The sequence below is a fragment of the Corylus avellana genome, chromosome ca5 (assembly GCF_901000735.1).
Source record: "Corylus avellana chromosome ca5, CavTom2PMs-1.0".
NCBI classification, from domain to species: Eukaryota; Viridiplantae; Streptophyta; class Magnoliopsida; order Fagales; family Betulaceae; genus Corylus; species Corylus avellana.
Window position 1 is genome coordinate 21130570 of NC_081545.1, and position 71666 is coordinate 21202235.

Here is a 71666-nt window from a genome sequence, read left to right on the forward strand (position 1 = left end):
ACTCAGGTTAGTTCTCTTTCCTTTCTCTTTGAAAGATAATGCTAAACTGTGGTACAATTCTTTACCTGCAGATTCTATCCATACTTGGGAAGAATTAACCACCAAATTTCTAAAGAAGTTTTTCCCAGCTCAAAAGATAAGGCAACTTAGAAGGGAGTTGCAATCATTCCAACAAAGAGATGGAGACTCTTTCTTTGAAGCATGGGATCACTTCAATGCGATGCTCCTTAAGTGTCCAAATCACAACATATCTCAAAATGACCAAGTACAAATCTTTTATGAAGGGTTGAATAATTTTAACAAGGGTGTTGTTGATACAGCTTGTAGAGGTGTGCTAATGGAAAAGAGTAGTGAGGAAGCCATGAAACTTTTTTAGATATTGAGTGAACACACCCAACAATTTCCATCCAAAGGGAGACAAGGACTCAAAGGAAAAGGCATATACGAAGAGAGCACCAATAGAAGAATTCAGGCTCAAATGGCTGCCATGGAGAAAAAGCTGGACATGTTCATGAAGGCTATGACTAATCATAGCAGTGCTCCTGTTACACAAGTCAAGGTATGTGCCATATGTTCTCATTTAGATCATGTCACTGAGAACTGTCCTTTGCACTCATCTGCAGACCAGGAGCAAGCCAATTATGGGGGACAACGCACTTATCCTCCCAAGAGCAATCCTTACTCCAACACTTATAATTCAGGGTGGCACAACCACCCCAATTCATCATGGAGTAACAGTAGGAACATCCGGAACCCTCAACAACAGCAAGGCAAATCCCAACAACCAATTCAACCAGCCCAAGATCCAGAAGAAGAGGACCTGAAGAGTCTTTTACAACAATTTGTGACTTCACAACAGCAATTCACTACAAAGACTGATCAAGCCATTCAAAGACTGGAAATGCAAATGGGTCAGATGGCAAAGGAGCTAAGTGAGAGGAAGCATAGAGAATTTCCAGTCCAGACAATACCCAATCCAGAGGATCATCAACAGATGGAAGCAGTCACAGTTCTCAGGAATGGGAAGGTCATTGGAACTGAAGAGACACCTCGAGCAACTCCAGAAGGACCATCAACTTCTAAGGTAAACAAAATGGAGAAGGTAAATGCACCACCCTTTCCTCAAAGGCTAGTCAAACCAAAGAAAGAAGAGCAACTCAGGGATATCTTTGAAACTTTGAGGAAAGTAGAAATCAACATTCCCTTATTAGATGCAATTAAACAAATTCCTTCATATGCTAAATTTTTAAAGGATTATTGCACTAACAAAAGGAAGTTTCAGGAGTATGAGACAGTGGCCTTAACTGAAGAGGTAAGTGCAGTCCTGTTAAGAAAATTACCATCAAAGCTAACAGATCCAGGTAGTTTTACCATTCCCTGCAGGATAGGAGACCAGTCCTTTGAAAATGTGCTACTGGATCTAGGAGCAGGAGTGAATCTGCTGCCTTACACCTTGTATGAAAAGCTGGGATTGGGGGAGCTCCCACGAGCCTCTATCACCTTGCAATTGGCAGACAGAAGCATCAAAAGACCAAGAGGTGTATTGGAGGATGTGTTGGTAAAGGTAGGTACATTTATTTTACCTGCTGATTTTATTGTATTGGATGTGGGAAGAATCTCCTATGCCTTCACCTTTACTTATCATCTTAGGAAGATCCTTTGTGAGAACTGCCGATACGACAATAGGGGTGAAAAAGGGTATTGTGAGTATGAAGGTAAATGGTGAGACAATCGAATTCAAAATATTCGATGCATTGAAATTACCTCAAGAAGATTTAGAATGTTTTGATGTTTGCGTGATCCAAAATGTTAGTGAGAAAGTTTTGCAGGACCATCATAAAGATCCACTGGAGGCCACCCTCGCCCATAGTCTCTCAAGGCAAGATATTGAGTCCGAATGGGAAGAGATCAATAGTGATGTTATAGAAACATTGCATCACCTTGAGGCCTCTCCTAAATACCCAGGTAAATATACTCATCCCTTTGAAATTCTTGAGCCTACTAACACCTCTCTTGTTCCATCTGTTGTACAGGCACCCAAGCTGGAATTGAAGCAATTACCGGAGCATTTAAAATATGCATACTTGGGAGAAAACAAGACACTACCAATCATCATTGCTGCCAATCTAAATTGTGGGGAAGAAGAAAAGCCATTAAGAATTCTAAGAGAACATAAAACCGCCTTGGGATGGACCATTGCTGACATCAAAGGAATAACTCAAGCCAAGTGCATGCATCAAATCTTCCTTGAAGACGAAGCAAAGCCAACCATGGATGCACAAAGAAGACTAAACCCACACATGAAGGAGGTAGTCAAGGCAGAGATATTAAAACTACTAGATATGGGCATCATCTATCCCATCTCAGACAGTAAATGGGTCAGTCCAGTTCAGGTAGTGCCGAAAAAAAGTGGAATCACAGTGGTGAAGAATAAAGATAATGAACTGATACCTACAAGAGTAACCACTGGATGGAGGGTATGCATTGATTACAAAAGACTGAACAAGGTAACAAGAAAAGATCACTTTCCATTACCATTCATTGACCAAATGCTAGAAAGATTAGCTGGCCATAGCCACTACTGTTTTTTGGATGGTTATAGTGGTTATAATCAAATTGCAATAGCACCAGAGTATCAAGAGAAGACCACCTTCACATGTCCTTTTGGCACATTCGCCTACAGAAGGATGTCATTTGGTTTATGCAATGCCCCAACTACATTCCAGAGATGCATGATGAGCATTTTTTCAGACATGGTAGAAAAAACCATTGAGGTCTTTATGGATGACTTTAGCGTTTTTGGGTCTAGTTTTGATGAATGTCTCCACCATTTGAAGAACGTTCTCAAGCGGTGTGAAGAATGCAACCTAGTACTAAATTGGGAAAAATGTCACTTCATGGTTCAACAAGGAATTGTATTGGGTCATGCTATTTCAAGCAAGGGCATAGAAGGGGATAAGGCCAAGATAGAAATCATCTTCAAACTTCCCCCACCTCTAACAGTCAAGGGGGTAAGGAGTTTTCTTGGGCATGCCGGGTTCTATAGAAGGTTTATCAAGGATTTCTCCAAGATCTCTAGACCCCTCTGTACATTGCTTGGGAAGGAAGCAAAGTTTGACTGGACCAAAGAATGCATGACGGCTTTCAACACATTAAAAATGCTTTTCACCTCTGCACCAATTATGCAAGCACCGGATTGGAGCTTACCCTTTGAACTCATGTGTGATGCCAGTGACTTTGCCGTGGGAGCCGTTCTGGGTCAAAGGATCAATAAGGTAACTCATGCCATTTATTATGCCTCTAGAACATTAAATGATGCCCAGCTGAATTATTCCATTGTTGAGAAAGAATTATTAGCTGTCATATTTGCTTTAGAAAAGTTCAGGTCATACCTAATTGGGTCTGAGGTTATTGTATTCACTGATCATGCTGCATTGAGATATTTGTTTACCAAGAAAGATGCCAAACCACGACTGATCAGATGAGTATTACTACTACAAGAATTTGACCTTGAAATTAGAGACAAGAAAGGTAGTGAGAACGTGGTGGCAGTTCACTTATCCAGATTACTCCGTGAGGAGGAAGAAGATGAGCTCCCACTAAATGAGAATTTTCCAGATGAACAGTTGTTTGCAGTTGATATCCAACTCCCATGGTATGCAGATATAGTAAATTACATCACTGCCAAGGTTTTTCCTCCAGATATGTCTAGCCAAGAAAGGAAGCGGTTAATATCTACAGCTAGACAATACCATTGGGATGACCCCTATCTATTCAAATTCTGCCCTAATCAAATCATTAGAAGATGTGTCCCAGAAGATGAGCACTTGAGTATTTTGCAGCACTGTCACCAGTTTGCTTGTGGTGGACACTTTGGGGCCAAAAGAACAGCACTTAAGGTATTACAATCTGGGTTTTATTGGCCTAATATGTTTAAAGACGCTTTCTTGTTTTGCAGCTCTTGTGATAAATGCCAAAGGACAGGTAACATCTCATCTAGAAATCAAATGCCATTGCAAAATATTCAGGTTATAGAACTTTTCGATGTGTGGGGTATTGACTTCATTGGACCATTTCCTAATTCATTTGGCTATTCTTGTGGGTGTGGATTATGTGTCTAAATGGGTCGAGGCTGTCCCCTCAAGGACTAATGATCACAGAGTGGTTATGAAGTTTCTGCAGGAAAACATCTTTGCCAGATTTGGAACACCCAGGGCAATCATTAGTGATGGGGGAAGCCACTTTAACAACTATGCTTTTACTTCTGTAATGAAGAAATATGGCATCACTCATAAGGTTGGCACTCCATATCATCCCCAAACCAGTGGCCAAGTGGAGATCAGCAACAGAGAAATCAAAGGCATCCTTGAAAGGACAGTAAACCCCAATAGAAAGAATTGGTCACTACGCTTGAACGATGCACTATGGGCTTACAAAACTGCCTACAAGACACCGATCGGCATGTCTCCATATCGATTGGTTTTTGGGAAAGCATGTCATCTACCAGTAGAATTGGAACACAAAGCGTATTGGGCCATCAAGAAGTTTAACTTCGATATGAAACAAGCTGGCGGCACGAGGAAGCTCCAACTAAACGAACTGGAGGAATTAAGGCGTGATGCATATGAGAATGCCAAACTCTACAAAGACAGAACCAAAGCATATCATGACAAACAACTCATCAGGAAGGAGTTTCAAGTAGGACAGAAGGTTTTGCTCTATAATTCAAGATTGAAACTCTTCCTTGGAAAGCTTAAATCAAGATGGTTTGGGCCCTGCATTGTCACCCAAATATTCCCTCATAGAGCCTTGGAAATTCACGACCCCCAAACCAACCAATCATTCAAGGTCAATGGACACAGAGTCAAGCCATATCTTGAAGTGAATTTCGTACCATGAGATGAAGATTTGGCACTCCCAAATGAAGCATCCACTTCTGGACCACATTGAGAGAGGACCAAAGTCTGGCTGAAGACGTTAAACTTAGCGCTCATAGGAGGCACCCCATAGCATATCCTTTTCTTTTTATTGAGTTTAGCATTTTTGGCGTTTTTAGTTTTATGTTTTCCATTCTGTTACTGCGATCGATTGCACCACACATGCGATCGAGCCAGGTCTCCATCTGTAAGGCTACCGCACTCTGTTAGTGCGATCGAACGCACAACATGTTCGATCGAGCGCACTTGGCAGCCTCTCCTAGTTATTTTTATTATTCTCTTCATGTTCTATTTTTATTTTAGTTTGTTTCTTTTTACTTGTTTATGTGTTTTAGTATTTTGCAGGGACAAGTGTGCTTAAATTCAAGTTTGGGGGCATGCTATGAGCCATGTTTTTCACGCTAATGTCGACCATCTTCCGGGTACACTTTTTCCTTTACTTAGACACATTGAGGACAATGTGTCATTTAAGTTTGGGGGTATGGGAGACACCTTACATACACTTTGTTCCAACTTCATGTTATTTGTTTTGTATGTTTGTTAAAAAAAAAAAAATTATATATATATATATGCATGTTCATGTTTGTCTTAAAATTTTGGTTAATCTTAAAAATTGTGATTTGATTTTATCAGTGAGCTTAAAATTTTGAACACATGATCTAATAATTGAGTTTTTCAGTTTGGTTACTTGCTTAGGACAGTTGAGAATTCACATGTTTGATCTAATCTTACACAAGCACATTAGCACATAATTTGTGAGGTATGACATGAAAGTTTAATGTGTATGTTTCTCTGTCTTAAGTGAAACTGAATGATTTATTAGATGGATACCTTGACATACATATATGTGAAAAAAAAAAAAAAAAGATCATTGATAAGCTTTTCACTGAGTAACTGGACCTCTTGTCTCAAACCATTGAGTGTTCACGTCAAAAGGTGAAGAATTTTGATTTGGTTAATGTCATGGTTAGTTTGGTTTCATAACCTTTTTGACTCGAGTTAGTAGGTCATTAGGGGTGTCTCTACACCTAATGCCCTAAAACCATCTGGTTTGGGAATCATTGACTTAACACTCATTACATGGGTCAATTAGAAAGCTTAAGGGAATCAAGCATTGCACAACCTGACAAAGAAAGAAAAAGAAAAAGAAAAATATGCCATTGTTGTCCATTCTAATAGGGATTTCAATGAACGTTGAGATATTGAAACATTGCACATTAGAAACAATTGGAAGCTTCATATTTATGTGCTAGTTCACTTTACCCTATTTTCAAACTTGTGATGTCTTAGCATGTCTTTTGTGAGTAATTAAATTTTAAAATTTCAATTCATTGTGAAGATGGAGTTTATCTTTTTAAGCTTGCTAATGAATGAGAATCATGGTTTTGAGTGATACCTTAAGTTTGGGATGACATGAACTCTTGCATGATGTTTGTGGGTAACATTTCTGGAAAACCCTCACGAGACTTCACTCGTCCACTAGGGAATTCCCAGTGGTTTAAAAGGCTTGTTGCATATGCTAAATTGAATCGTATATCCCACGAAAGATGGATTTATCTTTTGTTTTCTGTTTTTCATTCCTGTTTTTAGTTTTGTATTACTAAGGGACTAGCAATATGTAAGTTTGGGGGTGTGATAAGTGCTAAAATATTCATATTTTCAGCCCTTATCTTGCATGTTTTAATCCTTTGGTTTTGGATAATTAGGCCATTTTACTTTCTTTTTGTGTTTTTCATGATTTTACATGCTTTTGGAAGAAAATGAAGAGAAACTAGGAGATTTGGGTTCAAAAAGGAGAAGATGGAAATTTGGAACTCCCTAGTACTGCAATCAATCACAGAGTACCTGCGATCGAGCGCAACATCAGAGAAGATACTTCACGAACCAGGCTAGGAGCGATCGAGCGCAGGCCAAAAGAGGCATCGATCGTAGACGTGCGATCGAGCGCACATGGGCTACGATCGAGCGCACCCGTGCCCAGGAAACATCCCAAGTGGCGGCTACACTGTCCCTATTTCCATATTAGGGTTTTTCCAACTCCAAATTGTAATAGGATTGAAACCCTAGGAAATCCCTAGGGTTTACTACTTTTCCAGGGACTTCTAAAGGCTATAAGCCTTTAGAATAGGGAGGCTTGGAGGAAGAGAATGATAGGAGCTCTCAAGTTCAAGTCTCGGGTTTATTCTTTTCCTTGTTTTTATTTTATGAAGATGTTTAACATCAATTATATGTGTAGCTAATTTACTTAGTAGGGCTAGATTGAAGCCCTAGTTATGTTAAATTAATATTTCAATATTGGCGCCTTGTGCTGATCATGTTGTGCTATTTAACTTGATTAATACATGTTTACATGAATTCCTCATATGTGTATGCCTGATCAACATGTGCATGTGATATTGACTTGTTAGTTAGATCAATTTGGATGACCGAGTCCTGGGTTTAACATAAGTAACAAGAGATATCCACACCGGATTCTTGGGTTAATCAACATAGGGAACCGGGAGTATGTATCCATGCCCTAGGCCTTGTGTGTTTGTTGATTTCCATAGAACATATGCTTTTCTGAAGAACAACTTAGTATAGACCATGCTAAATCCTTTAGGAAAGAAAAGAGTTAGAGCATGGACCAAGTGCCTAATTTTTTGCTTAGGGAAATCAATAGCTTAAGGAGTTAGGGTTTAACCCTTAGGTTGGCAAACATTAAATATGCATAACTTGATCAAAGCATTGACATATTGATATACTAGTTTAACATAATTAGTGGTGGATATCAAAGCCCTACCCTTTATTATCATCTCATCAACAATCAATTTTAGTTTGCTTTTGCTTAAGGAATTTATTTTTAAACATAAATTCAGCAATCCTCGTAGGAATAATCCTGTACTTGCACCCTATACTACCATGTTGACCTTGTGCACTTGCAGGTAAAACGTACAATTATTTACCTATTAATTTAGTATATTTTTGCAGAATAGGTGCAGAGAAACCCAACAAAATCTTCTCTGCACCACGAATAAATTTTCTCGTTTCTGCAAAAATTTTCTCCAAAATCTTTTCTCCATTTTCTCACTTCTTTTGGATCTCCATTTTCAAAAACCCAAACCCACACCGAAAAATCTTCAAACAATAAAAAACCCAAATCAAAAAATCAAAAACGAAAATAAAAAAAACAATCTGAAAAATAAAAAACCTAAATGTCAAACCCAACAAATTTTCAACAACCCAAAAAATCTTCTTATCTTCTCTTCTTCTTCTTCTCTTCCCCCTTTTGTTTTTTTCTTCTTCTTCTCTTCTTCCTTTCTTTTTCTTCTGCATCTCTTCTTCTTCTCTTCTCCCTTTCTTTTTCTTTTTCTTCTCCTTCTTCTGCTTTCTTCGATCTGCCGTGGAGAGAAGGGAGATTAAGAGAGGAGAGAGAGAGAGAGAATGGGGAAAATAAATGAGGAGGGAAGAATAAAAAGAAGAAAAAATTCGAGGGAAAGTAAGAAGAGGGAAAAATTTGAAAATCCCGCCCATTTTTTTCTGACGTGCTATTTTTAGCACGTCATAAAATGGTGACGTGGCAAAAATCATATACTGTTTGCCACGTCAGAAAATAGTAATTTTTTTTTGTAGTGAGTAAAGTTAGATAGTAATAGTGAGAGAAATAATAGGGAGTTGATTTTACCGCTAACTGCATAACAATGGTCAATCATAAATTAACAAAGAAAATTCTTCCTATGCATGATATAGGGCTTGTCTCACTCGAGTAGTCAATAAAATACCATAATTAAGAAATAAGTATAATCCATCTTTGATTGGTATAGACCGTCTGCCTAACATCTAGATTCGGTACTGTCTATCTTCCCTAGGTATGAACTATCAAATCACTTAATCAGTTACACACAATAAATGGATAAACATAGTTCATCTTTAGGTCGTACAAATTGTCTACTTAAATTACACTAAGCTAGGGTGTAGTGCGATTCGCCTTCCCTACGCATGGCCTATCAAACACTCTTGATCATGTGTTAGTTAAAACTGTTGTATAATAATCATTTATATAATCACATAAAATATGAAGGATTGAGTTCAATCAAGATAAAAAGTTTTATAAGACAAGAGAAGAATTTCATAATGATTGAATATAAACTTTAAAACCAAATCTCTAAGTTATACAATCATCATGCATATAGAAAATACCTAAATTAAAAATGCAATTAAACCATTGTTACTTGAAAAAAGCTAAATCAACACCCTATTATGAATTTAGCTGCTTATGGTGGTACTAGAATGGCCTCCTGTCATGTTCAAGTTCATATTCTCTTCAACTCTTTAAGTCCCCAAGAAGATATTTTCTGTCTAAAACTAAGCACACCTTCTCTTCAAGGCTTAGAGACCTATTTATAGGATGTAAAACAAACCCTAAAAGCCTTAGAAATCCCAGAAAAATCATACTTTAGTCTCCTATTCCAATTAGGAAGAAATCCTTGTACAAATCAGAATATGATTCATCCAGATTTTTGTCCTTATATTTTGTAACAATTTTCGCATAGCAACCATATGAATTAAGAAATTCTTATTTAATAATTATTTGTAATATTTTGAGTTAGCTTTCCAATGCCACTTATTTCACCTCAATCCGATACTTGAGCGGAAAGTTATGGTCAAAATACTGAGACATATACAGAATCCGAAATTTAATCCAATTCAATTTTAACTTCAATTAGAGAAATTCCTATTTAATCATTTCATTGATTTGGTTAAACTTAACCACATCATATATGTCCTCTATTATGATTGGTTAGGTTTAACCACATTTTATAGGTCTTCTCGAAGAATGCTTTAAGCCTAAAATCAATGAAATTTCTTGCATCGTTATTAAAAACCTGAAAATACTAAAACAACAACAAAATAAAATAGATAACAGTGTTAAAGAATTAACATATACAAATTAAGGGGCTTGAATGTGTAAAATTTGACTTTTATCAGTGACCATTTAATTTATTTGTAGATGATGAGAAAACCGAATACAATACTTGTTTTTTTCAAAAAAAACAAAAAAAACAAAAAAAAATGCACAAGGTTCAGAAGCTAATGTTGGTGATGCATCATCGCCAACCTTTGATATCCCGGTTTTTGAAAATTCTGTTATCTCGAAGAGTTGACGTCAATGAATTTGATATTAGTTCATTGGAGCATTGTTCTGCAAATTTTAATACTCGCAAGTGCACAAATTGTTTGCAATATAATGGATTGTAAGTGCGAGGTCGAACCCACAGAAAATTGTATTTTTGAAAGAGCAATTTAAATCTAAACTAATTAAATCCTAACCTAGTTCCAAAAAGGTTTTGAATTTTGGTTTTAAAAATTAAAAGACAAACATAAACTAATAAAAATAAACTAAGAGATAAAATACTAAGGTTTGAGAATTCACACTCACCGAATCATAACAACATACTTCCATGTTTATCAATATTAATTTGAAGTTCTCACAATTAAAATCTTGGATATGTTTTACTATGCTTCAAACAATTAATCAAAATCATCTCATGTATCCATTCATTGCATAAATCACAAAAGGAATCTAATATCAATTAAATCATCAGATGTATCCATAAATCACAAAAGATATCCAATCTTAATTGAAACACCAAATGTATCCATAGAACAACTCACAAAGGATATCCAATTATTTAAGCAAATAAAATCAAGCAATTAATTATGTGAAATTATCTTAAATCATTAAGTGTATTCTTGAATCACAAAATATATCCAAAAATCACTCCACACATTGAAAAGATGTAAAACAATTGAAATATTAAACCCAATAAAATCAGATAAATAAAGACTTACATGAAAGTATTGATGTTCTTCATTGGTGAGGCTTCATCCTCAACCTTAGCTGGGAATTAGCACCACATAAAAATAAAACATAAACTAAAGAAAAACTAAACTACAGAGAAAAACTGTGGATTACATTCTGTCTCCAGACTTGTCTCACAAAACTAGTCTCTGAAATTTTGCAAGAAAGTCTATTTATAGGCTTAGGGAAGTCCTAGAAGCCCTATTAAACCTAGATAATTCAGAGGTCTGTCTCCCGGTCAAAATAGAAGTATGAAATCGGAATAGGATTCATCTAGATTTGTGTCCTTTTATTGCGAGACGATTTTGGAATAGTAACCGATTGAATTAGGAAAATTATATTTCACAATGAATTGTATTATTTTGAGTTAGCTTTCCAATGAAATTTGAATCACTTCAATCAGATATTTGAGAGGAAAGTTATGGTCAAAATACTGAGACGTGTGCAGAATTTGAATTTGAATCCAATCTGAACTTTAATCCAATCTGATCTTTAATCCGATTTAACATTTTCTTGGATTTGGTTAAACTTAACCACATTATCTAGTTCTTCTCAAAGTATGCTTTCTTCCAAATTTTGCATTTTTCCCTTTAAAGCTGTAGTTTTTCTTCAATGACCTACAAAATACTAAAAACACAAAACATTAAATAACGACACAACCAAAGGATTAACTAATGTAAATAAAGGGGTCGAAATATGGAATATTTGGCACTTATCAAGCATAATTCTGGATTGCATCCTCAGATATGGGATTATGATGTTAATCAACGGGATGAAATCCGACGAGCTTACATTAAAGCTCGTTTGCACTAACCTATTATTTCAGAGTACCTGAGATCTGGACCGAAAAAAATCATCTTCGTAGCTTTTAATCTTCGTGGTTCAAGCTATTTCCTTCATGGCTTGAATATTTACGTAGTAAAGATGCAACTTTTTCTCTGCCATGCTTTCTCTTTAATAATCCATTTGGACATCCTACGCAATGTGTATTTACTATAGATGGATTCAAGAATTGCATGAAAATTAGGGATGAAAAACATTGTGCTTTTCTCAATCATTTAGGAAAATATCCTAATTCACATAATATAATTGCTTAGAAGTCATGTGAAGACTTGATGAATCAATCTCAACACATAGAAAATGTGCTTGATAATTTTACTTATAAACAAATTGCAAACAATTTGCTGCAGTTGAAAGCCTCAATTGATGTTGTTCGAGTGCTTGGATTTCAAGGTGTTAGAGGTTGGGATGAAAGTGTGGGTTCAACCAATTGTGAAAATTTTCTTGAAATATTGGATATAGTGGTTTCATACAATGAAAATATTGCTAAAGTGATAGCTACAGCTCCAAAAAAATGCTTCTTACACATCACCAATGACACAAAAGGAAATTTTACATGTTTTTTCAACCAAAGTGAAGAAGGCAATTCGCGAAGAAATTGGTGATGCAAAATTTTGTATAATTGTTGATGAAGCTCGTGATGAGTCAATGAATGAGCAAATGGTTATAGTTTTAAGATTTGTTAACAAATATGGTTTTGTACGAGAGCCCTTTTTTGGGCTTGTTCATGTTCCTAATATTGTAACATTAACCCTAAAAAATGGGATATATTTTATACTGTCCAATCATAAGCTAGACATTCAAGGCATTCGAGGGCATGGATATGATAATGCAAGTAACATACATGGTGGGTGGAATGGGTTATAAGCTTTGGTTTCAAATGATTATCCATATGCATACTATGTTCATTGTTTTGCGCATCGTTTACAATTGGCATTAGTTACAACATCAAAAGAAGTATTCTTGTCCATCAATTTTTTGCTAAATTGAGTTCTATTGTCAATATTGTTGGTGTTTCATGCAATCGTAATGAGCAATGGAGCATTGCTCAAGCTGCTAAAATTCCTTATGTGATTGAAATTGACGAGATTGAGACCGGAAGGGGACTTAATCAAATTGATACTTTACAATGGGCTAAAGATATTCGTTGGAGTTCTCACTTGAGATTGGTTTCTGCTTGATCAAACTTTTCAATCCAACATGTGATGGTATTCTTAAAATCATTGATTAGGGAACTACTTCTTTCCAATGAGCAGAAGCAAACTCATTTTATCAGGCAATAACTTCATTTGAATTTGTCTTCATTTTGCATCTCTTAAAAGAAACTATGCAAATCACTGATTATTTATGTCAAGAATTGCAATCCAAATCTCAAGAAATTTTAAATGTCATGCATCTTGTTTCATTCAATAAAGCATATATCCAACAATATATAGATGATAAATGGGATGCCTTACTTGCCAATGTGAAGTCATTTTGTGAGAAACATAAAATAGATGTCCCATATATGAATGCTCGTTATGTTGAGAGACGAGGTCGAGCTCGCCATCAAGAAGCAGACTTTACAATTGATCATCATTATCGAGTGGATATTTTTTATGCTGTAATAGATTCTCAATTGCAAGAATTAAATCGCTAGTTTGGTGAGCATGCAGTGAAGTTGCTTATTCTCAGCTTGGCTCTTGATCCTCGAGTTGCATGTGAATCTTTTAGAATCAATGATATTTGTCAGTTGGTAAATAATTGTTATCCGCAAGACTTCACCGAGCTTGAAAAAGAACAGTTGGAAATTGAACTTCACCATATGAGAATAATGTAGTTCAACATTTAGACTTTCAAGGATTATCAAATATTTCTGAATTGTGCCAATGGTTGATTAGCGCCAAAAAATCAATTGTCTATCATCTTGTTTTTCGAGTTGTTGTACTTGTGCTTACTCTTTTTGTTTCTACCGCAATAATAGAACATGCATTTTCAGCCATGAATATTGTCAAAACTAGGCTTCGCAACAAAATTGAATATGAGTTTCTGAATGATTTTTTAATATTGTACCTTGAAAGAGAAATTACTGCAAAATTTACTATAGATTCAATCATATATGATTTTTGAGATCTAAAATCACAACGGGTTCCTTTGTGATTAGTGTTTGAATTGAATTTTGAAAAATATTATGAAACAATTACTTTGTGTATTTTATTTTGTTTATTTTTATTTTTTGTTAACACTGAATTGATACTAATTTTGATTTTATGTATTAATTTAGTATTCAATATTAATATATTTTTTCCTTCACGCTTTGACGTCACATCTTATCATATTTGTTTCTTTAGACTTTGGCCCCTGGCCATAAGATTTTCTGGCTTCGTCCTTATATCTAGTTGTAACATTATACATATGCTCGGTTACATCTCTTGCCACTTATGCATAGTGATACATCTAGCATAAAAAGTCTCATATAAAACCACATAAAGCATCATGTGCATAACCATTCGTAACAATATTCATATGCTTTGTTACATCTTCTGCCGTATATACATATTATTACGTCTAGAAAAATCCCTTATCAGACAAATTATCATCATAAAACATCGTGACATGCATGTTCGTGCTTTATAGTTATCATGCACATGACTTTCATGTCATTCATGTAACATATCTTCTTCATCATGCATCTACTTCTACATCATGCATGTCATATCATTATGTGTTTTCATGGGGGAGCTTGCTCCATCGTAGTGAATATACTCTTTAACCTCCACCACTAGGATTGGTCTACCGTACCATGACATCATGCAATTTTCATGTCGTTTCATTTCATGCTTGTAATCATGTCATTAAATCTTGGACTCATGTATTATTCTAGGGCTGGCAACACGGGTTGGCAGGTCGACCCGTTTACGACCCATAATGACTCGCCACCCGTTTAGGGTAAACCCAGACATGACCCGTTTTGCTAAACGGGTCACCCCCCCAAACCTGGACAGACACGACAAAATTAGCGGGTTACCATGTCAACCTGTCAACTCGGAGACAAAATCAGAGCAAGAGAGAGAAAGATATCGGAGACATTCCCCCACGCCCTTTAATCTTATTCCTCTCAGTTTCTCTCGTTCTCTTCAAAATACTCAAGAACCCTAGCACCCATTCTTAAAAGCTCAGCTCTTTTTCAAGGTTGAACCTTAGTTCTTGTTATGGTTTTGTGATTTTTCTTCTCCTTGGAAATCTGCGTGAAAATGAGGCCGATTTTGAGAGTGAGAGGGAGAAAGAGATGCGAGCTGAGAGAGAGGGATGCGGCGGCGGCTCGAGAGAGGCGAGGCTGGCGAGCGGCTGCAAGAGAGAGAGAGAAGGAGACATGAGCGGTGGCGGCGAGAGAGAGAGAGAGAGAGGCGACTGAGAGTGAGAGGAGAAAGAAAGTAATGTTTAGGCTTTTAGGATATTTAGGGTTTTTTCTTGTGTGTGTGTTTTTTTTTAATAATTTAAACGGGTGTAGCAGGTCACCTGCGGGTTGATCCGCCAAGAACAAAATAAACGGTAAACCCAAACCCAGTAACTTTGTGTCAGGTTCGCGGGTCGTGTTAAAATTGTCAGCCCTATTCATATATCATATCGTGAAATCACAAGTTCATGTCATAAATCATGCAAAACATTATAATATTCATAAATAACATATTGCATCATAAGAAATCTCAATCATACAAAAGCTCATAGAAACCATTCATAAACATTCATCAAAACATTTCATAAAACATCATTAACTCAAATTATCACAAATTATATTCTATGTCGAAAGTGTTGTTGGCTAGGAGTCAAATAACTATATCTTGCTTTGAAGACATTTTGAAAACATTTATTTTGCTCAGTAGTAAAAATACTTACAATGTCCGCTTGCGTACACTTGGTGTACTCTTGACTCAATAGCAATGTACCTATGCATTTACATAGTAGGCACACAATTAGACCCTATTCTAATCTTAATAACTTACACTTCACAAGAATACTTGAGCACTACAAGTATCTCACTCCTTAAGGTAACTCATAGCATTCTAGGGTTTCTATTTGACACCACTTTAACTTATAACAATAAACTTCAAGCAAATCTAGGGTTTGTGGATGTACCTAATATCAATTGGTGGAAACGATGATTGAACACCAAGAAACCTGTTCCTGGAGTCGGATTTGCCTTTGGAAGTATTTTCAAATCAATACCTAAGGATTTGGGTGAAAACCCTAGGTGAGAGAAGAGAAAATTTGTGTAGGAAGGAAAGAAAAGAGGAGAAAAGAAACTGAAAACGCAGTTAAGCCCTTTTATAGTTATGGTTGTCCTTGTTCGAACATAAAAACTTATATGTTTGGACAACCATAACACTGAATGAAAATTATACATATCTGTCTCTCGTTCGAACGACCATCGAATGAGACACACTGGGATGATGCCCGTTTGGACAATCATCAAACAAGACACATTGGAAGATGCCCTTTTGGACGACCATCGAACGAGACACACTCGATGATGCCCATTCTGACGAAGGAACTCCAATTCAGACAGAAAACTAGGAAATTGATTTTTTTCTCAATTTTTTTTATAGGCTTTTCACTTGGGTTATTAATCTATCTTGTTTAATTTGCTAAATTTCATTTAAACTTAATTTTTCTTTTGACTAATTTGCTTGGGCATTACAACAGGGTGGCCAAACCACCTCCAACCTCCATGGCCACCCCCCTCTTCCAACATTTTTTTTAAAATAATTTTTAATTTGTAATATATATATATATATAAATTTATATGAGTATTTTTGTTTTATCAAAAATTTTTTTAAGGTAACTTTTGTTTTTTAGTCGACCTTGGAGGGAGATATTTTGGAAATATTGACACAATAACTAGTGTGAAAAGGGCATCGATAATCTGGCGCAAATTTGAGGGTAGCATGGTGAATTTTTTTCTGATAAAAATAAAAAGGTAAAAAAGATGGTAGATTGTTTTTTTTTTTTTTGGTGATAAAGGAGGTAGATTGTTTGCCATTGAAACAAGCAAGCATCAAAAAGCATATGCTTAGGGCTGAAAGCGCAAGAGCCGACTCTTAAAACACAATCGCAGTCGTGTCCTGCCGCCTTGTAATAGTATTCTTCCATTATTCTCCGGGGTCTAGTACCTTCCCATCTATTAAGATTCAGCAAAGATGACAAAGAAGAAGAAACAGAAGAAAGGACGCCAAAACTTCAAGTTGGCTGATGTAACAAAGAACATTGCTGAAGCTACGACGATTAGCATATCCGAACAACTGCAAAAGTTCCATGAATCAAAAGATGACGGTATTAATAAAATTTTAATATAATTGCTTATTATTATTATTTTAACTATTTTGGTTTCGGAGCAAAGAAATAATATGTGGGTATTTGTTGGTTATGTATTGTTGGTTCTGCGTTGAGTATATCTGATGGTGGGTCTAGGTTTGGTGCTGCTTTTGAAGTCTTTTTGTGTGTTTATGAAGATATTTGAAATGCTCATAACTAAAGACTATATTACGGGTATGTGTTGTGCAGGTGCTGTTTGTTTGATATTATAAGAGAATTGAAATAACAAATGGGTTTTGAGTGGCTATGGGCTTAGTGTATTTGATCGTGGGTGTGGCTTTGGTTGGTCATTATGGTGTTTTTCTTGAAGCACTTTTCTTTGTTCATAAAGATATGTGAAACGTTTGTAAACGAGTGTATATGTGCTGGATTGTTTCCGTCAAATTAAAATAATAATGAAGTAGAAAATGGGTATGTGTTGCTTCTTTGTTCTAAATTCAATTTTGATTAGGTTGGTGGTTGTGGGGTTTCATTAGGGCATAAACGATATAAAATGGGGAAGTTGTTTTCTTAAGGTTCTTTTTCAATTAGTTAAATCAAAGGTATGAATAGCTCAGAAACTTTTTCCCTCTTGATTTTGTTGTATTGTGCATTGGAATTTGTTTAATTGCTTTGAAAATGGAAGAAAGGAAAGGAAGATAAAAGTTTGTGGAGTGGAAGTACACTCTTAGAATGCCCTCTCTATCGTTGGCTCCTGTAGATGTGTGTCAACGTTTTTCTCCTTCTGTGTTACTCTCGGTTACTGGTGTTTTTGTGGTTCCCATTTTTGGTATTTTGTAGTGGGATTCTTGAGTTGGTTTTATGTTGAAGCCAAAGCCTTCAAGCGTTCGGTAGAAGAAGGGTTGTCAATTTTACATTTCTCCGAAAGGAGCAAAGGGATATCCTGAGCCGTGTACACGGGTAAGGTGAGTGTTGGATGACTATCGGCCACTATGGAGGCGTTGGTCCTAGTAGTAGAGTTGATTGAGCTTTTTAAATTGTTGAGGGTTGGGAGCAAGGCTTGTGTAGCACAAAGGTGTTCTAATAGGCATGGCCGATATCTGGCATTGGCGGAATATGGGGGTGGGGGACAAAGGTATTGTATCCTCTGAGGTGGATGGGTGTGATGTGGATAGTGTGGAAGGGTTCAATCCTCATGATAAGGTAATCTCACCTTGTATGGATATGGAATTGTACTTTGGAGAAGACCCCATTTTGTTGAGCTTTTGCCCCTTCGTTGTTAATGAGAAATGTGCAGGGTCAGAAGAGTCTTCCGCTTGGGTTTTGCTAAAAGTTAAGGAAACATGGTTATTGTGTGAGGGCTTCGAAGAGGAGCTTACGGCCATTGAAGCAAGGCGCTTCCAAAAGGAGTCGATCTCTAGCTCCAAATTGGTTAACAAAGAAAGTAGAGAATTAAGGGTTCGTTTGGTATACATAATAGATCCTTGGAATGGAATGGCTATTCCCATGGAATAACTGTTCTTTTGTTTGGTTGCTCACCATTCCTTGGAAGAGCTATTCCCATGGGAATAGGTATTCCCCTACGAAGAGGAATACTTCTTCTTCTAAAAAAGGAGAAGAATAGCTATTCCTTGAGGAATGAAATGGATTTTCCAAAAAATCTATTATTATTATTTATTATTCTGCAAACCTAAAAAAAAAAAAAACAATGAACCTGGAAAAGAAATTATTTTTAATTTCTAATACATAGTAAACAAAACAAATCCTTCAAGAACCAATTGAACTAATACATTCAAACAAGAACCATTTTAATTTATGAGTTAAAGCTGGAACTAGAAGAACCCAAATGTACACTAAAACGTATTGCTTTTTAACGGTGAAGAATATCTTTCCTCACCTCCATTCGCAAGGGCTCCGCTAATTAGCCCAATCCCATAAAGAACATTAAACAAGAACCATTTTAATTTCTAGGCTAAAATTGGAACTAGAAGAACCCAAATCTACACTAAAACATATTGCTTTTTAATGTAGGCGAACATCATCCTACATGTCCATTCGCAAAGACTCTGCTAATTAACCCATAGAAAGAACACCAAAAATAAAGATATAAAACCTTTTAACAATTTTATTTCATTTTATTTTTTTATAAAAATTATGATTATTACTTTATTATATATATTTAGGGTATTTTAGTAATTTTGGAACAATTCCAATGAGAGCAAATGTGTTGTCGCCAAACTAAAGAATATGATTAGTTATTCCATTCCATGTTCTCTCGTTTCTAGTAATAGCCTTTTCTTTTCCTAATGGAATAGCCATTCCACCTACCAAACAAGGCCTAAAAAGATTGTCATGTTCTATCAACTATGATTCAAAAAGCAATAGTTCTACTTGAGTCAGAGTTAAGGGGAGGGCTCTTCTTGGTTTCTTATGAAGCTTAAACTGCTATCATGGAATGTGAGAGGCTTAAATGAGGGGGACAAACGCCTTAGAGTTGGAAATTTGCTTAGATAGTGGAAGGCAAATATTATTGGTTTGCAAGAAACTAAACTGGAGTACATATCTAGTAGTGTTGTGAGTAGTTTGTGGGGATATCAACATGTGGATTGGTGTTGTTTAGATTCTAAAGAGGCCTTTGGTGGGATCTTGCTATGTGGGATAGGAGGGTTTTGAAAAAAAATTGAAGAGTGTGTGGGGGAGGTTACAGTTGCTTGCTCTTTCAAAAACGTCAAAGATGAATTCTCTTGGGCTTTTGTGGGTGTCTATGGGCCTAGTTCCAATTGTGAGAGAAGATATTTATGGGATGGTGGAACTTGCCATAGTGCATTGGAGGAGACTTCAATGTCGCTTGTTTGCCTAGTGAAAGATAATGCTTTGGTGGAGCTCTCAAATTTTACTTTTGATCAGTGCCTCATGGATATTCTACTTGCGGACGAAACTTTTACGTGATTGAACAAGCTTCTCTTGGATGAATTATGAGTTCTTGACGGTTTGGAGGAAGAGAGAGCTCTATGTGATGAAGAAGGACAAAGTCAGTGAAAAATGGAACAAGGAGATTTTTGGTGACATTGGGAGGAAAAAAAAGGAGTTGTTGGAAGGGATCCAGGAGCTGGATGTTATGGCAGAAACTAGGGGTCTAGTGGAGGAAGAAAAGGTTCAATTGGCTGATATGTCGAAGGAATTGGAGAGTACTTTACTGTATGAGGAACTACATTGGCGGCAAAAGTCGAGAGAGTTGTGGCTAAAGGAGGGGGATAGTAACACCAGGTTTTTTCATAAGGTGGTTAATTCCCATCGAAGGTATAACCGTGTGGAAGCTCTATGTATCAATGGGAATGTGTCCTATAATCCTATAGAGGTAAAAGAACATATTGTGCAGTTCTATCAAAATTTATACTTTGAGCGAAGTTCTTGGAGACCTAAAATAGATAATCGATTTTTTTCGTCCATTGATGAGGAGGAGAAAAATTGGTTAGAAAGAGACTTTGAGGAGCAGGAGGTTTGGGAGGTGATAAAAGGTTTGGAGGGTGACAAGGCACCAGGACTGGATGGTTTCACCATGGCATTCTTCCAATCTTGTTGGGCTGTGGTGAAACATGATGTTATGGCGGTTTTTTCTGAAATCCATTGAAGATGTCAGTTGGTAAAGAGTATGAATGTGACATCATATCGAGTCTTTGAACATTCATGGCACTAGTACTTCTGATCAAGAGGCTATTAGTAATCATATCACTCGCTTTTATGAGTCGCTCTTCATAGAGACTCTTAGTTGGAGACTGAGGTTGGATAATCTCCATTTCGATACGTTGGAGGTGGATGAGTCTTCTAGTTTGGAGGTTCCCTTCGAGGAAAGGGAGGTGGTCAAAAAAATGGATAGGGACAAGGCTCCAAGCCCGGATGGTTTCTCTATGGCTTTCTTCCAGGATTGTTGGGAGGTGATCAAACTGGACATCATGGCTGTTTTTATGGAGTTCCATGACCGAGGTAAATTCGAAAAAGGCCTCAATGCTACGTTTATTTCCCTTATTCTGAAGTCGCATGGGGCTTCCGATCTGAAGGATTTTCGCCCTATCAACCTCGTGGGGGGGATCTATAAGATTATTGCGAAGGTTCTAGCCAATAAAATGAGAAGAGTCATGAATCGGGTGATCTCCAACCCGCAGAATGCTTTCGTCAAAGAAAGACATATTTTGGATTTAGTGCTTATAGCCAATGAATGCCTGGACAGCCGTATCAGATCTGGGGATTCCGGCCTCTTGTGTAAGCTGGATATGGAGAAGGCTTATGATCGCATGAACTGGAAGTTTTAATCTATTTGCTAAGGAGGTGTGGTTTTGGTGAGAAATAGTGTACTTGGATCGAGCATTGCATCTCCTCGGTGCGGTTTTCGGTGTTGATTAATGGCTCTTCCTCCGGTTTCTTTGGGAGTTTACGTGGGGTGAGACAAGGTGATCATCTTTCGCCTTTTTTGTTCATCATGGTCATGAAGGCGTTCAGCAGGATGATTAATGCTTCCATCAGTAGGGGTTTCATCAATGGCTTCTATGTGGGTGTTAGAGAGCCTGAGCGGGTAATTGTTTCTCACCTTCTCTTTGCTGATGATACGTTGGTTTTTTGTGGGGCTACTCCTGACCAAGTCAGATTTATTAAAGCCCTCCTTATCAGCTTCGAGGCGGTCTCAGGGTTAAAAGTAAACCGAGCCAAATCTGTCTTGGTCCCAGTCGGAGGTTCGGTGGTGACAAGGGAGCTGGCTGGTATCCTAGGTTGTGGCACTAGTTCTTTGCCCTTGAGGTATCTGGGTCTTCCGCTAGGGGCTTCGTTCAAGCTTTTGGCTATTTGGGATGATTTGTTGGAAAATATGGCTAGAAGGTTGGCCCCATGGAAGCGCTCGTACCTGTCCAAGGGGGCGAGACTCACTCTCATCAAGAGCACCTTATCCAATCTCCCCACTTATTTTCTGTCTCTTTTCCCCATTCCTGTTTATGTGGCGAATCGCATTGAGAAGGATTTTTTATGGGGGGGCTTCAATGACGAGCCTAAGATACACTTGGTCAGTTGGAAAGAGGTTTGTTCTCCGATCGCTGAGGGTGGTCCAGGGATTCGGAGTTTGCGCCTTTTTAATCAAGCTCTTTTGGAGAAATGGTTATGGAGATTTGCAAATGAGGAAGAAGCTTGGTGGAGAAGTATTTTGGTGGCAAAGTATGGGGTGGATTGGGGTGGATGGCGTTCTAAAGTTTCTCGTGGGACGCATGGGGTGGGGTTATGGAAACACATTTGTAAGGGTTGGGGGTTGTTTCAGAGCCACTTTAGATTTGATCCTGGATTGGGGGTGAAAGTCAAATTTTGGGAGGATATTTGGTGTGGCGAGATGTCTCTCAAGGAAGCTTTTCCCGGTCTTTTCAATATTGCTAGCAATAAGGATGCTTCCATTGCGGATATCCGGGAGTGCTTTAATGGTATGGTTCACTGGAATGTCACATTTACCCATAGTCTTCATGATTGGGAGGAGTTGGACTTAGCCTCCCTCTTCTCGCTCTTGTATTCGTCCTAGATTCGTGGGGAAGGGGAGGATCGGATGTGGTGGACCCCTTCAAGAAAAGGGAAGTTTGAGGTTCGTTCTTTTTATAGGATGCTTGTCTCAAAAGAGTCCAATCACTTTCCTTGGAAAAGTATTTGGCGCACAAAGGCTCCTTCGAGAGTAGCCTTTTTTGCTTGGTCGGCCGCCCTTGGGAAATCTCTCACTTTGGATAATGTTCAGAAGAGAGGTATTGTGGTGATTAATCGTTGCTGCATATGTGAAACGGATGGGGAGTTTGTGGATCATCTATTTCTTCATTGTGGGGTTGCGCGAAAGTTGTGGGAGGTTATTTTCTCTCGCTTCAATTTGTGTTGGGTTATGCCTAGAAGTGTCAAGGATTTGTTCGCTAGTTGGTGGTCGGGTGGGAGATCTAGTAGTGCCGTGGTGTGAAAGATGGCTCCCCTTTGTCTTTTATGGTGCCTTTGGAAGGAAAGAAATGCAAGATGCTTCGAGGATTTGTCAAGGAAACTTGAGGACCTTGTTCATTTCTTTTTGTACACTCTCTTCACTTGGACTGCAGGCTGGCTTGCTCCTATAGTGATTAATTTTCCTGATTTCCTCTCTGTGTTCTCTTCTCTTTACCCAGCTTAGTCGCTCTCTTGTATACTCCCTGTGTACTTGCGTTGCGCCCCTCTGCGCTCTTTAATGCATTATTACTTATAAAAAAAATGAATGTGACATTTGTATCCTTGGTTCCTAAGAAGGCGGTTGCGATAGAGGTGAAGGATTTTCGGCCAATTAGTTTGGTGGGAGGGGTGTATAAAATTTTATAAAAAGTCTTAGCCACTAGAATGAAAACTGTTTTGGGAAAAATCATCTCTAACTCCCAAAATGCTTTTATTGGGGTGGCAACAAATTTTAGATTCTGTGCTCATTGCTAATGAATGTTTGGATGGTCGGATGAGGTCAAGGGTGCTTGGTGTTATTTGTAAATTGGACTTGGAAAAGGCTTATGACCATGTTAATTGGGACTTTTTGTTGTACTTACTAAAAAGATGTGGGCTTGGAGAAAGATGGAGGAGCTGGATAGAGTGGTGTATTTCGATGGTTAGATTCTCCATTTTGGTAAATGGAACGCCATAAAGTTTCTTTAATAGCTCACGGGGGATTCGGCAAGGGGACCCGATGTCGCTGTTACTATTTGTGTTGGTTATGGAGGCATTGAACAGGATGGTGAATGCGACAGTAGAGCAAGGTTTATTATCAGGTTTCTCTGTGGGGGAAAGAGTCTTTTCAGATTTAGTGGTTTCTCATTCTTTATTTGCTGATGATACTATGATTTTCTGTGAAGCATATCCTGTACAAATCCGGTACGTACGCCTTATGCTCTTGTGCTTTGAGGCAGTTTTGGGGCTGAGAGTTAATCTTGGTAAATCAGAACTTGTTGCTATAGGGGAGGTGGAAAACATTGGGGTTTTGGCTAATATTCTTGGGTGTAGTGTTGCGGCATTGCCTATGAAGTATTTGGGTTTGCCACTAGGGGCGAAGCACAAGGATTCATCTATGTGGATGGTATACTTGAACAGATAGAGTGCCGTATGGCAAGATGGAAAAAATTGTATCTATCAAAGGGTGGTCGCTTAACTCTTATAAAGAGTACGTTGTCTAATCTCCCAACTTATTTTTTATCATTGTTTCTTGTTCCTATGAGTGTGGTCAAAAGGATTGAGAAACTTCAAAGAGATTTCTTTTGGGGAGGAATGGGAGATGAACAAAAATTGCATCTTGTTAATTGGAACTAAATATGCCGTCCCATGTGGGCCGGTGGTCTTGGCATTAGGAATATACATAAGTTTAATCAGGCTCTCTTGGGGAAATGGTTATGGAGATTTGCGACAAAGCGTGAGGCGCTTTGGTACAAAATAATAAAAGCCAAGCATGACGATCAAGGATGGTGGGTGGTGTTCGAAGGAGGTGTCAGGGTCTTATGGGGTGGGTTTGTGGAAGAATATTAGTAGAGCTTGGGATACTTTTGTAAAAGGTGTGCGGTTTGAGGTGGGGATGGGGTCGAAAGTTCGCTTTTGGCATGATATTTGGTGTGATGATCAACCGTTGAAGCATGTTTTCCCTTCCTTGTTTGGTATGGCGAGGTACAAGGACGCGTGGGTGGAGGATAATTTTAGTTGGAGGAATGGGAGGGTTGAGTGGAATGTCCTTTTTGTGCGCTCTGCCCAAGATTGGGAATTGGATGGGGTCTCATCTTTCTTGGAATTGTTGCTCTTGTAAGGTTTTTTATGGTAATGCGGACCGTATTCGATGGTCCTTTTCTAAAAAGGGTATGTTTGAGGTGAAATCGTTCTATAAGGCCTTGTCCAATCCAGATTGTGGGGGGTTTCCATGGAAGAGTATTTGGCGCTCTAAAGTGCCCTCGAGAGTGGCATTTTTTGGGTGGACTGCGGCTCTCGGTAAAATTCTAGCACATGACAATTTGCAAAAGCGGAGAATTGTGGTAGTGGAATGGTGTTGTATGTGTAAGAAGAATGGGGAGTCTGTAGATCATTTGCTGATTCATTGTGAAGTGGCTACCCGGTTATGGAACTATGTTTTTACTTTGTTCGGTATTGAGTGGGTCATGCCGCAATGGTTCATTGACTTCTTGTCTTGCTAGAATCAGGTGGGGGGTAGGGTAATCTGTAAAGTCATTTGGAGGATGGTTCCTTTGTGACTCACATGGTGTGTTTGGCGGGAGAGGAATGCTCGAACGTTTGAGGATAAGGAGTGTTCGGTGGATGGGATGAGGAAGAATATGATCTCTATGCTACACCTGTGGGTGTTGGCTCATCATCGTAGTGTGGTCCCGAATTTAGATGAGTTCTTGAATATGGGCTCTTTGTATATTTCGTAGAGGCTTCTATTGTATATTTTTTTTGTATTAGGGTTGCGCCTCTCTACGCTTTTTTCAATAATATTCTCATTACTTATAAAAAAAAATGATTTTGGAGTTTAGTTAGAGGTAGAAGTCAAGGGCGTTCAATAACTGATTTTGAAGTTTAGTCATTTAGTCTTTCTTAGTGAATGGATATGACTGAAATATGCTTGCCAGAGAAAAAGAAAAGAAAGGAACTACCTTTGGGCTGTTATTTGGAAATTCATTTATACATATAGTATCTGCTGTTGCTCCTATTGCAAATGTTGTAATTCTTATCTGTCTTTTATTGGAAAAATTGTCTTCCAAGTTTTTTACACTAATTTGTGGACTTTTGGGTGTTACATGCAGTTTACAAGTTTGAAGATGACCTGTCAAACCGCGAACGTGCAGCAGTGCATTTATTATGCAGGAAAATGGGTATGACTTCCAAGAGTACAGGGTAAGTGCTCTTAGTTATGTGTGGACTTTATTTTACAGTGATGACCGTAACATTTAAAATTCAAAAAGAACCTTACCTGCTGCTAGATTTCTAGCTTTGTTCTTCCAAAGAAAAGTTGATGCCTTCACATCTTTAGGTCTAGCTTGAGTTAATCATTTGCTAATATAGTTTCTTATAAACTTCGGATAGGCATGGGAGCCAACGGCGAGTTTCCGTGTACAAAACTAAAAAGAATGTTGACAACACCAAGGATTTGGACAGTCTCACTTATTTGACATTTTCGGAAGAGGCAAACATGGTTTTACAGGATTTGTTTACTCGATACCCACCTGATGATGGAGAGGTGGACAATGCAATGGTTGGGAAGAAAACTGAAAAAATTGATAAAATACGACAAAAGAAAGATGATATTTTCTGCAAGCCTTCAATGAGTGGAGCAGAAATTGCGAAGAAAGTGGAGTCACTTGCTTCAAAAATGGAAAAGGTTGCATATTTGAAGCAGGTGTTTCTGACTTAATGAACTCATTAGAGTCTTATGAAAACTGTTGGATGCTTTGCATTTTTATGGTTTTCTTGTGAAAGAGTGGTTTCATTGTGAAAGATTTCTCTGATCTTATGTGTGCAGGTTACTAAAAAGAGGTCTGAGCTTCCAATTACATCCTTCAGGAATGTCATTACATCGACAATTGACTCTCACCAGGTTATTTGAAAATTTACGTTTCCTAGAAATTTGTCTGGTAGTTACCAGTTTGCAAATTGCATTAGGCATGACATTACTGCTGATACTCCTCATATAAATCAACTGTGTCCTTGTACCAACTTATTTGGATATTGTGCACAAGAATTTGTGTTTTTACTACTATATTGAACTGTAGTTTGGATGATTGGACTTCAGGTTCATTATGGAATACTTACTGATTTTTCCTTGTTTCGAAGCAGGTAGTTCTCATATCTGGTGAGACTGGGTGTGGAAAGACCACGCAGGTTACGAATTCTTTGCTTTGTCTTCTTTGTGGTATACTTATCACAACTTGTCTGAAACTCGGCATTTAAGTTAGTCCTTTTTGATTATGTCGTTTTTCTTAATAGTCCATATGCCCCGAGTTCTATACTTACATAATTGTGCATCATGTGTGAAGTATTTGATTGGGTGGTACACCTTTTTTTCTTGCATTTATTTTTTTGAAAAAATGAGATTAGAATCCAATAGTGATGTAGGACACAGTAAAGATGATTATTATGCTGATTATGGATATTTCTAGCTGGCTAAAGGGTGGAAAAATGGTTAGGGTTTGAAATATCTAACAAAAGGGAAGGGTTCAATTATGCTCTCTTAGGTAAATGGCGTTGGCGCAATGGGCTTGAGAGAGGGGCGAGAGTGGTGGTGGACTCTAAATATGGAAGTTTATGAGGAGGGTGGTGTTCTAGTGAGCCAGTTGGGGCATATGGGGTGGATTTATGGAAGAATATTATGAGAGATTTGGGGAAGTTTTGTAGTCGCAACATATTTGAGGTAGGACATCGCCCAAAGGTTTGATTTTGGCATGATCTTTGGTATGGGAATATGGCCCTTAAGGATGCCTTTCCAATTTTATTTGGTATTGTTTGTGCAAAGGATACTCTTGTCGTGGCTCATGTGGAATTTTCTAGAGGTGCCATTTAGTGGAACATGAGCTTTGTTAGAGTGGCTCAGGATTGGGAGGTAGATGCCTTTGCTTTACTCTTTAGGATGTTGTATTTAGTAAGGGTGAGACAGGAAGGGGAAGACAAGTTGTGGTGGGTCCCTTCCAAAAGAGGTTTGTTTGGTGTTAAATCTTTCTACAGGGTCATGGGTTGTCATGATGGCTTATGTTTCCCTTGGAATTGTGTTTAGAGGACTAAGGTTCCATTGAGAGTGACATTTTTTTGTGGTTGGCAGCTCAAAATGATCTTTATCATGGACAATCTCTGGGAGTGGTGCACCATTGTGGTTGATAGGTATTGTATGTGCAAAAAGAATGGAGAATTTGTGGACCATCTTCTTCTTCCTTGTGAGGTTGCTTGTGCCATTTGGAATGCTTTCTTCACTCGATTTGGGTTGTCTTGGGTTCTACCGAGACGAGTAGTTGAGTTGTGTTGATGCATTGGTGATAGAAATCAAAGTGTTGCTGTGTGGAAGATGGTGCCCTCATACCTTTTGTGACATGTATGGAGGAAAATGAATGATAAGAGTTTTAAAGACCGTGAGAGGACTTTGGAGGAGATTAGTTTTTATTTTTCAACACTTTGTATCTTTGTACTGCTGCTTATTTTTCTCATTTGGTGATTAGTGATAATGATTTTCTTGTTTTGTTTATTCTAGTTAGGGGGCTTCTTTTGTATATTCCTGTGTACATTAGGGCACCTTACATAAAGCGAAGGAAGCCAGAAGTCCAGCTGTTTTGAGGCTGGGAAAAGTGCAGTTGAACATTGTTTGGGTGGCTGGTTGCGTTTCTTTGTAGGTTAGGTTTTGATGAGTTGAATGGAGAAAAGAGCAGAGCTTAGTAAATAGTGGTTGAGGATATAAAAAGGGATTTTTTCAAGACCTGGTTAGGGAATTAAGAGCTTTAATTAGTGCAAAAAAAAGGAGGAATGAAGTAGAGAAATTGACGAAGCAGCTAAGAATCATTCCTGGGGTTCCTTGGGCGTAATCGCTAGTTTGAATTGCATCACACAATCATACATAAAAGCGTTTTTATAGGCTATTCCCACTCTTCTTACAATGGCTAGGGTTCCTAAATAAAATAAAAAATAAAAAAAAGAAGTTAAAAGAACTTCTTAAGCAAGTGGGAAACTATTAAAACACAATAAAATAAGATGCTAATCAGGAAAGGAGACTAATAGGCCTCTGGTACAGCCAACTCGAGCAAATCTAGAAATTAATATAACCCAGTTTACTCCGGCTGTCTTTAGTTAAACTTTTTTTTTTTTTTTCTCGGAGCAACAACACCTTGATTAAAAACTGAAGAAATACCAAATACTGCTACTAACCCAGCAGCTACCAACATTAAATTAAAAAAAAAAATGGAAAAAGGGCGTAATTGTAACTAAAGTTGCCTAGGAAGGGTGACAATTAGCCCCATATAAAAACTAGACCGTATTTTTTATTTACTTTGTTCTTGTTATTCCAAGAGCTTTTTGCTGCTGCATCAAACAGTAAGCAAAATTTAAAGTGGATGCCACTTTTAACTAATTTGGAATATTGAGGTAACTTTAAAGAAGAAGGAAAGCCTATTGTAATGCTCGTGAAGCTCTTCAGTAAATATGAACTAACACTATCATTAGAATGGACAAGTAGTTTTTGTGGTGATTTTTAAATATATTATATGTCTACCAATTACACAACACAACAGTTGGTATACTGTAAGGGATTAGGAGTTACTGTTTCCCTGTATCACTTGCAATTTGTCTATTGGTATGAATTGATTTTTAGTACAGGTAATTTTTCTAGGTTCATTTTTCTCTTTCTAGTTAGGTGATTCTTTTTGTATACTTTCGGTGTACTTAGGGACGCCTTACGCTTTTAATAAAAGGGATTATTACTTATCAAACAAAAAAATTTCTAGGTTCGTCACATGTGGACATTAGTTAACAGTTGCTGGTGAAAATAATGCAGGCTAAAACAGCGAACTTAACTGAGGGTTTGCAGTTGAAATAGCATAGAACTGAAAAAGAATCAGAGTTGTTGTCCATGGGCTTTGAATGGTGACATGAACAATACTGTGATCAGTAGCTTGGAAGTTTTTGAACTTCTTTATGTTTTATTGATAGTGGCATATGTTAGGGTAATTAAATAGGATTTTATGGGTTGGTTGCGGTTGGAAGAGGTTCTGTTGTGGTAAAAAAATTAAAGAAAAAGTAGAAAGTGAAGGAGAAAGAATTAGGAAACCTTGGGGTCTCCCCAAGTCCTTCTAGGAGTCACACTTACAAAATTATAATGGAGTCTCATGATAAAAAGAGAGCTAAGTTCCTGAGAATTTCATTCATCAAGTTCTAACAATGCTTGTATAGTAGCCGAGTCCTAGCTTAATATGGAAAAGTTAAAAGCTCTTGTTAAAATAATTTTACCAACTAAATATGACTCATTCTCTTACTAGGAAAGGGAAACCTAACAAAAAGAGAAATAAATCAGTCGAAACTCAAACAAATACGACAAACTTTAAATCCAAACAATCCAGATTTGGTAATGTACCAAACTATCCCCTGCTATGATTTTTTTCCTTAATTAGGGAAGGTTGAAAATACGTGTAGAAATCATGGTAGTGCCTTTTTTGGCAGCACATTGATTTGCAAAATTTTAGGATCCCAGTCTTCATGTCTGTTGGTGTGTGTTGCTTGCCAATGAGATAGTATTGGTAAACAAAACCAAAGTAAAGTTTAATTGCTAGTCTCACTATGGAGACATGCTTTAGAATATAAAGATTTGGATAAAGTTTTCCTCCAAATTGTTCCTCAAATCCAGTTTATTAAACTGACATGTGTCTAAAATGTATGTGATTCTCACATGCATTTTTAATAGAGCATGTAAGAATCACATTCATTTTGGATACATGTCAATTACATTTTTAAAATCTTGAATAATAAATTTTACTTATCAAAAAAAAAGGTTGGAGGAAATTTTTTCAATCCAGTTTGAAGGAAAACTTTGTGCTATAGATTTTAGGTTAAGTAGGACTAAGATGTGAATATCATATTTATCAAAAAAAAAAAAAAAAGATGCGAATATCATTTTAACAAAATTAGGAAGAAAATGTGTATAATGTGAACATTGTCGGCCAAGAAGTCTTTAAAGTTAATTTGAGATGGATGAGGACATAAGATGTAAAATATATATTAGAAGTGGAGAAGTGCATTGTGGGGGTATATATATTAGAAGTGCCAACCTCAAAGGGTAGCTCAATCGGCTAGGGACCACGCCTCATGAAGTGAATGTCATTAGTTCGAGTATCTTTTTCCCTCTCCCCTTAGGACCAATTACTTTTTTTTTTTTTTTTTTAAAAAAAGTGCCTTTTGGTTGCCAGGAGATAGATGTATTTTTATACTTAATCCTAGTTCTAATTTCTGATTTTCCTGATAAAAAGGCATTCATGGATCCAATCATAGTAATCTCTCAGTCTTCTCTATTAAAAAAAAACTAGGACTATTATATGCATATTTTGATCATATAATTATATGTATGTAGATTATGATTGTAATAAGCTCACATTGAGTTTCTCAAGTTTCAAAATCCAAGTGTAATAGGAAGTTTGATCTTAGCCCTACCCACACTGACTTTTATGAGTGGATTTTTAACTAGAATGCAATGTTACCAATCGTCATTACCAACAAAGAACAGAGCAGTGGACACTAGGGGCTATGATTATATATGTTATTAATATATATTGCAACTATATTACTTAAAGAACAGAGCAATTGTCATTCTCTAATGAAGAAACTTAAAAATCTTGATCTGTTGTATGATGTGCTATAACTTTTCTTATGATTTTCTGTGTCCTTAGGGGCTCCTTACGCTTTTTGATATATACAATATTACTTATAAAAAAAAAACTTTTCTTATGATACTTTGTTTGGTTCTTTTTGGTCAGTTATCAAGAACATGTTCAGCTTGTGATATATCATGATTTTTGCTAGCAAATAGTGAGATCGCTGTATGTAGCGAAACACTCATGTGTACACATCGATATACTTCGATATTTTTAAGCATTTTCTTGGTGTTAGTGTTACTAATATTCATATCAATTATCGTCCAGGTCCCTCAATTTCTTCTAGATTACATGTGGAGTAAGGGTGAGGCTTGTAAAATTGTGTGTACTCAACCTCGACGTATCTCAGCGACCTCAGGTGTGCACTCATTGCCATGAACTCCAAATTTATTATTTTTCTAATTTGTTGACTCTTAAGACACAATTTTGAAACTGAGTAATTTCTTTTTAGTTGCTGAGAGAATCTCTTATGAAAGAGGAGGGAATGTTGGAGATGATATTGGATACAAGGTAATGTTCATTATTTGTCTTATGATGCTCGCTATCATGCATACTGAATAAATAAAACAATTTTTAAAACATTTGTGCAAAATTGTGGTAATTAACTTTCTTTTATAAATCTTCTTTTCTGAACAACACGCTACTGACATTGGTGAAGGAACCCTTTTTTTTTTTTTTTTTTTTTTTGTCTTTTCTTACCCCTGTGTCGGGGAAGGAACTTGTTAACGCAAAAACTTATCTTATAGACTTTACAAGTTAGTTCTAAGTTTCAAAGAATTTGAACAAATTATATACTACTTGTAAAAGAATTATGTTAGATTAAATGGCTTGAAAAGGAATTAAGGTAGGGAAAATGCCAACCTCCATCCTCAAATCACGGCTTCCAAACCGGTGATAGATTCCTTAATTCTGGAGGCGGTGGGGGCTCTCAGTGACCCTCCTGTGCAGTTTCAATCCTTTGTTGGGTTTGCTAATCACTTACCATCGAAGGCTGCTAAGAGCATAGTGTATTCAAAGGTTGAATCGGTGTCTTCTCTTGGGGCTGTTCCTGCTTCGAAGCCTAGCCTTTTACGGTGGGGTTTTCTTAATCCAAGTTCGAAGCCTAGCTCGTCTAAGGTGCCACTTGATTTGCCAAAACCCCAAAACTGCCCAGTAGGATACGGTCAGTTTGGGGAGATCGTTGTGTGGGATAAGGGTGGCGAGCTATGGGGTGGTGGGGATGGTGGAGAAGGTGATTTTCCTGCCCCTCTGGATGTATACCATCCATTTGAGGAGATGGATGAGTGGGATTATTTTTCCGACCCCCTCGATTGGGATTATGACGAAGAGGAGGATCCGGCCTTGGCGCTGTTGGACGCCATTGAAGAGGATTTTCATAAGTAAAAGTCGCTCGGGTGAAGTATAAAGGCACTAGGGAGCTGCTCAACTGGAAGAGCTCAGTTAACTATGGCGATGATATTACTTCCAATCGGCGAGGGAAAGGCAAGGCACAAGGGTGGCAACGCTGATCCTCCTTTTGGGTATCGGGTGGGAGGGCTATTGTCTTAGGGTTTATAGTGTCGTGAGGGATTTTTTGTTGGGCTTTCTTTCTTCTTTAGTTTTTTTGACTTTCTTGTTCTCTTCTCTCTCTTTTCTTCACCATTTAAGGCATTCTCTTGTGTACTTCCTGTGTACTAGGGTTGTGCCCCTCTGCGCTTTTGATATATGAAACATTACTTCTCAAAAAAAAAAAAAAAAAATCATGGCTTCCAAAAGGTAAGCTGAATCATTTGCTCCTCAGTAAAGAAAAACACCCCTTTTGAACATGCTGAAAAATCCCAAAATCTTGAGTCGTTTTGCCATGAGGTCTATTGTATTAAAAGGGGTCATTTGGATATTGGATACAAGGTAATGTTCACTATTTTTCTTATGATGCTCGCTATCACGTATATTGAATTAATACAACAATTTTTAAAACAATTGTGTGAAATTGTGGTAATTAACTTTCTTTTATAAATCTTCTTTTCTAAACCAGACGCTACTGACATTGGTGAAGGAACTTTTTTTTTTTCTTTTTCTTTTCTTACCGAACTTGTTAATGCGAAAACGTATCTTATAGACTTTACGAGTTAGTGCTAAGTTTCAGAGAATTTGAACAAATTATATACTACATGTAAAAGAATTATGTTAGATTAAATGACTCGAAAAGGAATTAAGGTAGGGAAAATGCCAACCTCCATACTCAAATCATGGAGGATTTTCTCCTAAGTAAAGAAAAATACCCTTTTTGAACAAGCTGAAAAATCCCGAAATCTTGAGGCATTTTCCCCTTAGATCTTTTGTATTGAAAGTCCGGGGTTAGACATGCGGTAAACAAAGAAAAAGTATCTCGCCAAAGGGTTGGGGGCACTACTGAAATCCTTTGATACGTCATGTAATAGGGAGGTGTAAACCCCATAAGCCTTTGGTTCTTTGGTAGGGTGACCAACCCTTAAACCAAAAAAATAAATAAATGTTTGGAAACCCTTCCCTATTTCTGCGTTTCATTCTCTATTCAACGAACCTCAAACAAAATGATAAAAAGAGGAGAGGCTTGTTGATTTGAAGTCACTACGAAAGGGTCCGTCAATAGCATAGCTCTTTCTTTCCCGGGTCTCCTATCTTATTATAGACCTTGCAAGTTAGTGCTTAGTAATCTAAGAATTTGAACAAATTATATACTAGTTAAAGAATTATGTTATGTTAAATTGCTCGAAAAAGAATAATGTTGGGATATGCTGAATGATGGTCTCAAGGAGTATATCCCAAGGATATACTCCTTGAGATCATCATTCAGTATTACAAGAATATCTTTAATGAGATAATTCATTGGCTCCCCAAATTAGATGGTTTGTAGTTTCCCTTATTAGTCTCTGTAGAAGCGGATTGGTTGGAGAGAGTGTTTCAAGAAGAGAAAGTTCTTCAGGTGATGCTTAGAATGGATGGTGACAAAGAGCCGAGCTCAGATGACTTAACTATTGCTTCTTCTTTTTTTCGGTCGTGCTGGCTGTAGTGAAGGATGATCTTCTGCACATCTTTCATAACTTTCATGAGCATAAGTTGTTCGAGAAGGGCCTTAATGGTACTTTCATTGCCTTTATCCTTGAGAAGATCTGACAGTTAGAAGTAAAGGACTTCAAACTTATGAGGCTGGTGGGGAGTATCTATAAAATTTTGGATAAAGTCCTTGCTATCAGAATGAAACAGGTGATAGGATCGCTCATATCGAACAATCAAACCGCCTTTACATGGGAGACAAATTCTAGACTCAATTCTTACAGCAAATAAGTGTTTGGACAGTAGATTGAAATTAGGATTTCTTGGCATTATTTGCAAGCTAGACTTGCAGAAAGCCTACGACAATGTCAACCGAGAGTTCCTCTATCTCTTTGGGCGTCTTGGCTTTGGTACTAAATGGAGGAATGGATGTCTGCTTGTATCACCATGGCCCTCTTCTTTATTTTGATCAATGGTAGTCCGTAGGATTTCTTTGGTAGGCTCCCGTGGCCTTTTGCCAAAGGGACCCTCTCTCACCTCTCCTCTTCGTGATTGTCATGGAGGCTTTCAGTAGGATGCTCTCTAGAGCTATGGCTTCGGGTTATTTATCTGGATTTTGGGTAGACATCCAAAACACTGCTCCCTGGAAGTATCCCCTTTTTGCAAATGGTACGTTTATTATGTGTGCTATATAGATCGAGATCAAATCTATAATTTGGGACACATTCTCTTGTTTTTGAGGCTATTTTGGGCTTTAAGGTCAATCTTCGGACATTTGAATTAGTTGCAGCAAGAGGGAGGTATCACATCAAGAAGAGCTGGCCAATATTCTCAGTTGTAGTATCTCTTGTTTGCCCTTGAAATATTCGGGACTTCCATTGGGTGCTTCTTTTAAGTCAAAAGCTATTTGTGATGGGGGTAGTTGAGAGAATGGGAAGAAGATTGGCTAGATGGAAGAAGATCTACTTGCCTCAGGGTGGTTGCCTAACTCGAATCTAATCTAGAGTACATTATCCAGTTTACCCACAAACTTTTTGTCCCTTTTTTCTTTACCGGCCGATATAGCAGGAAGATTAGAGCATCTTCAAAGGGACTTTCTACAGGATGGAATAGGTGGTGAGCTAAGTTTAATATGATGAATTGGAAGACTATTTGCTTCTTAGTTCCTAGAGAGTTCAGAGTTAAAAACCTTGTGTTGCTCAATAAAGCTTTACTCGGTAAATGGCTTTTCAGATTCGTGCATGAGGAGAATTCTCTATGGAGATAGGTTATTGTTGAGAAGTACCTTGTGTGAGTAGGTAAGGGGTGGTTCCCCTACCCACCTAGTGGCAGGTAGTAGTCGTCCAGTAAGAAGAATGGGTTATCTGGGGTTTTTTTACGTAGAAAAAAAGTCCTTTGAATTCAGGTCAGAAGTGAGAGGAGGTGTTCGCTTGGTGGAAAAAAGTAAAGGTGTTTCTCGGTCGGTGATCATGGCATGGCCGACAGTGTGCTATTTCTTAATGTCATGGGACTTCCTGTCACATAAGGATAAGATCAAGGAGAATTGGAGAACTTTCTGCTTCGGTAGCACTGTATACATGTTACAGAGGCGAAGTAATAACTATGGGAATTTCATGGAGCTCTTAGAATATGGCGGGCGTGGAAGGAGAAGTTTCGTTATCATATCGGAGGGAGATGAAGGAATGGGCTGGAAGGAATGTCGTGTGCAACTACTATGGCTGAAACAGCATTTTGAAAAACATTGCTTAGAAGGAATGCAAGCGGGTAAGGCTCCAGTAGAGGCACGGGTGGGGATCGTATTAAAAGGGTCGCAAGGAATCCATGGAAAGGTGTCTTACGAGGAGGTGGTGACGGGCAAGGGGATGGAGGTTGAGTAGAGAATTCCGGCATTGGACATCATGCAAACACAAAATTTCCAGGGCGGTGCTCAGCATGCCGGCGACCATGACGCTTTGACGGGCAAGAGATGCCCATTCAGGAAAGTGCTGAAGACAAGGTGACTGGAATCGCACCCATGGATCACGCTGGACATAATGAGAAGATTTTTTCGCAGCTCATAACGGAAGGCAATATTATGGCAATTCGAAATATGCTAATTGCATTTAAGGAGGAAATAAACAGCTGTCTGGAGAAGATTGAAGTGGGCGGTGTATCTTCTTGGGCTGAGTAAGAAATGGGACTAGAGATGAAAAGAACAGAATCTTGGGCTCAAGTTGAAAGGCCCCATGTATGAAGAGCAGCCCAAACCTTTGGTCAAGAAGACTTATTTTCGAAAGAAACTACTGAATTTAAAGCCATGTTGGTGTGTAAAGCTAAGTAAGGCAACGTCTCTTTGGCCAGTGGAACGATGCAACACCCGGCGACCGGTGAGCCGCCGGAGAATAGCCGGAGTAGGACGTCAGAGATGATAAGAAGCAAAACTGCCACAAAACATGATGATAAGAGCATTGACCAACCCAACGATGAAACTCTAACGGCAGTAGAGCGACAGGAGGAGGGGAGATTGCAACTGCATTTGTGCAGGCTGGAATTGAAGCAGAGATGACCGGAATCGAAGCAGAACACATCGGCGCCGATGTAGGAGGTATGGGACAGCCTCTGGGTTAGGAAACACAGACACTACAACACATAGACATTGTCGGCGATGCTCAACTGACGGCCGGAGACTTGAAATGGTAAGGGCAGCGGATCACTGGCGGTAGTAGATGGAAGAGGGCTGGATCATGGGCTAGATAGGGAGGGACTAATGATGAATATAGGAAGTGTGGATGGAGGACAAGAATTAGTAATCACTGGGGAGGAAGATACTGCCAAGCCAGATAGTGCCGATCAAGGTATTGGGCCTGAAATAAACCCCTTCTATGTAGTTTTGCTTCTAGAAAACGTGGTGGCTAGTGATTCAAAGATGCCGAAGACGACAAATATAGCTGGGGCCGAGGACTCGCGATATGTGATTATCCCATACAAACAAACAGAGTTGGATCAGCCAGAGTTTTACATCTCAGGGGAGATGCTGGATTTTGTCAAGGAGGGGGGATTGTTTGGTAGATTCTGTGGTATACAATCTCAACAAGGAGGGGAGCTCAAGTTGTTCTTTGGTTGGTGTGGAGTTGGCACAGTTTGCTGATGAAGAGGTGTTAAAGGTTGAACCTCTGGAAGTTCATTCAGAATGTCCGAAAGGAAATGCATGTGAATGGGTGATTGAGAGAGTGAAAGACTTTTGCCAGGTGGTGGGTTTGTTGTATGAGGGGTAGAGATGGAGATGCTGTTTCGTAAAATTGAGGGAAATAGAGGTAAGGAATATAGTCCTGCAGTAACTCCTACTAAAACAACCTTCAAAGATAACCAGGGATTACGGGGACTAAAATGTACCATTAACAATGATGGGAAACAGGGGACAACAACCAAAGGAAAGGGGAAGGGGAGGGGGCTGTCTTTTGTTAAATGAAGCCTAAGATATTATTGTGGAACGTGCGGGGGTTGAACTTGGTAGAGAAGAGATTGAAGATTAAAAGCTTGCTAAGGGAATGGAAGGTAGATGTAGTGTGTTTACAGGAAACCAAAGTCCAGAATGTTACAAGGGAGCTGGTACAAAGTTTGTGGGGCTGTGTTCAAGTGGATTGGTGTTCTCTTGGGTCGCAAGGTGCTTCTGGAGGTATCTTGCTTATGTGGGATAGAAGGGTAGTGGAAAAGCTGGAGGTTTGTGTGGGTTGCTATACTATTGCATGTTCTTTTCGTAGTACTAGTGATGACTTTAAGTGGGCTTTTGCTGGTGTGTATGGGCCAAACATTGATAATGGTAGATTTCTGCTTTGGGAAGAATTAAGCGGCCATATGGACAGGTGGGAGGTGCCTTGGTGTATTGAAGGAGACTTTAATGCTATTAGATTTCCGAGTGAGAGATTCGAAAACTATAGATATGCTCCGTCTATGGAGGTGTTCTCCTGGTTCATCTTTGACCGAGGGCTAATGGACATTCCCTTGATGGGTGGGCAATATACGTGGTCTAATAGTCAATCTTGGTCGAGAATTGATAGGTTTCTCCTTTCCTTAGGGTGGGAAGAGAGATTTCCTGATGTGGCTCAAAGGAGACTAACTCGTGTTTTGTCTGATCATTTCCTCATTATTTTAGACTGTGGAGAGACAAATAGAGGGGGAGGTTACTTCAAGTTTGAGAATATGTGGTTGAAATATGAGGGGTTCATGGATCAATTGAAACATTGGTGGAAATCATATCAGTTTGATGGTAACCCTAGTTATGTTTTGGTTTTTTAAACTGAAAGCTCTTAAAGGTGACCTTCGCAGGTGGAATAATGAAGTTTTTGGGCTTGTAGGGAAGAGGAAAAAGGCTTTACTAGAAGAAATCAGGGAACTGGATAGCTATGAGGAATATCGGGGTTTGGATGAGGAGGAAAAGAGGAAGAAAGAATTACTGTTCATGGTGCTGGAAAGATTACTTCTATGAGAAGAAATCAGTTGGTGACAAAAGTCTCGTGCCCTTTGGTTGAAGGAGGGGGACAACAACACAAAATTCTTTCATAGGGTGGTGAAATCCAACCGAAGAAATAATACTATTGAATCCCTTAAGTTCAATGGCCCTATATCCTCTAATCCTATAGAGATCAAGGAGCATATGGTCCAATTTTATACCCATTTATTCACTGAGAGTTGCAGATGGAGGCCTTTCTGAGAGGGTTTATCAATGCAAGCTATGGAGGAGCAGGATAGTAGGTGGCTGGAAAGGGAATTTGAGGAGATTGAGGTGTTTGAGGTTGTTAAGCATATGAAGGGCGACAAGTCTCTATGTCCCGATGGCTTCTCTATGGGTTTTATTAAGGCATGTTGGGGGGGTGATAAAAGAAGACTTTATGGCAGTCTTTAGAGAGTTTCACAGCAAAGCAAGTTTCCAGAAAAGCTTAAACGCATCTTTTATTGCTCCCATTCCTAAGAAAGTGGGGGCTGTAGATCTCAAGGACTTTCGTCCGATAAGTCTTGTGGGGTTGGTGTACAAACTTATCGCTAAGGTCTTAGTGAATAGATTGAAAACTGTGTTGTCTAAGATCATCTCAAAGTCTCAAAATGCTTTTGTCAAGGGGAGGCAAATTTTGGATTCGGTCCTTATAGGGAATGAATGCATTGATAGCCGTCTCTGCTCCGGGATACCTGGTTTGTTATGCAAGCTGGACCTTGTGAAGGCATATGATCATGTAAATTGGGATTTCTTATTCCACCTTCTACAAAAATGTGGTTTGGGGAGAAATGGAGAGAATGGATAGTGTTTTGTGTCTTTACGGTTCACTACTCAGTTTTGGTTAATGGAGAACCAGCAGGCTTTTTTTAGTTGTACTCGGGGGATTCGACAAGGAGATCCTCTCTCTCCTTTGTTATTTGTTATTGTCATGGAGGCATTGAGTAGAATGATGGTGGAAACTGAAGCTAGGGGGCTGGTTGCAGGTTTTTCTGTAGGTCCTGTGCACAATCCTGGTTTTAGCATTTCGCACTTGTTGTTTGCGGATGATACACTGATTTTCTGTGATGCGGATGAGGAACAACTTCGTAATTTACGCTGTCTTTTCCTATGTTTTGAAGTTGTTTTAGGTCTAAAGATAAATCTGCCGAAGTCAGAAATTGTTCCTATTGGGGAGGTGCAGGATATTGATTTGCTGGCTAGCATTTTTGGTTGCCGGGTGGTTGGCTTGCACATGAAGTATTTGGGGCATCCTTTGGGGGCGCATTACAAGGCTATCACAATCTGGAACAGTATGCTAGAGACTATGAAAAGGAGGCTGGCGGGGTGGAAAATGGGTCTTTTATCAAAAGGGGGGAGGCTAACGCTGATTAAAAAAGCACTCTTTCTAGCTTACCAACCTATTTGTTATCTATTTTCCCCATTCCATCGAGTGTGGCAAATAAGTTAGAGAAGATGCAAAGGAATTTTTTATGGGGTGGTACCAATGAGAAGTCGAAGTATCACTTAGTTAAAAGGTCTTTAGTTTGCTCTCCCTTGCAGAATGGTGGCTTCAGGATTAGAAATCTGCGTAGGTTTAATCAAGCTTTATTGGGAAATGGTTACGGCGTTACGCTACGGAGAGGGAAGCTTATTGGAGGAAGGTCGTTGAAGTAAAACATGGGAGCATGGATGGAGGTTGGTGTACAAAACAGGTTGAGGGGTCTTTTGGTGTTGGGGTTTGGAAGCATATTGGGAGAGGGTGGGAGTCTTTTTCTAAGTTTATCAGATTTGAAGTAGGAGATGGATCCCATATTAGGTTTTGGCATGATATTTGGTGTGGGGATCAACTTTTGAAGGAGGCTTATCCTGAATTGTTTCGTATTGCTAGAAACAAAGAGGCTCGGGTGAGTGATAACATGCAGATTTTGAATGAGGAAGTTCATTGGAATGTTTCTTTTTTACGAGTGGCTCATGACTGGGAAGTGGAGGTGGTGATGGCTTTCTATAGCAAATTGTATGAGACCCGGCGCCATTCGGGGGTGTGGACCGCATTTGGTGGATTCCCTCCAAGAGAAAGCTTTTTGAGGTGCAATCCTTCTTTGGAGTGCTTTCTTCTTCGTTGAAGAGGCATGAGGTGGGGAGCTCTTCTTTCCCGTGGAAGAGTATATGGAAGGTTAAAGTTCCGCTTAGAGTAAGTTTCTTTGTGTGGACGGCTACTCTAGGAAGGATCCTCACTTTGGATAATCTCCGTAAGAGAAGCTTGATCGTGGTGGATTGGTGTAGTATGTGTAAGAGAAGTGGTGAGTCTATCAATCATGTCCTCCATTGTGATGTGGCACGTGCTCTATGGAGTGTTCTTTTTACCCTTTTTGATGTGCATTGGGTCATGCATGGTAGGGTAATTGACCTCCTAGCTTGCTGGCAAGGCCAAAGAGGTAATAAAATGGTGAGGGAGGTGTGGAGAATGGTCCCTTTGTGCCTTATGTGGACTATTTGGAGGGAGAGGAATGCTCGATGTTTTGAAGATAAGGAAATTACAATGGCGGAGCTTAGCAATAGGTTTCTCAAATTGTTTTTCCTTTGGGGCGGGAGCCTTGAACGTTCCTCAAGTTTCTACTATGAATCAATTTGAAGAATTGTGTTCTTCATTTTATTTTTAAAGGGGTGTGTGTCTATGTATACTTCCTGTGTACTAGGATTGCCCCCCTCTGCACTTTTTAATGAATCGCTTATTTGTCCAAAAAAAAAAGTATAGGATCCACGAGAGGGTTGGTGTTCAGAGGAAACTTAAGGGCCCTATAGGGTGTGCCTTTGGAGGAATATTTGGAATGGCTTGGAGAATTTCTCTAACTACGCCTCCTTCAAGGTTGGGGATGGGTCCCACATTTGTTTTTGGCCAAATGTTTGGTGCGGAGACATGGTTCTCAAGTCTTTATTCCTAGAACTTTATTCAGTAGCTCGTGGCAAATAGGCCTTGGTGTTTGATTACTTGGATTCTTCTAGTACTTGTATAAATTGGAATCCGAGTTTCATTAGGGTGGCCTTGGATTGAGAGTTGGAATCTCTTGACTCTTTCCTCAATATGTTATACTCTTCAAAAATCCATCTGGGGTAGGCGGATTGAATGTTGTGGGCCCTATCTAGCAATCATGACTTTGAGGTTAAGAGCTATTATAACACTTTTCAGTTTGGAGAGCCTTGTTTGTTCCCTTGGAAAGTGTTTGGAAGGTTACGGCCTGCCCTGCATAACTTTCTTTACATGGACCACAACTTTGGTGTTGCCTATGCAAAAAGAATGAGGAGATGGTAAATCACCTTTTCATCCATTGTGCGTACACTAGTGATCCTTAGAACTTGGTTCTCAACTTATTCAAAGTTTTGTGGGCTTTGCCTAGCAATATCCGAGAGTTGCTACATTGTTGGAAGACTCAAGGCCATTGGAGACTTGAAGCAAGCAGTCATGCATAGCGAAGACATTCTAAAGAGGCTATCTGTAAAGTTATTCTTGCGTTCTTGAGAGAGAGAAACCGGCGCCTCTTTGAGAACTGCAAGTCCAATGTGCTCTATTTAAATTCCTCTTTTTTGAGATCTCTCTTAGATCGGGTTGTAGTTTGTTACTAATTTCTGATTTTTGAATCTCTTAGATTAATATTAGATTTCAGATGTCTTTTGGTTGTTTGTCTCTCCTGTGTACTTTTTGTGTACGGGGGTTGTCTTTTTTTTCTTCTTTTTATTTTTTTTATTTTTTATATTTTTTACATATAAATTTTATTCATAAAAAAGTAATGGAGTATTTACTTGGGAAGCGTCATTGCGTCAATATAATTTGCTCATATTTCAGTATGAAGCCTTAGCACTTACCCTAGGTTTGCACGGCTAAAGTCTGAACTTTGTAGCTTTATTGCTAAATTTTACATATTCGTATGTGGCAGTACAAGGAATGTCTAGTTTGAATTCTTATCTTCTATGTTTTATTTTTTATCTTTATACATTGAGCTATTGCAGTATAACTAACTTGTATCTTTCTCTCCTTGTTAGATACGGTTGGAAAGCAAGGGTGGAAGGAACTCATCAATTGTGTTCTGCACAAATGGGATTCTATTGAGGGTGTTAATTTCTTGTGGTGGTGGTAGGTCAAAGAGAGAAGCTGGAATGAAACCTGCAAAACAAGATTTTCCTGACATAACTCACATTATTGTGGTAGGTTTTATTGTTTAACTAGTATATTCTCTTAATTTCTTCCCCTATACTAGGGTAAGATCACTTTTTGCTATATAGATATTATGACTGATGTTCTTACTTTCATTCATTAACCAAAAGTTCTTTTCGAATAGTGGGATAAACAGTTAATGTGAGTAAAAAATGTGGGAATGATCAAGTGAAGTCACTGGTCTCCTTTGCATTCATTTGTGAAAGGTTCTTATCTAGCTAGGTCTACTAGCTTGGAGTTGTGTCATAGTCTATTAGTATCGTGGCCATGGCCATGTTTATCATAAAGCAGATTCATAATTTAACTTTATATTTTTCCTGGACTTCTAATGGACCACACCTGAGCCCAGCATTAGTCTATCATTGTGTCGATCAGAGCTAGATATATAAGCAGAAATTATTTATAGCATTTTTTCCTCCGATCTTTATATTTTTATTTAGGTAAATATAAGAAGCAGCTTTAACTTGATGTGTGAAAATACCATAATATTGATGAATCAGAAGCGATGGACTTGAATGCTGAAGAAGGAAGAGTAACATTTTCTATCATTAACTGTAACCAGGATGGCATGCTGAAAAAGAGAATTTTCTTTCAGAAAGAAATTTGGGTTAGCTTTAATCAGTTTTAATATCTGGGACAGTGGGTGGCACAAGTGCAAATAAGACCAATGAGATGAAAGACTCTTCTGATAAATCGTAAGTAATGAAAAGAAGGGTGAAGGATTTATAGGGGTTGATTAAGGGGATAACAACTTGGGCGAAGGTGTTTCTTCTTACCTTTTGTGTACAATGGTGACAAGAGTGAGGGTGCATAAGATTAGTAGTATAAGAACAAATCCTTGTTCTCCATATTATGTTAGTGAATTGTGGCATTGGAATGGTTCTGATTTTTGTATGATGAAAGTCACAGACAGCTTTTTTTATTTTGTGCTGCTTTCCTTTGAGAGAAGAAGACACTGAGGTTGCAAAATATTGGCCCTTAGCTTCCTTCAGAAAAAAATCTGGCTATTGGCATTTTTTTTCCTTTTTGTGAAATATACACGTGGCAAAAATTAGAAATATTTAGAATCATCTTCATAGCTTTGTCTTTACTAGAATTATGGAATGTTTCTGCAGTACATGATTGGCATCTGCAAATCATTTGCAGTATGCACGTTTTGGATGGTGTTTGCAGGACTTCTTTTGAGAGTTGAAGGGGAAAAAAAGATTTGAGATATATGTGAATCATCTGTAGTATGCACCATGCACATTTCAAATGGTGTCTGGCAACTGTCTACTGTGGGTAGTTGCCCAATATTGTAAAATAAAAGAAAAACTTGTATATGTGAACCATCTGAAGTGTGCACTATGCATGCGTCAGTTGTGTTTCAAACTGTTTGTTGTGGCGCTGAGTTGCCTTAAATGGTAAAAGAGATTTTCGGATGTGTTCAAGTATAATATTTGCTCAAAAACTTTCACTACCTTTATTGTTACAATCATGATTTGAACTGGGTATTCTCTTTGTGTGGGGCACCCATACTTTGCTTTAACATGTTGGAATTTTAGCGAGCCTCACAAATATCTTACGTAAAGGAAACTATGTAATGACTAGAACATTTATTGTTATTGGTTATTGTGGCTTAAAAGCCGAGTGTTGGCTGGCAAGTCTGGGTTTAGCTGCCATCCTAGTGATTGACATACAAGGTGAATGATTTATTCTATCCTACACTTTTTAGTGCTAATGATCATATGCTATATTAACGCATTATTTCATGCCTTTGTTTGGTAATTAAACCTCTCTCTCTCTTTTGGTGGTATTCGTAAGTGTGTAGACTGGGTTCTCATGCCATGATAGGGTAGGTTTAAAGTTTCATGAACCCAAAAAAGAGGGGACACTAGAGCCCACAACTCTCACCATTCTACTTGAAATACTTAGGACATCCTCTGGGAAAACAAAAGCTATTTGGTATGGGGTCGCCAAGAGAATAGAGAAAAGATTGGTTAGTTGGAAAAAGAGTTATTTGTCTCAGGGAGATCATCTTACTCTCATCAAGAGTACATTACCCAATATACTTGCATATTTTTTGTCCCTTTTTCTTTTGCCAGCTGGTATCGCTAGGAGATTAGAATGTCTTCAAAGAGATTTTCTTTGGGATGTGAGCCTAAGTTTCATTTGGTGAACATGAAGACTATCTGCTCCTCAGTTCCTAGAGGAGGCTTGGAAGTTAAAAATCTTATGTTGTTCAATAAAGCCTTACTTTGTAAGTGGATTTGGCTATATGTGCAAGAGGAGACTCCTCTTTGGAGAAAGGTGATTGATGGGAAATATGGGGTCCAAAGAGGTGGTTGGTGCTTAGAGGAAGCTCAAGGGCCCTACAGTGTGTCTTTGGAGGAATATCAGAAATGACTGGGGGAGTTTCTCCAACTTTGTCTCCTTCATGGTTGGGGATGGGTTTGCTTTTGACATGATGTTTGCTGCAGAGAAGCTGCTTTTAAGACTATATTCCCAGACCTTTATTTGATAGCTCACAACAAAGAGGCCATGATGTTGGACTATTTGGATTCTTTCGGCATTTCTTTCCATTGGAATCCGAGATTTGCATGGGCAGTTTAGGATTGGGAGCTGGAATCTTTAGATTCTTTCCTCAATCTGTTATATTTATCTCAGGGAAGTGGATAGAATTGTGGACTCCAGCTAGTAGTCACGACTTTGAAGTGAAGAGCTATTGTAGAATTTTAGAAGCTGGAGAGCCTTGTCCTTTACCCAAGAAAAGCATTTTGAAGGCCAAGGCTCCGCCCTGTATAGCTTTCTTTATATGGACAGCAGCATTGGGTAGAAGCCTCATGATTGACAATCTTAAAAGGCGTGGTTTTGCACTGGTTAATTGGTGTTGCCTTTGCAAAAAGAATGAGAAGACATTGAATCATCTCCTCATCCATTATGAATACCCAAGTGATCTTTGGTACATGGTTCTCAATTTATTCGGAGTTTCTAGACAATGTTTAGTAACATCCTAGAGCTGCTACATTATTGGAAGAATCAAGGGTGTAGATATTCCAAAGAGGCAATCTGGAAAGTTATTGTTTTGTTCTTGCTGTGAACATTTAGAGATAAATGAATCGTTGCCCCTTTGAGGATTGCGTGACTCTTGTGCTTTCTTTGAAATCAAATTTTTGCCTAAAGCCGTCTTCGATTGGGTTGTGGTCTATGTTTCTGGAAAGTTATCCAACCATATGTGCGGTCTGCTCATCATTGATTTGCTACCATTGGCTTACATGCGGTGGCTATATTACTTGTGTAGTCAGCTGCCTTGAATGTAAAAAAGAAATTAAATGGAAAATATCAATATTATGCTTTTGAATATTTGGATGCCTTAATTGTGAAAAGTTTACAGTTTAACGAGAGTTATGTTAAACTGAAAACATGAGAATAGATAACTTACAGAACCTGTAAAGTTATGTGAAGGATAATGGTCAGTATTGGAAACAAAAGTCTAGTGCTTTTTATATATATGGTTTTTTCTTGATCTGTGGATTATATTGTTAAGAAAACATTTATGCGATAACATATGCATGGTACGTCTGCAAATGTGGTTACATCCAAAAATCTATTTTCCATGAGTTAATTGTTGAATCAAAACGTAGCCAAGTTGCGGAAGGATTTAAGCCAAAAAAAATCCCAAAAAAAAAAAAAAAACTTTCTAGTTGTAGCTCATTTGTTCTATATTTTTGGATGGTCATGGAGAAACGAACTTAATCTAGTGGCTTTTGGATGGTCATGTGGGCTCGTCCGTACATATCTGTTATTTATTAAATTTTAAAATACAAGATTTCTCCATACTGATGCATAACTCTTCTAATATATCTGAACTTAAATAGTTAATATAACATTATCAATGTCCTTGATTTTACTTTCCAGGATGAAATTCATGAAAGGGATCGCTACTCTGATTTCATGTTGGCAATTCTCAGGTACTTCATAAGTAAGAGAAACTTGCTTCAAGTAAACATGTTTTTGTGGTTTGTAATAAGAGTATGGGTATGGTTGGAATGTTTTAAAATGCATTTCTTTTTGGTAATTGAACTTTTAAAATGTCAGAAGAGCTACCACTAGAAATGTGGCATTAAGACATTATTATTTGATACCGAATCAGTCATTCATCTACTCAGCATTTCTGTGTGTTTGCCCCATCGCACTTGAACCCATGATCTCACCCATCCAGCTCCCCCATCCTTATTATGGTTTGGAAGTGCCCTTGGGTAGAAGCATTGATGCGTGTTTGTGCTCTTTTTTTTTCTTTTTTTTTTTTTTCATGCTAGAAAGTTTACGTCTTTTTGAACTGCCTATAGAACAGACAAAAGATTACAGTTGGTAGGCATAGTTGCTAGTTAGCTTTCAATTATTAATCAATTCGGATATTTCTTTTGGCTTTCATGAATTTCACTGGTGTCTTTTTTTTCTTATTTGCAGAGACATGCTTCATTCATTTCCTCATCTGCGATTGGTTAGTTCTAATCCTTTTCTTTTTTATATTATTATTATTATATTGGACGTTTTCTTATTCTGGATCTCTGGTTACTGATAAGTGGGCTTTTCTTATGTTTTGAAAACCAACAGATACTTATGAGTGCTACTATTGATGCTGAACGATTTTCACAATATTTTGGTGGCTGCCCAATCATCCGTGTCCCTGGGTTCACTTATCCTGTAAAACCTCTGTGAGATTATTAGTTTTCAATTATCGTTGTTGATTTTTGTTTTAATATCCTAGCAATTTACCCCCCTCTTTTGCAGGTTGAAACTTATTATTTGGAGGACGTACTTTCTATCCTGAAATCGAAGGAACATAATCATCTCAATAATACTATATCCAGTCTTCCTACTGAGGACACTGAGTTAACAGAGGAAGATAAGCTTGCTTTAGATGAAGCTATTTATCTGGCTTGGACCAATGATGAGTTTGATCCACTCCTGGAATTAGTTTCTTCTGAGGGAACCCAAAAAGTGTTCAATTACCAGCATTCATTGACTTGGGTTACACCATTGATGGTATTTGCTGGAAAGGGTAGAGTGGCTGATGTTTGCATGCTCTTATCTTTTGGGGCAGAATGCCATTTACAGGCCAAGGATGGATCTACTGCGCTGGAGTGGGCTGAACGGGAAAATCAACTAGAAGCTGCTGAAATAATTAAAAAACACTTGGGAAGTACCATTTCCAACTCCAGTGAAGAACAACAATTGCTTGATAAGTATCTAGGAACAGTCGATCCTGAACATATTGATGTTGGTCTTATAGTGCAGTTAATTAAGAAAATATGTATTGATTCACAAGATGGAGCTATACTTGTTTTCCTGCCAGGATGGGAGGCTATAAATAAAACCCGGGAAAAATTAATCGCATCGCCCTTTTTCACAAATACTTCCAAGTATCTGATAATGTGTCTTCATTCTATGATTCCATCTGTGGAACAAAAGAAGGTTTTTAATAGTCCACCTCCTGGTTGCCGCAAAATTGTTCTTGCAACCAATATTGCTGAAACTGCCATTACCATTGATGATGTTGTGTACGTTATTGACAGCGGTCGTATGAAGGAAAAAAGTTATGATCCTTATAATAATGTATCAACTCTTCAATCTTCTTGGGTCTCAAAAGCAAGTGCCAAGCAAAGAGAAGGACGTGCTGGCCGCTGTCAGCCTGGAATATGTTATCATCTCTTTTCAAAATTCCGGGCGGCTTCTTTGCCAGAATTTCAACTTCCTGAAATTAAGAGAATTCCAATCGAGGAGCTATGTCTACAGGTACTTTACTCTCCTAATGACATTGTTTCTGAGCCAGAGCTGACAGGGTTTATGGGTCCTAAGACCTTTATTGGAATGGTGATCCAGATCGTGTAAACCCATTTGTGATGCATTTCCTATCTTTATTGCCAAATCAGTGTGCAGAAGCAATTTTTGGCTGAAAATCAATTCTGGAAAAATTCATTTTTGATGTGCTCCCTTACTGTTTTGTTGATTCGTGTTTCACATTTATTGAATAATTATTTTAATATATATTCACATGACGATAGCATGCTAGGAATTTTGATTAAAGAGATGAATAATTCGTCTTGTGCTTATGAGTTCACTTTCTCTCTCTCTCTTCCTTGGAAAATGCTTATTTCTGTTCTGGAATAAAAGAAATGCCTTTTCCTCCACTTTTTCAAATAATGAACTTTGGGAATTGAAACAGTATTGTTCTGAATAACAGTATTATTTGTGGTGATTCATTTTTTAAATTTTGTTTCTCATTTACAGGTAAAATTGCTTGATCCAAATTGCAAGATAGAAGATTTCTTGCAGAAGACATTAGATCCTCCAGTTTTCGAGGCCATACGAAATGCAGTTTTAGTTCTTCAAGATATCGGGGCTTTGTCAGTTGATGAAAAGCTGACTGAACTTGGGGAAAAGCTAGGTTCTCTACCTGTTCATCCATTGACAAGCAAGATGCTTTTCTTCGCTATATTAATGAATTGCCTTGACCCAGCCTTGACTCTGGCATGTGCCTCTGATTCTAAAGATCCATTTACACTTCCCATGTTACCACAAGATAAGATGAGAGCTGAAGCTGCTAAATCTGAACTTGCCTCATTGTATGGTGGGCACAGTGATCAGCTAGCCATAGTAGCAGCATACGAGTGCTGGATGAATGCTAGGCAAATGGGTCAAGAGGCACGGTTCTGTTCAGAGTATTTTGTCAACAAAGGCACTATGCATATGTTGCATGGCATGCGTAAGCAGCTCCAATATGAACTAGTTCGGAATGGGTTTATTCCTGGTGATATTTCCAGTTGTAGCTTGAATGCACGGGACCCTGGTGTACTCCATTCAGTCCTTGTGGCTGGTTTGTATCCTATGGTGGGGAGATTGCGTCCACCTCATAAAAATGGAAAACGGCTCATAGAGACTGCTGGTGGTGATAAAGTTCGTTTGCACTCTTTTTCCATTAATAGTAGATTGTCAACAAGAAAAAGTAAGGATTGCCCTTTGATTGTATATGATGAGATAACCCGCGGGGAAGCAGGTATGATAATAAGGAGCTGTACTGTGACTGGGCCGCTTCCATTATTATTGCTTGCAACCGAGATTGCTGTTGCTCCAGCAAAAGAGGATGACAATGATGATGAAGACGATGACGATGACAGTAGTGATGATGGTGCTGATGAAGATGAAAGTGATGAAGATGCTATGGAGATCGACAATCATTCAGGTGGACAGCGTGAAGGGAAGATTATGTCGGCTCCTGAAAATTCAGTTAAAGTCATTGTGGATCGGTGGCTTTTCTTTGGGTCAACAGCACTTGATGTTGCTCAAATTTACTGCTTGAGAGAGCGATTAGCTGCAGCAATCTTATTCAAAGTAAGTACTTGCATTGTTCTCACTTATGGGTGTTAGTGAAGTATGCGACACGCTTTTTGACTAATGCACGGTGAGAGTTTCAACTCGCCTAATCGTGAATCACTTGGTCTTACTGTTTTTTTTTTTATATTTTGTAGGTAACACATCCAAAGACCATGCTTCCTCCTGTTTTAGGGGCCTCTATGCATGCTATGACCCGCATTCTATCATTAGATGGGCTGTCTGGAATTTCAGTGCCATTAGAGGCAGTGGACAGATTGACTTCAATGGTAAATGCTACTGAGATTGACAAGTCTGCCCCAGGGAGGAGTAAAGGGTTGGTACAGAATTCAAATGGGTTCCTTAGATCACTTATGAACCCTCGCACACACCAGCAATCCCCTTCCCGTCATCACAATACTAGATTACCTGCACCAATGGGAACAACCTATTTGGGCAATCCTTCGAGTCACAAAGTTCAGCCGCCACTTAATTCAGCCGGCATGAACCAGTATCAGAGACCTGCATCACGGGGTCCCGGTCCTGGTCCCGGTCCCAGTGTAGATGGTAACAGTTTTGGAATGCTTGGACAACATGGTCCAAGGGGAGACTCTCTTAAGCGGCAGCGGGGGAATGGGTCTAGATAATGAAACCTAATTAATTGTATGTTGTGGACAAGACGATGAATGGAGGGACTCTCATATGCTTCTATAAAATAGAAAAAATTAAAAAATTAAAAAATAATTGTTTTTTTAAGGGTAGTACAATTGGTTTAGGATTGTCTCATAAAGTGGCGATCACCGGTTTAATTCTTTCCCTTCCCTCTTTCCCATAAGGCTAAACTCACTTGTGACGAAATACCCCCCCCCCAAAAAAAAAAAAAAAAAAAAATGTTAAGAGATAAGTAGGTATATTGGATGTTTTGTTCAACTTTTTTTTAGTAAATTTTTGCTTTTGCTTTAACACCACTTTGGATTGAATTGCTTGCACCCATTTTGGGCTGAATTGCTTGCCCTGGGTTTTCATTATCAAGGAAATGAGGAGTCTTTTTATTATTATAAATTCTCTTTCTTTACTTTTAGGTTAAATTATATTTTACAGTTTTACTCGTTTCAATATGGAGAGTATGTTTCAATAGCATTTCTCTAACAAAAAATTGTCGAAGAGATGGGAAGTGTATTCCCCTTCCTCCACTAGGTTGTAATTGTTTGCATATTAAGGATAACATATTCTCCATCAAGCATTTAAATTTTACAAAACAATAAAAAAGATCAGACTTGGGTCTCAGAGGAAAACATGTTACCAAACAAAGTATTATAGAAAACGTTTTTCCTTTTTTTTTTTTTTTTTTTCTTGACGTACTTTCTCTATTTCTTTTGTTGGTATAAATTCTGAGAACAACTTTTTGCCACGAGGAGCTCTTTACATAGTCTTACTGGTCAAGTCTCAACCATATAACAAGAATAAAATAAGAATAACACTGCTTGACTTCTCATTAATGACTTTTTATATTAACCACTAAAAACAAATTAAAAAAGAAAAAAAATTCTCAAAACACGCTAAGAGCATTTTGGAAATTGTATTAGAGAACTTAAAAAGTACTTTTAGTACCTAAGAGTTGTATCAAACAAAAAATTGACATGTTTGATACAAAAATTCAGAAGCGTTTATTTTATTTTTTCATTCTAAAAATGACTAAAATACATTTTTTAGAAAAATTTTAAAAATGAAGCTTTTTCTAAAATTATAAAAAAAATAAAAAAAATAAAAAAATAAAAAAAGATAAAAACTCTTTTTTACTTTAAAAATTCTATTACTCTTTCCTAATAACATGTTTGAGATTGCGTTATACTTCTTTGACTTTTTCATTTTAAAAATAGTTAAAATACACTTTTGAGAAAAATTTAAAATAATTTTTTTTTTTTTTTTTTTTTTTTTTTTACTTCAAAAACTTTATTTTTCGATTTAATTCCAAACATCTCTAAGTGGGTGTAAAATGGTAATGAGGATAATATTACTAGTAAAATAAAATAAGGGTTAAATACTTAATACCCCTAAACTTCGTGTGGTAAAAATTAAATCCTAAAGAGGAAAAAATAAAAAAATGAAAAGGGTATTAAGTATTTAATCTATAAAATAATTCTTTTGAGATAAAAGAAAGAAAAATATTAAAATTTAATAAAAACTCTATATTTTATCAATAAAAATCCACATGGAAAGATGTACGTGGCATCTCGCTGCCCGAACTTTTATAGTTTAGCAGATTCTAGCCTATCCCCAAATATAAGGAGAGGGACCAAAACAACTTAGTCGGCTAACAAATGCGCCCGAAGACCATGGAAACCCCCGACAACACGAAGTCGGTCGGTTAAACTTTTTCCTATTTAAATTTCGATTTTATTTTCACGTTTCCGCATCTTTCGTTATTACTGGTCAGTCAACGGTTTTCCATTAATATGGTGCGCTGATAATCTTCAGCAGTAAGGCTCTTGTTTTTCAGTGCCTCTTCTGTTTTTTCAAAGCTCTCTTTCTCTCTAAACCCATATTACTACAATTGGATTCACTTTCGCTGCATCCGAAGCTTCCTTGGGTCAACTGTGAGGACTTCATATAGCCTCTTTCCCACAACTTCGTTGCAGATTCCTGTGTCTCATCCAGCTTTTTCATTTGCGTCGACGCTTAAGTAAAAAAAAAAAAAAAATCTTTGATTTTCTTTGAGCCTTGAAGTTTTTTAAGTTTCCGTATGATTCTTTCTTGCTTGTTAACGATCAATTGATTTGGTTAGGCAGATGATGGCTAACGAATGTTCAAATCATACTGTCTTTGGTTCTGGAATGCCAATTGCTTGACGCTGTATGAAAATTCGTCGATTTTGTTGTTTTTAGCTTTGTTTCAACATTTTGAAGTGTTTTCCTGACTTGGGTCATCTTAGTTTGTGGTTCTTTTGTTTGAATTTATGCCTCCTTTAGTCTATCATGCTTCTTGATGGCGTCGAAGCCTTATTAGCCCCAAGTAGGATCCAGTAGATCCCAAGTCATGGAAAATGGGAATGAGTTGTCATCTTCCTTGAGTTGGGATGACAATTCGTGGATTTTGCTGTTTTAAGCATTGTTTCAGCATTTTGAAGTGTTTTCCTGATTTGGGTCATCTTAGTTTCTGGTTCTTTTGTAGAATTTATGCCTCCTTTAATGTATCATGCTTCTTGATGGCGCCAAAACCTTATTAGCCTTTAGCCCCAAGTAGGACTCAGTAGATTCCAAGTCATGGATAATGGGAATGAGTTGTCATCTTCCTTGAGTTTTGCTTCGTCGTCTTATCTATCAAATGGGTCTAGTTGTCAAGATGTATCTGCGGCCACCAGCTCCGAGAGTCTAAGCAAGCTCAGCACCAATCTGGAAAAGTTATTAGATGATGCCGAATATAACTATAGCGATGCGGCGATTGTTGTTGAGGGCATCCCGGTGGGTGTCCATCGGTGTATATTGGCTGCACGGAGCCAGTTTTTTCACGAGCTTTTTAAGAAGGGAAATGATTGTTCGGTGAAGGAAGGCCGGCCAACGTATCTCATGACTGAATTGGTGCCTTGTGGTGGAGTTGGATATGAAGCATTCAAAGTTATCTTGAGTTATTTTTATTCTGGGAAGCTTAAGCCATCACCACCGGAAGTATCAATTTGTGTTGATGATGCTTGCGCACATGATGCATGCCGCCCTGCTATTAATTATGCTGTGGAATTGATGTATGCTTCTGCAAACTTTCAGATGAAAGAGCTTGTTCTGGTTGTTCAGGTGAGTCATATTTCCATTTGTGATTCAAACTGTCTCAATCTTTGTCAGGATGTTATGCTGATCATTATATTCTTTTCTGAAGTATATGAGAGGGCTTGTTGTTTTAGTAAAAATGGCTTGAATTGGATATCAATGAAACAACTTTTGGAGCATCGTTCATCGTATTCAAGTCAAATGATATAACTTCGGGTTCCATAACATGTGAGTCACCACCAAAGTCACTAATATGAGAAGTATTGATTTCATTTCATGAAACCCAAAATGACCCTTCTGTTATGAAGTGAAAAGAAAACGAATAGAGAGACGTTGAGTGCCTATGAAGAACAAAATAGGACTATGTCAAATAAAAGACCGTTTGTATTTGGGGGGGGGGAGAGAGAGAGAGAGAGAGAGAGAGTGAGTGATATTTTTAAGAAAATTTCTTCGTTTTATTTTTGACCAAATATTTTTATTTCTAACATAAACAGCTTGGCTCACTAACTAATAAGGTAATGATGTGCGATTTTCCATGTCATGAATTTTAATGGTAACATTTGTTTTATTTAAACATACACAAGCTTAGTCACGCTGCATCATATAGATTTTGAACATTATTGGCGTTGTGGTGGAGAGTGCCATGTGAATGATGAGCTACAAAACCAGATTTTTTTTAGTTTAGAAGTTAGGAGATTATTTTGCCTACCAATCAGTTCTCTTTCAGATTTTTTAATTAGCACATGACTTACCTGTCTCCTGTATAGGTTCTTGACATTCATGAAACCAAGTTCAACTCTGTTGATATTTTATTTCAAAAAAGATAAGTTGAAGGGCACCAAACTCCCCGCTTCAAATGCTATTATGCTACTGGTCAAAGAAGGCAAACGTTTGCATTCTCTTACAAGTTTTATACTTACTTTCAGTCATGTCTACTTTCCCATGATAGATCACCATTCTAGAAAATTATCTAATTCTGGAAAACTCGTTTATCATTTTTGTTTACCTTCTATTCTGCTTTGTTTGAATGCATAATGCATGTACTTGTTGAAGTTTCTCTTGAGCTGTATGTTTAAGTTCTGTATTGCGATAGTTTAATTACAAAGTAGCATGTAAAACGTGTTTATGATTGAAATTTATGACCTTCAAACAATTTTCCTCTCAGGATTTGTCCACGTTTTTGTGCTCTGGCTTAGACAGTTGTGACTGTTTAACGTGTCAATTAATTGTAGTTTTCAATAAGATAGATGTGTATCATAAGGGCATTACCTGTAAGCTGATATATTTCATTCATGAATGTTTGATGCCACTAGTTGGGCTTCTTTATTTTTCTTCTGATTTAACAATATTAGTAGTTAACCGGTTCATTTATGGAGGAGAAAATGATCTCTTTTATGCATACCTTATAGTTTTACCAACGTTGTTCCAGTTCCTAGGAACTTGCACAGATTCATCTGACTCAGTATTCCATGTATGCAATGCAGCGTCGTCTCCTCAACTTTGTTGAAAAGGCTTTGGTGGAAGATGTAATTCCAATTCTTGTGGCTGCCTTCCACTGCCAACTGAACCAGCTTCTCTCTCAGTGCATCCAGAGAGTAGCAAGATCAGATCTTGATAGTGTATCTCTTGAAAAAGAGCTCCCTGATAAAGTTTCAAGTGAAATCAAATCACTACGTCGCAAACCTCAGCCAGAGGCCAATCCTAGTGTTGAGCAAGTGGATCCCGTACATGAAAAGCATATTAAGAGAATCCACAGGGCTTTGGACTCTGATGATGTTGAATTGGTGAAGTTGCTACTTAAAGAATCTTGTATCACTTTAGATGATGCTTATGCACTCCACTATGCTACTGCATATTCTGATCCTAAAGTTGTAAAGGAGGTTCTCAACCTAGACAAGGCTGATCTCAACCATAAAAATTTCCGAGGACATAGTGTGCTTCATGTCGGTGCAAGGCGTAAGGAGCCATCAATTCTAGTGGCATTGCTGAGCAAGGGAGCCTGTGCATCAGAAACTACTTCGGATGGACAAACTGCTGTTGCAATCTGTCGGAGGTTAACTAGGCCAAAGGATTACAATGAGAACACAAAGCAGGGGCAAGAATCTAACAAAGACCGGATATGCATCGATGTTCTCGAGAGAGAAATGCGAAGAAATTCAATGTCCGAGAATTTGGCAATCTCATCGCATGTGATACCTGATGATTTGCACATGAGGCTTGACTACCTGGAGAGTAGAGGTAATAATTCACTAATTCTTTCATTTTCTACTTGCTACTAATGAGATAAATTGATCAACATTTTTTTGAAGGACAATGCAATATGCTAGTTCCTTTCCTCTTTTAGAAAATCTTACAATGGATACTTTCCCTGCTAAGTGGCTGTTTCTCTTCTTAAGCTCTTTGTACGAAAATCTGTGATTAGCTTGCATATGAAAACCTTTTGATGCTAAATACTGATATCGAGATCATTTTTTGACTTAATTAATTGTTCACGATGTATATAAGTTACTAAATCTAGTTGTTCTTATATATATATATATATATATATATATATGTAATCATTCTTTTATTGATTACGGGTTAATGAAAAGCCTCCTCTTTAGGGAGGTTTAACCTCTGAAAACAAGAGAATGCCAGTTGGTTCACAAACAAAATCTAAGGCAGACCAAGAAGGTCCAGAGACTTGCTAAAATTTTATAAAATTTACTTGTTGAAAAAGAAAAAGAAAAAGAAAAAAAAGCGCCCAGCTGGTTCACAGACAAAATATAATGTAGGTCAAGAACTTCCAGAGACTTGCTAAAATTAATACAATTTACTTGGTTGAAAAAAAAAAAAAAAAAGTGATGAGCCTTTGCTTTTGATATAAGTCGATCTCTCCAGGATCTTATATGGATTCTGATTAGACCACTTCAAGGGCCTGTATGTGTAAGTTGGTGTCATATTAACTATGATTGATTTTTACAGATCTTAATATGTATCACTTTATCGTTAAGGTATAAACATTATAGGGAAAAGTCCATATATCCATTTCAAACTATCATCCAATTGTCAATGTTTTCTCCAAATTAAAGATTGCATCAATGTCCCTCCTCCCTCCCAAAACTACCAAAAATTGTCAATGTCCCCCAATGAAAAAAATACCCTTAATAAAATTTATGGTCATTTTTGTCCCCTTGCTGGCCTTGAAGGGGAACATTAACAATTTTTGATAGTTTGGGAGGGATATTGACTTAATCTTTAGTTTGGAGAGAACATTGACATTGTGTGGTAGTGGGTATGTGGATTTTTCCCACACATTATATTAATATAAATAGTTTATAACTTAAAGCACATTAGTTAAAATCAATAAAATACTGTGTTTGCTTTGATGTGTCAGTGTTTGTATAAAAAGTTAACTGTGGCTGGATAACAATCATGCCAAGGAATGCAAATTATAGAATGTACATTTTGATCTCTGTGGTATGGTTTGTCATTCTGAGAGATATGTAAATGATCAATTCATCATATTTCATAAATTTTTTTTTATTGCATTGGATTGCCATTGGAATATTGAGTAGTAACATTGGATTTTCTGGTGCTTTTTACGAAAGCCATTAATCTTAAGCAATACTGAGTTTGTGCTACTCATGAGATGGACCTCTCTGATTTCTCCTAAAATATAGCTGGTACAGTCTTTACCGAGAATTTACTTCAACAATAACATTGAAGAAAGTTGTTCTTTGAATGAGTTGCATTTCAAGTAACTGGTGCATTTTAAGTTAGCATAACTCTTTCCTTGAAACATACAGATAGCTTGTCAAGTATCTCCATGCTGTTTCATTCAGAGTACAGTGCACACATATTATCTGGGCATATGATTTTCTTTTTGTTTTTGGTTTAGTAAAAATTAGAAATGTTTTGAGTAATACTTAGCAACATTAATTGTTATCAACATATGGATATATTGAGTTAACTAATATTTGACGCCCATGCAAGTAGAAACATCTGAATATGCACTAATAGTTGCAATTTTTTGTTACTCAGGCCGTTTCCATTCTCTTTCATAATATTTACCAGAATAAGTAATTTTGAATCTTTGTTTCTACCTTATAAACGAGTTCCAAACGGTTGCTTTACATTTTGCAGTGGCATTTGCACAAATGTTATTTCCTCTTGAAGCAAGGGTAGCTATGCAGGTTGCAGACGCAGATTCAACCACAGTGTACACAGGTCTTATAGCATCAAAAGGCTCAAGTGGTAACTTAAGGGAGGTTGATTTGAATGAAACGCCCTCTGTACAAACCAAAAGACTCCACTTAAGGCTGCATGCCCTGATTAAAACAGGTATTATCAACCTTAAAGTGTGCTTTTTATGATTCCATGGAACATGTTTCCACATGATTACTGAGAAAACAGTATTAAACAATGAAGTCTAGGACGTTTACAATCATGGCTTGCGGCTGAAGTTGCTGCTTTGGGTTTACAGTTTTAGACATGTTGCGGTTTAACAACTTTTGCGGTACTTGTCTAGGAAATATAGGATCTAGCATTCTAGCTGTCAAGCTAAAAGGGTGAAAGTTAATATTAATGGACTCAAAAATCTTGAAAAACCTAACCAGTTAAGAGTTTTAAAACAATTGAATGCAACATGTACTAGTTCCCATGTTTTTATCTCATACTCATTCTCTTTGAGCAATTATTGAGTTTTATGTGATGGCAGTGGAGATGGGTCGGCGCTACTTTCCCCATTGCTCTCAAGTGCTTGACAAGTTCTTGGAGGACGATATGCCTGATGCTTTCTTCCTCGAAGAAGGCACTCCCGATGAGCAGAAAATCAAGAAGATGCGCTTCATGGAACTTAAAGATGAGGTGCAGAAGGCATTTTCCAAGGACATGGCTGAGAAAAATCTGCCAGGTTTGTCACCCTCCTCATCCTCCTCATCTTCCCCGAAGAAGGTTGCAAATTACAAGGTCAGGAGAAAGTAGTGAAGAAGTTCATCTTAACTGTATTTTTCAAGGAAGCCATGAAAGTTTAATTTTTGCCTTTCTTTTTTGATGTGTATTTTTCCTCATATGTGTTCTTAAGGAGCCTAAATCCTTGCTTCTGTGTAAACAGTAGAATGATAGCAAACCTACAATACAATCTCTCGAGTTACTTGGCCTATGAAATTGTATAAAAAATATAAATGTTGAGAGACAAATGGCTCTAACTATTTTCTCTACTCCATCTTACCTTGAAAAAGTGGGGCACTCTGCATTCTTGAACCGATCTCAATGCCCTAATGAGCACAAGGACTATGTATTTCTCCTTGCTTTAGTTCATATCGAGTTTTGCAGGATCAACCTTGAGGGTTATTCGGTCACCCCTTAAAGCCTTCATGGGGTTGTTGGCCATCCCCTCAATCATCAAGAAGTGGTAGGTCATCCTCTTTGAGAGGGTAGTTGATCACCCCTCAACCTATCCTTTGTATTTTGATTTTTAAATTTTATTTTATTTTATTTGCAAAATCAAGACAATTTGGCATTTCTATGTCTAAGACATCCGCATGTAAGTCGCATATGCCTTTTTTGTCCATTTTAACGCCAACATCTAACAGATTACAACAAAATTATAGTTTGAAGGAGCCAAATGTCACAAAATGGTTGTTTGGGGATGTATTTGCAAATGGTAGTTTTGGGAAGTTGTAGTATTTGATGTCTAATATGCATGTAATGTTTTCATTTTCCCTCTATATCCTCAACTTAAAAATTTAAATTCATATTATACCATTTTTTTTTTCCCTTCTGAAAAACATATTATAAAATGCATTTGAAATGAATTTTTGGACAATTTTTTTTTTTTTAACAAAAAAAAAAGTACAACGAATTTATTTTTTCATTTTTGGTGCGTTATTTCCAATTTCGGGTTAAGTTAACACAAAATTAGTTATTGCTTTGATAAAGGACATAAATTTCCTCCAAACTAGTCTGAAGGAAATATCTTCCTCTAATCCATTTAAAATAGTACCAAGTGTCTATAAACATTTAAATTAGTTATTGTTTTAAATATTTATAGATACTTTGCACTATTTTAAATGAGCTGTATGATATTTTCTCCAAACAAGTTTAGAAGAAATTTCTACCTTCGATAAATTAATAGGGAGTTTTAGGGTGAATTAATTGGCAAATTTACGTAAACATTTCAATCAAATGCAAATATAGTCACAAAATGTAGTTGACTGTTTTATTTATTTTGATTAAGAAATTTAAAGTGATTGGTGTATGTGATGTGACCATACGATTTAATATCTCTCATTTGTTTTCATGGAGCAAAGATATTATAAAAAATGTAAGACAAGGGTGAAAAAAATAAGGGATTGTAAAAGAAGGTTAGCAATATCGTTCATTAAGAATTTTAATTATATGAATAATATTTCCCTTTTTGAAAATCATTTTCTCCATGTTCTAGTGTTTGGTGCGAGCGAAAATACTGGTTAACAAAAAATGATTTTTCGAGTTAATAGCAAATTTGCCTTTGTAGAGAGAAACTGGCTTATCCCAATTGGATGGATTGTCTTCATCCGACCGAGAAAATTCTATCTTCATACTCAGAATAATGTGTTATAAATGGGGTCCGAGATGGAGATGGTTATGCATTATGCTCTTTCCGAATGACTTGCATAATAAATTCCTTCAACTGCTTCAAAACTCCTAAATCAAACTGTGTGTTTTCAAAGAAGTCTCCTCCTTACTTATGTGGGATAAGAGATACTCAAAATGCAGTAAACTGGGATAAGGGCTAACTAAATCCTGCTACCAAACAGTTAGAATTACAATACCAAAGCAGAATAAGATGATACATGTACCGGATTTAGCTTATCCGTTTACTGGAATAGGAATACCAACCAAGTTGTGCAACCAAACAACAGTCTTCTTCCACCGATAAACACCCACAGAGAGCGTTAAGGCTTAAGCACACCCTGCACGGTTGCCTCCCCCGGCTGCACCCACCGCTACTTCCAGCCTTCGTCGCTAAAGACGCCGTCAGCCACTGACTCAACTCAGCGACACTACTCCAACGTTGCAGCACAGTGCAACCCACCGCGTCAGCCCACGGAAAAATTGCGCCGTCAAGTCAATCTTTACTTCCACAGGTAACCCACTCGCACCGTATGGAAAAACACCCAAAAAGGAACTGCTCTGATACCTGATGATAGGAACCCATGGGTTTCTATTGATTAAAAATCACAAAATACAGAAATTAAAGAGATAATCGCCGCTTCGAGGGGTCGGGTCTCCTCAACTTGCTTTATAGCAATTGATTATATTCCCTATTATAGGGATTTTCCATACGGCATCTGCATCTTATTTCTAGGGCAAAACAACCCTAGTATGGAAACAAAGATCAGAGCCATTTTTTTGGCATTTTCTTGACTGTCGTGGAATCATGGGATTTGGCACTCTTTTTTTTTTTTTTGTTGGTTGTTGTGGCATTTGGCACGTATTGCATTGAATCAGGAGTTCTAACTGCTTGCATTGGGGGTAGTTGGGCTTCCAATTAATCTATGACTAAATGCTAATCCTTTGTCGGTTGTTTATGGACTTCAGAATTAAAGATTATTTTCTTTGGTATTGATGGATGAGCGCTTACCAGAAGATAAGAGAAAAAGGAATAAGGAATTTAGATACCATTTAGTTAATTGGGGTGATGTTCATTGACTTATTGAATGAGTTCAGCAATTTGGAGATTGAGTTAGCTTAGGTGGGCTTCTCTGAATTAATGGTTATGGTGATATGCCGTTTAATGAAAGTTTTGGAGGAGGGTTTTTCTGAGTTATTTTCTTATTTTTCTATGTGGTATTTATGGCATATGAAAATGTTCGATCTTGTTATATATCTGATTTTCTTTTCTATTTTGATTGGATAATCTATGTAATGCTTTTTCTAGTAGCTAACTATCATTTTATTTATTCACCAAAGAGGCAAAAGGAGAAAACAAAGAGAGAAAAGAGCATCAGGCAACAGAAAAGAGCATCTCGTTAGGCTTATTGGCCAAAGCATATGCTGTAATGCTAGTTTCTGAACAAGCAACTATGGAAATCAACTCATACCAAAGCCAGGCGGGGTCTCTGCTTAAGGAATATGTACTAGCAGATCCATTTATCCCATACACTTCTATTATTGGCGGCATTTTGGCTTGCAAAATGGTACACTCATCATCCATTTAAAATGATTGCTTCACATATGTTCCACACAATGTCAACCTTGTCTTTTCTTTGTTATCTGTCTTTTCTTTCATATTTTTCCTATTTAAGCATTCCCTTGTGTTCAGGTCTATGATCTTTCCCAGGTGATCAGTGCTAATTACTTTAAGGGCTATGCCACCCTTTCAAGAATCCAACGTATTGAGTGGAATAACAGGTGTGAGGTTTCCCCATTGTGTCAAAATTCTTTTTTCAATTGATGCAAAGTTTTATGTATCTCTTAACTGTTTATGCAGGGCCTTATCGACTATTCATGCCATTTTTATCACTATTATATCGCTGAACTTTGTGTTCTGGTCAGATCTCTATTCTGACAACCAATTTGATGGCCTTATCACACTTCGATCATCTCTGCTGTCTACATTTGTCTTGGGGGTGAGATGCCTAAAGTTAAAGTTATTATTGCTATGATTGTTACTGTTGTTGTTGTTATTATTATCAAAATGATTATTATGTGTGGGTGTTTTTTTTTTTTTTTTTTTTTTTCTCTCTCTTCAGTAAGTATTTTCGGGACAGGCCAATGGTCTTTGGATCCAATGGCATTTCCTTGCCAGTAAACCATGGAGGGTGAGGCCAGTGGTTCAATCCTGTAGGGGTCTGTCAGGATGTTTACTTATTGTTGTAGAGTTTGCATGAAAAGTTTAGAAAGAAAGAGGAGAATCATAGTTCTTACCTAGCCTACCTCACATGTTTTATTATATAGGTTTGAGAAATATTCCAATGACCAAAATACCTATGTACATCAAGCCCTAACTCTTCTAACACTCCCCCTCAAGCTAGAGTATATATCATATAAATCCAGCTTGGAACAAACAAACTCTAACCGGTTACGGTACTAAGATTTTGTGAACATGTTAGCTAATTGGTCTCTCAACTTCACAAAATGGTGTAAATATATCTCCTTTGAGTATCTTGTCTGAAACGACAATCAACCTTTGTACGCTTGGTCCTTTCATGAAAAACTAGGTTATACGCAATATGTAAAACTGCCTGGTTATCATAAAACTAGGAGCTAGAGCTAAGAACCCAATTTTCTAAAGAAAATGTTGTAGCCACTTTAACTCATTAAGTAGTGTGAGCCATTGCCCTGTACTTGGCTTTAACACTATGTTGTGTCACCATTGTATGTCTCTTACTCTTCCAAATTACCGCCTAAGAATGTACAATATCTTGTAGACTATCTATCTGATGGAGAACCTGCCCAATCTACGTTGGTAAAAAATTCTACTCTGAGATGTTCATTCAGTCTATATAGTATCGTAAGACCAAGAGGTCTCTTCAAATATTGGATAATACGAGTAATAGCTTTCCAATGTGAAACCCGAGGAGCTTCCATGAACTGACTAACAACACTAATTGTATATGAGATATCTGGCTTGGTGATAGTAAGATAATTCAACTTTCCAACCTAATGACGATACCTACCAGGATCTTGAAATAATTCCCCTTTATCCTCTAGTAATGTTTGATTCAAATCCATTGGAACCTTAATAGGATAAGCACCCAGAACCCGTCTCTTCTAACAAGTCAAGTACATACTTTCTTTGAGATAAATCAATACCTATTTGAAATTTAGCAATTTCAATACCTAGAAAATATTGAAGCTTGCCCAAATCCTTTGTATGAAACCTATGCTGCAAAAACTGTTTCAATCAAGCCATGCCTCTTAAATCATTTCCAGTAATTATGATATTATCTACATACACCACAAGAGGAATATGGCCTGCACAAATATGTGAGTGAAATACTAAATGATCTGTCCGACATCTCTAGAGACCAAACTCCAATAATGTCTTAGAGAATTTTTCAAATCATGGCTTCAATGATTGCTTGAGACCGTACAAAGCCTTTTTAACTTGCACATACAACCCTGATACAATCCTTGAGCTACTAACCCAGGTGGTTGCTCTATATAAACTTTCTCATGTAAGTTTCCATGTAAAAAAACATTTTTGACATCCAATTGAAACAAGGTTCAAACTTGATTAGCAGCGAATGAAATAGGTTCACGAATAGAAGAAATTTTGCAACCGGAGAAAACGCTTCAACTTTGACTGTTGAGAGTAACCAAAAGGCTCTGGCTCTCCCTAGCAAGATCGATAAGAGATACCCCTTTCCACTATTCTGAGCTTGAAGGAGTTTCCCCTTTGCTTGATAATGAACTCGAAGGATTTTGCTTCTAAAAAAAAAAAATCTCCCCATGTGACCTTTGGTACACTAACAAACTCAACGAGACAGCACCCACACACCATCCTCTTCAGACATGGTCAATAATTTTATCTCACCCGAGCAACCAACCAAGAAGCAAAAAAGCTAAAGAAACAAAGAAATCCAACACACCAACACTGGTAGACATGTGGGGTAAACCCTAGAGGGTTCTTTTCTTCTTTGATAGTGTAGGAGATCAGTATCTTGTCCATGTGAATCTAATATTTCAGTTGAACTAAGGTTAGCATGATTAAATATCTTATTATTTTTAATGAGACCCCACAAATGTAAAAGGAGATACATGAAGAGCCAAAGTGGATTCTAAGAACTCTAATCCGATGAGGGGCTTTCTACGGCGAGGGTTTCTTAACCCAAGTCCGAAAGAACAAAGGGAGTCTCATTCATCATCGCCTGGGGCTGTTAAGGTTGATGAAGTAGTGGGTGGCAGCTCTTGAGTCTTGGATGAAGCTTTCAAGTTTGGGTGGGATCAAGAAGACAACGATTAGGATGGGGAGCTGTCCCCCGATCCCCTTGATTGGGTGTTGGATTGCGACAAAGAGGAGGATCTGTATTTGGCAATGCTGGATGACGTGAAAGAGGATTTTCTTCGGGTAATGGACGTTGCGAGGCCTAGGGCTAAGGGCAAAAGGCCTAAGAATAAGGGCAAAAAGGAGCTGTTAAATTTAGAAAGCTCCGTTAACTATGACATTGCTAGTGCGTCGTCCAAGAGAAGGAAGGGCAAGAATATTGTCTTATAGCCTTTTGTGTAGGGGTGAGGGTGTTTGGTTAGCAGGCATTGCGTTGGTGTGTTTGTTTTTGGGTTTTTCTGGGATAGCTTTGTTTTCTCTGGGGGTTGTTTTGAGGGTGTTTGGGTGGGTTTGCTGGGGGTTTTATTTGGGTTAGCTTTGGCACCCCTTTGTATACTCCCTGTGTAATTAGGGGCGCCTCTCGCTTTTCTCTTTCTTTAATAAAACTTCTTAATATTTATCAAAAAAAATGAAGAGCCAAAGCGGACTTCTTGCCTAAACAATCTAAACATTGTGATGATGTGATATGTAAAGTCACAACACAAAGGACTTGACACAGTCTACGATTATGAAGCAGATTGTTATACATAATGTGGATGATAGAAAATCTAAAACTGGTAGAGCTACCAAAAATAAAAGTTATTTTCAAGATATCACTGCGTTGGTATAATTGTCAAAGGCTTTCAGTTCCCTATATATTGAAGTTACGGATATTCCGTTTCTTAGCAGAAAAGTTATTAAAAAAAATTATGTGTATTGGGCAAGTCAAATTGAAGGATTTTTGTGTTGTAGATAACTTTGGTTTCCTCTGCTTCTCTATTTACTTCCAATGTACACACAAGAGGAAATGGATTAATTCTGCTGAAACATGCTATATTACCTTCCTTTTCAATTAAGTGGTCTTGTTGAAGATACTCTACTGTTTGCTATGTAATGTCATAAGATTAGTCTGTGCTTCATATGCCTGTATTACCTACTGCTGTGTTTTATCTTGCAAAGTTTATGTTTCATATTTGATGTAACTTTGACAGGTGTCGGTTGGTTACTTCCTTGTTGACCTTGGGATGATCTTTTGGTGTTATCCTGCCCTAGGTGGATTCGAGTTTGTAAGTACATTCTCTTATGAATGAATATAATCAAGCCATGCACATTTGTTTTGGTTCCAGCACGACCTCAATGGAGGTGTGTTCTTTTAATTTTGGGTGCTTTTTTTATTTTATTTTATTTTATTTGAGGGGTGGGGAGGAGGAGAATTCATGTTTTGGTATGAGGTAATTTTAACTTGGTTCTGGTCCAGCACATTTTTATAGCGTTAATTTTTCAGGTGATTCATCATCTGCTTTCAATAGTAGCAGTAGCATATTCTATGTTAACGGGGGAGGGTCAGCTTTACACCTACATGGTTCTTATCTCTGAGACGACCACTCCTGGGATCAATTTAAGATGGTATCTTCTGTTTTCAAGTGATTTAATTCTTAAAAGGTTTGGAGTTCTTTTCCAATTTTTTTATGCATATCAGTTTGGCTTGTGAAGGTATCTTGATACCATTGGAATGAAGAGGTCCAAAGCATATCTAATAAATGGGGTCGCCATGTTCTTCGCTTGGCTGGTACAAAGAAAATCAATTTCTATTTCCATAAAACATTTGCTCTTTACTTTCAAAATCCTGTCTATTTTCTTGGTCATGATTTTATAATTCATTTTCGCAGGTTGCCAGAATAATTCTGTTTGTCTACCTCTTTTACCATGTGTACCTGCACTATGATCAGGTAATAACAATACTTACATAAGTTCACCTGCTAAATATTGGATCTCGTGCAAGTCTGACACGCATACATAATATTTATTTAACAATGACCTATAGGAAGCTTAATCTTCCAAATTTAGGTGCATCTTGCTTTGAATCATAAGCTGGAAGTAATCGAGTCAGTCTTCATTTTGTGCATCAGAAGGAACTCTCTGTTTGTTTGCCAAGATGGTGGAGGAAAGATATTAAGTCTTTGAACGTAGTATTATTTTGGTTTGTTTTGAGGCCCTGAATTTTGATTACATCTTTGATACACCTTTTGTTACACCAGCAACCAAAGTAGAGCATGAATACTTACCCGGAAAAGTACATATGACAAGGGAAAAAATGAATTAATAATAGCATGGTACTCCATGCCAACGGACAGAATACTTTTTAAACTCTAGTTAAAATTATAAATTGTAAAAGAATATTAGTATGGATTTGTGATACACAACTAACTCGATTTCCCGTAGTTTTTTCGCACTTTTTTGGTATCCATTGCTCAACCAAATGGTATCATGTAGTCATGTTATTGTTTTCTCAACGTACAGATTAAGCAGCTGCACAGCTTTGGGCTCTTTCTAGTATCTGTGGTGCCATTGCTGCTTACTGTCATGAACTTGATGTGGTTCTGGAAGCTTTTCAAGGGATTAAAGAAGATATTAGCAAAGACGCACTGAAGGATCACCCCTGAAATTTTGACAACTAAAGTGACTGAATGATTTCTCAGCTGTTATCGTCGTTTTCTCAATTGTTCTCCATATTTTCTCTCTTATCCTCTCAAATGTAAATGGCTTAAATGTACAAAATAGGCAGTCATGGGTTGATGATCAATGTCAATTTAGGTATTCGAAAAAGAACAAACCTGTTTGATACTAAGGACTAATCTGTATATTGAGAAAAGAAATATAGTTTGTAAACTTGTGTCATTGACAGCTTTCTTGTTTCCAACTGGAGACAAATGTACTTTTCATGGTTGATGAGATAGGCCAACAACACAATACAAATACAAACTGTAAAATACAAGGCCAGTCAAAAGGGGAGCCACAAAAAGCTACCAAGGAGGGCCTATCAGAGTTTGTGCCAATGGCGGCAAAGGCAGAGTTTGTGCAGATGGCTGCCTCAAAGTTTACTTTCAGGCGACCAGAGGAGGGGGTGACTAATGAATGGGTTTGATATAAGGACTTTTCAGGCTGGTTGAGTTTTTTTGTTTTGAAAGGAGTTTTGCTTTCCAATTAGCAATCCTATTATGAACAGTAGTGAGCAGTTCATCAAACATATATTTATTGATTTATGGAAAAGAAAAGGAAGGCCAAAATGTTGGTTATGGAGGAGGATCGGTTGAGGTTTAGGATGTTTTGGACAACTTGTGAGGAGTGTGGGATAGCGTTTTTACTAAAGAGGATGGATGATTTGTTCACATTAATTTTCTGTCCTGCCAACTTGCATAAAGATCTAAGCATTTTTTGATAGAAGAGCCTTCAAAGAGCGGTGGGGCTGAGCTTGAGATTTTTATGCCTTTAAGATTGCCTATAGATTCCTCCAGCAATAGGAATCTAGAGAAAGCTTCAGCCCCAAGAATGAAAAGAAATGGGGATAATGGGTCTCCTTAGCTCAGATCCTTGATGGAAGAGAATTTACCAACAGGGGTGCTATTGAGGAGAATGGAAATGCATTGATCAATGAGGTCAATGAAAGAAACGTGGAAAACCCAAGTTCTTGAGAATGTGTAGGAGAAAAGGTCACTACATCTTGTCAAAAGTTTTTTCCATGTCTAATTTTAAAGCTATAAGACCTTTTCTACCTTGTTTTTGTTTCACATTGTGGAAAAGTTCCTCCGACAAGAATGGAGCTATCCTCAATCTTCCTACCAGCTTGGGTAGGAGACACAAGTTAGGGAAGGAGGTGTTTGATTATGTTTGCAAGTCTTTTGGTGAGGATTTTGTAGAGGATGTTACAGAGATTGATCGGTCTGAATTGTTATTGTACATGAAGAGATTTTTTTTTTTTTTAAAAATTTTTTTTTATGAGATGAGGGCAATAAAGGTGTGTTTTATCTTTTTTTTTTATTATTATTATTATTAAGAGTAAAAAGACGATTACAGTTAGCGGTAAAATTCACTAACGGCCTCTTAGGTGGTTAGCGGTTAGCAACTCTAATAACCGCTAACTGCTATTAAATAATTTTTTTTTTTTAAAAAAAAAAAAAAAAAATCAAAAACAAAAACGTTGTCGTTTTTATGGTAATACGATAATATCATACTACATATGACATCATTTCTACATTTTTATACATTTTTATATATATTTAAAATTTTAAACACAAAAACGACATTGTTTCATGTATATATATATATATATATATATATATATATATCCCTTGTCTTTTAGCAATGATTACAGCGTAAAAACAGTTTAACAAGTCTATGCTTTAAATAAACATCATGATACATGTCAATTACTTTCTAAAGAAGTAATTAAAAAACTTAAAGAAAAGAAAATGAATGTCATTCACGTACGATTAATCCAAGTTGCGGTAAAACCCCTAGTCCGTCTAGGAATTAATGCCTATGTACTTTTGTGTTTAAGAGATGTAAGACATAAAGATTACAGCACTAACATATTAGGAGTCGTTGAATCTAGTCTACATAAAGGACCAATTCATTTCGACTGTTTCCCTGACTTCACTTTAAGTTTAAGCGATCCACAGATTTTAAAAGCCTTAACTTTGAACATTAAAACAACAGGTTACGATATGTTAGAAGGAAGCCAACCTTTAGTATTAATTTACAGATTTTATTATAAGTCAATGAAAACAAATCCTAATGTGCATGCTCTTGTTAAAAGTTCCAAAGATAAAACTTTACTTATACAGACACATTCTTGTGATGCAAACGTTAGAGTACCAAAATCAATACTTTGGTCCGAAGTAGAACTCCCATCAGAATGGTTATTAAAAAATGAAAACATTCCAACAAAAATAGAAAATACAGCATTTGATCTAAATTGTTTGCAACAATACTTAGATGGTACTGTTAGGTTAAGTTTTGATAGACCAAGACTCAACAAACCACCCTTTAGGATAAAAGAAACAGCTTTCCAAGATACACCAACAAGCCATAGAAATCCACAAGATACAAGCCGTAGAAATTCTACCTCTTCCTCTGTTAATATTGAACCTTTAAGAAGAGATAAAAATTTAAAGTTAAAAGGTATAAAAGTAGAATCTGTAATAAGCTCCCCATGTTATACAGCTAATTAAGAAAATTTTGAAGAAGAAGGATCAAATTCCCCAACACAAACAGATATAGAAGAACCTCTTTTACACCCACAATTAATGACTATAAGTAAACCATTAACTTTAGACCTCCAACCCTTAATAAAAAACTATAATTCTACCAAGAATACAGAAAAAAGAGAAAAATATAAGTTAAAATATACGAAAGAACAAAAAATAAAAATCTTTGCAGAATGGGAAAAATTTATGAATGAACATAAGTTACATATAAAATTTCTTTGACCTTATAAAAATTTATGAAAATAAAAAATTAAACATGTTAACCTAGTGGGAAAAAGAAGATAAAACAATATTAGAAGCAAGTCACCCTCCAAAAGAACCGATCTTTGTAAACTTTAAAGGATCAAAAAATTTAGTCTCCCCTTTTAAAACTTCCAAAGATGACGAAATAAAAAAGCTAATGGAACAAAACAATTACACAAACCAAAGCCTCATAACCATAGGAAAACAATTAGACCGAATAGAAAACAGAATTACACCCCCAACTAAAACTCAAAATGAAAAGAAAAAACCCCATTACGAACAACCCCTCTTAAAAACTTCACAACCCAAAATGTTATACTTAAAGGATAAAGACGAAAACTGTCTTGAAAAGGTCAATAATATGCTAAAACAAATTGAAAATGTCAAAAATGACGCGCTAAAACAACTTGAAAATGTCAAAAGTGAAACCTCGCCCTCTAAAATGGTCCAAGTCATTAGAAAAGACAAACAAATAATCACATATGAAACAACAAGTGAAACACAAAATTCAGAATCTTAACAAACTACAGATCAAGAAATACAACAAATTGAACAACAATTCAGTGAATTCCAAGTTAATAGACCTACACCACCAGACATTCAATATGAAGAACGAAATGTTTTTAACCAATTCTCAGTCTCTACTGACAAAATTTATGAATGGAATATTGATGGTTTGTTTGAACAAGAAATTTTAAATAAACTACAGCACATGTCAATGGTTACTAATAATTACCTTACAAATTCAGAAAAAACTAATGCAGAAATTGTAGACATTTTAACATCAGGATTTACAGGAACATTAAAAGCTTGGTGGGAAAAATACCTAACTGAAGCAGATCGTACTGAAATAAAATATGCAGTTCAAAAAGATGAAGAAGGAATCCCAATTTATGATGAAGCACATAACAGAGGAATCCCTAATGGAATTAATGTTTTAATTTACACCATAATGAAACATTTTATAGAATCCCTAGTAATGTTACATCTAGAATTCATGACCAACTAAGTAACCTTAGGTGTCCAATCTTAAGTCATTTTAGATGGTATAAAGATGTTTTTATGTCAAGAGTAATGTTAAGAGATGACTGTAAAAATGCATTTTGGAAAGAGAAATTTATCAATGGTTTACCCAACCTATTTGCCCATAAAATCTGTGAAGAATTAAGTAATAAAACTGGAATTATAGAATATGATAATCTCACTTACGGAGACATCATAAGTACAATAAGTAAAATATGATTAAAAAATGTGTATAGACATGAAGATAAATAAAAACTTAAACAAAGAAA

General features: G+C 37.4%; 3 protein-coding genes across 7 annotated transcripts; all 3 read left to right on the forward strand.

The window, feature by feature from the left end:
• The first annotated feature begins 16654 nt into the window (after positions 1–16654).
• On the forward strand, positions 16655–51364 carry LOC132180792 (DExH-box ATP-dependent RNA helicase DExH6-like). Of its 5 annotated transcripts, none has more exons than XM_059593738.1 (14): positions 16655–16929; positions 25707–25797; positions 25987–26299; positions 26423–26497; positions 26737–26781; positions 31566–31656; positions 31750–31808; positions 42802–42963; positions 46871–46923; positions 47423–47456; positions 47570–47659; positions 47747–48751; positions 49247–50347; positions 50485–51364. In XM_059593738.1, exons 1-14 carry the CDS (start codon positions 16797–16799, stop codon positions 50971–50973), a joined length of 3741 nt encoding a protein of 1246 aa, XP_059449721.1. In that variant the 5' UTR covers positions 16655–16796; the 3' UTR covers positions 50974–51364. The 5 variants fall into 5 exon arrangements, with proteins under 5 accessions (XP_059449721.1, XP_059449722.1, XP_059449723.1 ...); XM_059593739.1 differs by having other exon boundaries at positions 25987–26281; XM_059593740.1 differs by lacking the exons at positions 16655–16929; positions 25707–25797; positions 25987–26299; positions 26423–26497 and having other exon boundaries at positions 26750–26812.
• Positions 51365–52647: 1283 nt separating this feature from the next.
• Positions 52648–59291, forward strand: LOC132181487 (BTB/POZ domain and ankyrin repeat-containing protein NPR1-like). Its single transcript, XM_059594733.1, has 4 exons — positions 52648–54114; positions 55572–56325; positions 58213–58410; positions 58787–59291. The coding sequence occupies exons 1-4, from the start codon at positions 53590–53592 to the stop codon at positions 59050–59052; spliced, it is 1743 nt and encodes a 580-aa protein (XP_059450716.1). The 5' UTR covers positions 52648–53589; the 3' UTR covers positions 59053–59291.
• Positions 59292–60916: 1625 nt separating this feature from the next.
• LOC132183034 (uncharacterized) lies at positions 60917–67762 on the forward strand. Its single transcript, XM_059596424.1, has 9 exons — positions 60917–61199; positions 62026–62252; positions 62378–62466; positions 62546–62684; positions 66076–66150; positions 66369–66490; positions 66578–66653; positions 66754–66813; positions 67385–67762. The coding sequence occupies exons 2-9, from the start codon at positions 62115–62117 to the stop codon at positions 67511–67513; spliced, it is 828 nt and encodes a 275-aa protein (XP_059452407.1). The 5' UTR covers positions 60917–61199; positions 62026–62114; the 3' UTR covers positions 67514–67762.
• Positions 67763–71666: the final 3904 nt, after the last annotated feature.

Coding starts and splice junctions, on each gene's coding strand:
- LOC132180792 (XM_059593738.1), top strand. CDS start 16,797: ATGACAAAGAAGAAGAAACAGAAGAAAGGACGCCAAAACTTCAAGTTG. Junction 46,924..47,422: donor TTCATGTTGGCAATTCTCAG/GTACTTCATAAG, acceptor TCTTATTTGCAG/AGACATGCTTCATTCATTTC. Junction 47,660..47,746: donor TCCCTGGGTTCACTTATCCT/GTAAAACCTCTG, acceptor CCTCTTTTGCAG/GTTGAAACTTATTATTTGGA.
- LOC132181487 (XM_059594733.1), top strand. CDS start 53,590: ATGGATAATGGGAATGAGTTGTCATCTTCCTTGAGTTTTGCTTCGTCG. Junction 56,326..58,212: donor TGACTACCTGGAGAGTAGAG/GTAATAATTCAC, acceptor TACATTTTGCAG/TGGCATTTGCACAAATGTTA. Junction 58,411..58,786: donor GCATGCCCTGATTAAAACAG/GTATTATCAACC, acceptor ATGTGATGGCAG/TGGAGATGGGTCGGCGCTAC.
- LOC132183034 (XM_059596424.1), top strand. CDS start 62,115: ATGCTAGTTTCTGAACAAGCAACTATGGAAATCAACTCATACCAAAGC. Junction 66,151..66,368: donor CCCTAGGTGGATTCGAGTTT/GTAAGTACATTC, acceptor TTAATTTTTCAG/GTGATTCATCATCTGCTTTC. Junction 66,491..66,577: donor CCTGGGATCAATTTAAGATG/GTATCTTCTGTT, acceptor TGGCTTGTGAAG/GTATCTTGATACCATTGGAA.